Source organism: Dendropsophus ebraccatus, chromosome 3 (genome assembly GCF_027789765.1).
Source record: "Dendropsophus ebraccatus isolate aDenEbr1 chromosome 3, aDenEbr1.pat, whole genome shotgun sequence".
NCBI lineage: Eukaryota > Metazoa > Chordata > Amphibia > Anura > Hylidae > Dendropsophus > Dendropsophus ebraccatus.
In genome coordinates, this window is record NC_091456.1 from 39271357 (window position 1) to 39343445 (window position 72089).

The following is a 72089-nucleotide window of genomic DNA, read 5'->3' on the forward strand; positions in this document are numbered from 1 at the left end:
TGTTTCGAGAACGTTGACAAACCCCCAACCCCCAACCCCCAATCCACTAAACACTCGTCTTCACCTATAGCAGTCACCCTTGACAGGTTCTAACAGTAGCTCTCAGTATAGTGTAACAACTAGTCGAAAAGACAAACGGAAACAAGTGCAACAGTACAAAAACACGCACCCAGTTGGCGCCACTCTTGGCTTTCTTGCAGCCTATGCCTTTTTTTTTTTTTTTAACTTAGTGTGAACATAGCCTTGCAGTGTATTATACCTGCCATCAGCAGATGGTTAAGTCCCTTAGTGGGTCAGTAAAAAGAAAAGTAGAAGTAGAAAAAAACCCCACTGTAATAAACAAACAAACACATAATGCCCCACACTGCAAATGATTAATTTAGAAAAAAAAAAAAGGAGACATATTTGGTATCACCACATCCATAACAACGATGGCAATAAAATTATCACATGATTTAACCCGCATGGTTAATGCAGAGAATTTTACAGTAGATCTGATATAAAGTAAGTTTGCAATTTACATTCTTTTTCAAGGAGTCAGAAAACAGAAAGTCCAATGTTTCCCAGGTCATCTGAGCGATCACAGAGAGCAGGCGGTCATGTGATTGATGGACACAGTGAGCCGTGACTTTCTGTACTGGATGGAATTCCTGTGTTTAGTCTGCTTTTTCAGCACAAGCAAATTTTCTTTCATATTTGTTCTTAATATACTATATTGGTATAGGTTATTGATTATGTGTACTATTGACCTGAGGAAGAATCAGGAGATTGTAAGATGTCTTATTGCTTTCATGTAATGTGATGGCTATACACCTATGAATAGATGCTTGTATCTTTTGGATTGTGGTGCACCTATAGCAACTTTTGTACAATGCTCTATATTGCCATTAAAGTGACTCTGTACCCACAATCTGACCCCCCCCCCCCCAAAACCACTTGTACCTTCGGATAGCTGCTTTTAATCCAAGATCTGTCCTGGTGTCCGTTCAGCAGGGGATGTAGTTATTTTCCTAAAAAACTACTTTTAAACTTGCAGCCCGTGCCAAATGGGAGTTTCTGTGCCCTAACTTTGCTCCACCCCTCCGTCCCTCCTCCCCACCCTCTTTATTATTAGGAATGCTTCAGGCTGATTGCCTCCTATTCCCCACCTATGGCAGCCTGGCACATGGGCTGGATCGTTAAGCAGCTGTGCAGTGTTCAGCATGGAGAAAATGTTTCAGTGGCATTCCTAATGATGAAGAGGGTGGGGAGGAGGGACAGAGGGGTGGTACAAAGTTAGGGCACAGATACTCCAGTTTGGCACAGGCTTCAAGTTTAAAAGTTGTTTTTAGGACAATAACTACATCACCTGCCAAATGGACCGCAGGACAGATCTTGGATTAAAAGCAGCTATCTGAAGGTACAAGTGGTTTGGGGGGGGGGGGGGGTCAGATTGTGGGTACAGAGTTGCTTTAAGTGCTGTTTGTGTGTGTTTTGTAAAAAAAAAAAAAAATCCTGAAAAATTAATTAAAAAAAATATAAAAAAAATACTGTGGGGGAAAAAATTGTATATAATTCTATAATTTTTTTTCTTTGGCTGGGTTCACACTACGTTTTTGCAATCTGCTTTGTTATCCGTTTTTGCAAAAAATGGATGGAAAAAGATGCATTTGTGTGTATCCGTTTTTCCATTGCCTTTCAGTATAAAAAAAGGGATAAAAAACGGATGACGTAGTGTGAACCCAGTAGCTATCCCCCAATGTAGTGAGGATAGCTACTGAGACGTATGGTTACTGCTACTTCAACACCTTGTTAGAAAAAACAGTACAGCCTGTGTGTCTGTATTGCTATTGGTGCACAAAGCCAGTGTATGGATTGTTTTATGCTGCGTTCACACGAAGCGATAATTCGCCTGATCGAACGATTAACGATTTCGAAGTAACGATTTTTTTTTATAATGATCAGCGTATGGAAAATCGTTTTGTGATCGCTTAAGCCTATCTTGCACATAGGTTAAATTGGTGAACGACTATTTACACGGAACGATCTGCAAATTTTTTGCAAACGACGATGTTAAAATAACGATTTCTAGCTTGTCGTTTGATCGTTCGATGCGTTTACACGTACGTTTATCGAATTCGATCGTTATCGTGCAAATTCGAACGATAATCGTTCCGTGTAAATGCAGCATTAAGAGCTCTAATATAGGGAGATGGCACATAACAGACCCCTGTGATTATGTTACTCATCAGACAGCCGACTCACATCATCTGCGACCTGACGTGGGAAACACACTTAACTATAACCACTGCATCCCATTTACACTGAAGAATCCTGAAGGATCAAAGGGGGTTATCTTACCAAAAAGAGTGAAGGTTATAAGCTAGATGGGATAAGGCTATTGAATTGGATACAACATCAAAAAATGAAAAGGAGAAAGCTGTGACTTGTGACTGTGCGACTATTATTTCAGCACAGTATGGTAGTATTGTCTGGCTGGCATTATGGCAGCGGTACTTTCCATCTCCCTCTTTACCCAGTGCCTTAGTCTATTGATGACTAGGTCTGCATCCAGTGGAACAATGCCAGGCTCACATGAGAAAAAGAGACCCGCTCAAGTACTGCAAAAGACAAAAGGAAAATGGCTTTTATTCATAATGAAATCTTTTCAGTGGCCAGTCGAAGAGCATTCATCCAGGCCATATGTTAGTGAGGGAATCAATAACATGCCATACACTATTTCTTCTGTACTCACTTTCTATGTAAGAAAATAGAAAATTATAGTCCCTTTACAAATATAAAATGATTTTTCAAGTATATGTATGTATATATATATATATATATTCTTTTTTTATATCTATAATATATATATATATATATATATATATATATATATATATACACACACACACACACATCTTTTCAGCATTTTTCTATTATATTGTTTGCTACCCATATGCTATGAAGAGGTTGTCAAGGAAAAAATAACTTGGTCCCTATTCACAGGATAGGAGACAAGTAAGGGATTGCAGGGGTTCCAACCCCCATACCCCCGCCATATCAGCCCCCCTGGCTTCTTTGTTATGAAAACAGCTACAGGTACAACACGTGACCCACAGCTCTGTTCATTCTCATGGAGGGCCCAGAAAGAGCCATTCAGCAGGTGATGCAGTTATTGTCCTAAAAAACTACTTTTAAACTGGCAGCCCCGTGCCCAACGGCCGTGGCCTAGATTGTGTATGCATTAGGCTGGCACAACCTCTCTGTCCCTCCTCATCATTAGGAATGCTCCAGGCAGATTGTCTGCTATTCATTAGCTGTGTGAATGCTGAATATGGGCTGAATCGTTAAGACACCTGTGCAGTGTTCAGACAGGAGTAAATGTTCCAGTGGCATTCCTAATGATGAAGTGGGTGGGGAGGAGGGACGGAGGGGTGGTGCAAAGTTAGGGCATAGATACTCTAAACCACGGCCGTTGGGCACGGGGCTGCAAGTTTAAAGGTTATTTTTAGGACAATAACTGCATCACCTGCCAAACAGACCCCAGGACACATCTTGGATCAAAAGCAGCTATCCGAAGGTACAAGTGGTTTGGGGGGGTCAGATTGTGGGTATAGAGTCACTTTAAGGCTATGTTCCTACAGTGGGAACATAGCAAAAGGTGGCCATCTTGTTATAATCAGGGCTGTGGAGTCGGTAAGCCACAGCTCCGGCTTCAACTCCGACATCTGGAATTTAAGGACTGACCCCAACTCCGACTCCAGCTCCCTATTAAATGGCCAGCCAGACACCAGGTTTTTTTTTACCACACTGGCTCAGCAGCTTCTTCCTAATGTCCTACATGATCCTGTGTGTGTAGTGCATGCTGTCAATCTCCAGCCACCATGACCTGAACAACTCAGAACCAGACTAAAGGGAGCAGGTGGTCTTTTCTTGCTGAAAGTCTATGTTTCTAACTAAATATTCACTGTACACAAAAAAAAATACTAACATTGCCAGATATCTGTAATTTAGAGTAATACAGGGGTCAGCTATAGTGGTATAGAGGGGTCAGCCATAAAAGGCATAAAAAGTGGTATAGAGGGGTCAGATATAAAGGTTAGCCATAGTGATATAAAGGTCAGACACAGTAAAACAGAGGGGTCAGCCATTGTGATATAGAAGTTAGACATCGGTCCAGATTTATCAGCTCTCTCAATGTCTGCGCTCCTGAATCATTGCGGCCCTACAGGAACTACCCGCTCCGCCAGTCACTGCCCGTTCAGCCAGCCTCACTCATTTTTGAGTGAGGCCGTGAGATCACAGGATCGGGAACCCAGCAGAGGACCATGAGCCATGATGTTGCACTGCGGAGACATGGGGACAGGTAAATAGGACTTTATTATTATACTACCACCCACTGTCCCTCCTGGATTTTTGACTGTTGCCCAGAATACCCCTTTAATTTCTGCCTCTTTCTCAAACACACACGCAGCCTGCTGCAACCATAGTGCACACACACACACACAGCCTGCTGCAGCCATAGCACACAGAAAGCCTGCAGCAGCCATAGCGCACTGAAGAAAAACACACAACCTTCTCCCAGAGAGAAAACACCACATTGAGAACAGAGGTTACTGCTACACTACTTATGGCTTCTCTTCCTCCTACTTCTCTATATTACACAGGATACCTTTATATTACATTGCTGTTCATATACAGTCATCCAGCCTCCAGTAAAAGAACAGCACTGATCTCCCCCCACACACAATTGATTCTTTCAGCCTATAAACAAGCTGCCAAATAGAGACCAACAAATTTTCCCCGACCACCCTTCTCTAATAGGGCCAGTGCTATATTACTGATAGATGGAGTAAATGCTTTACCCTGTGCAACTAAATGTATGTGAGAAATAGTTTTTCTGTTTTTAATAAATAAGGTTGATAAAACATAAAATATATTAATGAGGAACATTTATGAAATTCATATGAAAACATAAAATATTGAAAGTTTTTTGTAAAGCTGTTTTTTTCCGCCTCCAGCCAAAACTAACTCCGACTTCACAACTAACACTCTGACCACAGCTCTGGTTATAATCACTGCAGCGTTATATCAGTTCAGCAGTGTAGTGTTCTAGATATTTGGAAGCTCCAAAAGGCTTATTAAGATCATGATCATTTCCGCGGCCGTCATGATGTCCCTGTATCATAATTGATTATGATATTGAGTTCCGGAACAGTTAAACACTACGCTATTGAACTGATACAGCTGCAACATCCTGCATCATACAGCTTTGGCTGGGTTCACACTATGTATATTTCAGTCAGTATATGTATATTTCAGTCAGTATATTTCAGTCAGTATTGCAACCAAAACCAGCAGTGGATCAAAAACACAGAAAGGCTCTGTTCACACAATGTTGAAATTGAGTGGATGGCCGCCATTTAATGCCAAATATTTGCTGCTGTTTTAAAACAACGGCTGTTATATTGAAATAATGGCCGTTATTTACTGTTATATGGCGGCCATCCACTCAATTTCAATATTGTGTGAACAGATCCTTTCTGTGTTTTTAATCCACTCCTGGTTTTGGTTGCAATATGAGGACCACAATACTGACTGAAATATACATAGTGTGAACCCAGCCTGATCAGCCTTTATGATCACTAAGGTTTGAGTCAATTAAGGACACTGCAAGGTGTTAGACCTAATTCCAGACCCTGAAAGTCTAAAATTGTCTGTTAGGCTATGTTCACACAACGTCAAAAAAAGGCGGCCGATTTTGACGTCCATTTTTGCAGCGATTTAACTGACAGCAATGGCAATGCATTGAAGTCAATTGGAAGAAGGACATCCAATGCACACAATGCATTGAATAACGGACATTTTTGCAGCGGACAGGAAAATAATGAACATGATTATTTTCGGACGTCTTTTATTAGTTGTTCACACACAGTTTTTCTTTTTTCACCGTTCTTTCTCCATTTTTACTATTAAATTCAATGGACTTTTCAATAAAGACACACCCAAAGGGCAATTAGTAATCCCAAAGTAAAATAATGTGCAAACAGCCGTCATTGCAATAAGGGAAGGCCAGACAGCTAAATGACGTCCGTTATTTTAGGCTCAAAATAACGGACATCTTTTTAAACGGAGCTAAAAAAAACATTGTGTGAACATAGCCTAACACAGATTTAGTTTGGTCAGTTTTCGTCACCTCCCTATAACACTTGTTAGGGTCACTTCCAGCACATACATGTAAATTTTGCTGTACTCAATAACACAGCAGATCACACTATTGAGTCCAATAAAATGACATGTCTCCATCTGACTGCATCTGGGCCAGTAAAGTGAATAGACTGTCTACTGTTTCTCTCAGTATTTGTTGCCATAGCTTTTTTCTGAGATTCCAATGTATACATGTGATGCACAGCAATAATGCAATGCAACCTATGTAGTAGTTGTGGATATTTTTATATCACAAAACCACTTGTCCCGTGTATCAACGTTTTTCAGAACATATAAGACCTGTGCAAGGGATGTTAGAGAGTAATAGCACACATGGGTTCTGTACATGGAGGTAATATGTCTGAATTGTGTTTTATGGAACTGTTGCAGGTGAGGACTTCCCTGGTGGAAGGTGACAGACATGCTTGACTGATTAATAGGGAAACTAATAATGAGGACTGACATAGGTCTGAATGACCGTTCGGATTTACATGGTTACCATTGAGTGTTAACACTATAGTGTTACTGCTGCTTAAGATTTCATGTTCTTGTTCTTTATTATGTAAAGATTTTTTTAACTGTATTGTTCTATGTAATTGATACATCTTTAGGGTGGTTTCACACACATTGCATTGCAGCAGATTTTGTGCTGTGGATCCGCAACAGATTTGATCTAAATAACTGAACACAGCATGAAATCTGCTGCCGATCCTGAACATGTGAATGAACCCTAAAAAGGATAGTTCAATACAATAACATTAGGGCAGAGGAAGTACCAGCGTTCGAAACAGGCTGTCGCCCATTCACTTGTCCACGCCCTTGTTACCTACTATGATGTGAATAAATCGTTTGCTATCTAAAGTTCACGAAGAGGTGAGTGCCTCTGCTTTTACCATACAATAATGCTGTGTGAACCCAGCTTAAGCGGCAATGCATGCAGCATTGCCGCTTACCTCTAGGCAGTCTACACGTTTGCTGGGCTGGGAACTCTGCACACACAGTGTATGCCAAGTCACTACAAAATCAGTCCATGTGAAACCAGTTTTCCTTGTCCCTACCAAATACCCTATTAGGGGAGATGAGTGAACATACAGTAAGTTAGGAGCTTGTGTGAACCCGCATGCTTAGTATTTAAATCCTGGTGGCTGGAGAAGATGGATGCAGACCTAGGGCTACCTTGAAATCATGGAGACAGCCTATGGGCCAAGTTGTGTCCCTGTTTCTTTTTGGTATCCCACAATTTCATTTGCTTCCTAGATACTCCAATTTTTGGCAACATCAGGCATCAATAGGGATGTCACATATTTTACTCCCTTTGATTTTTTATTTTAATTTTATTTGTGGGTCCTAGAGTTAATTGTCATTGTTCCAAAAACACACACTTACACTAGGTCGTAGATGCCCAGAAGCATCTATGAAAAACAATTGGAATTAATGCTGCTTATGTGGGTGGTGACAAAACCATTTAGACGGTCATACTGGGCTGCTAGTGCTGTCCATAGTACCCCTGTGTTTGCATTAGTCATGTTTCATATAATTCACAAGGCCCCTCCAGAAATCACCCAGACTATGATCGCCTCCCTAAATTGAGACCCCTAATATCCCTCCTAAAAGACCATTACCAGACCATGGATGAATAGGCTGAACCCATACAATCCAAATCTAACCTTGCATGTCTGGTATAATTTGCATGTTCCATTGTTCATTAAGATTTAGCATTTTGCCTCCTGGAGGATCCAGGAACCTCATTCTCTGACTGTATCTGAGGCATTTTCTTTAGTATTGAAGTAGGAAAATAGGTTCCGTTAGTCACTTTTGGCAAAAACAAGTATAATGTGGCCACCTGCTGGTTAAAGCTGTGAACTACAATCTTAAATAGAAGGGGCTTGAAATGACTTTTGATATATGTGTTTGTCACATAAAATGACAGTCAAAAAAACAACAAAAATCTCCTTTTGTTAAAGGGCATAGTGAGCTCTCCTGACGTGTTTTAGTAAATGCTAAGTGTCTCATTCAATAATTCTGGAGCATTTATTATTATTTCTTAAAACGCTGCAAGGTTACCACTAGGTTATTCCTCCTAGAAACGTATAAATAAATTTACAAGTGGTCCTTACTTATTTCCTGGCAATATCAGATAGTGTCAGCACTGAAGGGACAGTGAGTGTTGAGTTATAGATTAATGGAGGAACAGCAAAGTAGGTTTTGGAACTGGTATATTATTTAGAACAGAAGTATTTGCTAAAAAAACACTGAAAAGTTTACATAACTTCTTAAAAACCTAATTTTACTTGCAAAACGACTATCTACAAAATAATACTACAATACCTTCTCATCTGTGTTAACCCCTCACTGCCTTTTTACTTGTTTTCAGGCATCCTAATCAAGTGATCTATAAATGTAAAGGGATCAATATCTATGGTCACTAGTAAACATATGTCTACCAAAACCCCAGCCATCTTAATTGTCACCTTTCTAAGAGCCATTACTCTTAATTTTTTTTATGTTGACTGAGCCATATGGGGGCTTGTTTTTTGTGGAACCAGTTGTACTTCTGAATAGCATCATTCATTTTACCATATAATGTACTGTGGTATGCTTAGGCGATGAAGGTGCCTACAACAGAAGGCTGCAGACTAGGAAGGTAAGGAGTTTGTCAGGCATCACCAAGTTCAGGAGAGAAGCAAAGAGAGAGCGAGAGAGAAGGCGGTCCTGTCGCTTAAAGGGGTTGGCCATGTTACAGTAAAATTGTTTTGTGTGTAGTATATGTGTACTCAGTGTATATACTGAAAGCAGCTCCCTGTGTACCTCATAGAGCTAAAATCACACTCCCCTCCTCCAGGCTGCGGTGCCCCGCTCTGTGGTGAGGCTGTCCATAAGATGGCCATGCCCCGCCTCCAGTGTCCTCCATAGGCATATACAGGTTCAGTGGTAGACATGGAGGGCGGGGCATGGTCACATGCTCCTCCACATCAGCCATCTTATGGACAGAAACACCACAGAGCAGGACAGCACAGTCTGGAGAAGGGAATATGATTTTAGCTCTATGAGGCACACAGGAAGCTGCTGTCAGTATATACAGTGAGTACAGTTAATAATACTGTACACTGAACAATTACTATATACTATAAAGTGGCCAACCCCTTTAACTGACACAGTGTACATGCCAAATTGCAGCAACAGGTGATGATTCCAGCACTCCAAAAGTTAAAATCCCAAAATCTTTATTAAATCTTTATGTTGTCTGAACAGATCGACGAGTTTTGCGCATGCGTGCTTAACCCTGATTAGGACTAAGCGTGCATGCGCTGATTTGTTCGGACAACATGTGTTATACTATTGCTACTTTTAACATGAAGGTTTAATAAAGATTTTTGATTTTAACCTTTGGAGTGCTGGAATAATCACCTGTTTGTTGCTGCATTTGGGGAATCAATGGTTAAGCCACCGTGGAATCCGTGCACCCTCTCCGAATGCACCGTACACCGTATAGACATCTTGTGAGGTGAGCTGACTTTACCATTTTCACTTATGTTTACATGCCAAATTGCTTATAGACTATGAGCTGCAGACAAAGGTTGACTGGTAATGGTGTAATAAACAAGAAGTTTACCATTTCTAAAGCTGACAGGCTTTAAAATAAGTTTTTTCATTCCAGGCTGAAAGTATCACGGAAACTCAGCCCTGCCTCATTGACACTTTATTGTGAAATAAAAAGCCATTTTTCTGACTTCTGCAAAGATTGTCAGCTCTAGAAAAGGTAAACTTCTTCAGATTCACTTTAATAAATCCCTTGAAGGACTTTATTCAGAATGTAAAAAAGGTAAAATGACTCCCACATATATTGCAACCAACCCTAAATTCATCAAACGACTACTGACTTTTCAAATGATGACACGAAGAAGTGCTTTAATGTTTTATTTTACAGTGTGAGGGAAAAAAAACTAACAGAAAATTATAAGAGAACAACAAAATGAATCCTATACAGAATGCCCCCTTCTATACATCAACCATTCAGAACATCCAGACTGAAAACACGATGTAATGCCTTTCTCTATACAAACTTTTACAAGAGTTAACAGTTTGAGATAAAGAAGACTTTCAGTAGGGTCAAAGACACAAAATATCAACTCGGGGCATATATATATATATATATATATATATATATATATATATATATATGCAGACACTCAAACAGGGTAAGAAAGGACTGGGCATTTTTGAGATCCAACATGCCTGATCAATGTCTCACCAAATGCCAGTGTTGGAAGGCAGTCAGGCTGCCCCATACATAGCGGCCTGTCTATTGATCTGCTGAAGATTATCCATTTTGTATGGTGAGCTGAAGTCCTGCATATTGTCTGGATACACTAAGTAAATGACAGGTACACTTGCTCTTTGTAGGCAATGTTACCACCATATCCCTTTCACATTAGAGTGTACAAAGTGGAATTACCCACTACAGCAAGCAGGGAACCCAGCATTTACAGTACCCGCCTATGGGTGTTTGATCTGCACTAGGTATGGCTACCATTCAGAATCTCTCATTTAGTAACATTAAGAGAAAGCAAAGCTTTTCCACCCTCGCTCTTTGCTCTGCGCATTATCAGAATTCGTCGACAAATGACAATGAAATGGATTTTATTGTTAAAGTATAAATAGTTTATAAAGTAGCTTCTGCCTTTTAATGAAAGCCTATATATATAATGTTTCTGATACTAGTCTTAAAATCTGTGTACATACATATTCTGACATGTTGTAACACTCAAGGCGAAGTAGTGAAACAGTGTATGGTTGGCACAATGATCACAGTACAATACTGATTGTTTTACGGTTGGCATTAGTCATTCTAAGCTGCTCATGGTCTTGGTGAAGGCAAATCCACTGTACCCTTAATGGAATAAATATACTGAAATGCATACTGTAGAGAAGAGATAAGTGTCCGGATTATAAGTAATCCCACGATTTATTCTCATTCCAATACTAATGATCTTACATATAGGTATTATTTCAGAGAGTGACATCCCCAGCTTGTATATCTACAATGGGGCCATTACTGGTAGGATGCCATTTTGAACTAGGATGGAAGTACGAGACACTTTTTTTTTAATCTTATAACTATACATGTCCCCAACCAATCTACACCTTTATTTAAAAAACAAAAAACAAAACAAAGACAATAAAAGAAAAAAAAAAGCATCTACCCTGTGCTTTATCTACATGTTTTTACAACTGAAAAGCAAATACTAATCTTATAAAATCTCCCCCTAAGACTCACGGAAGCAACCCTGAGCAAGTGGCAGCGGGGGAAGAGTTATGGCAAAAGTATAAAAAAGGCATCAAGCACTACTACTGCAAAGGAAAGCATGTAAAGGAAGCAGAGTTTAAGTAACTTTAAGCTTCTTATTAGCATGAAATATCTTACGATTTTTGCGCTGTTTCCATTGTGCTGCAATGTTTAAAGTGACCTCAAAAATGATAAGTATTCCAGTGGTTGGACCTTTCCCTGCAACTCCCTCTCCCCCCCCACCGCAATTTCACTTGGGCATAATGTTAGGGAGGTGAAGTTACCCCATATTATAACTTGTGATGTGCCAGGGAGGGCTTGTTAGGGTAATACAATGAGTTAGAGATACAACGGTAAAGAACGGTTCTGTAGTCTGCCTGGCTTTGGAGAGATCAAAATAAGGAAGGGCAATGGAAGAAGAAGAAGAAGAATAGGAAGAGAAAACAAATACAGAATACACTAAAGAAAAAGAAATCTTAGATACCTATAAATCCCTTGTGATCTCAGGTTAGTCTATTCAGCTGTACGCTACTCCAAGTTAAGCAAACCCTGCAAATCTCTTTTACACAAGTATATGAACTGTAAGTACAAAATAAGAAAAGGCAAAGTGATCAGAAAAAAGGGTAATAAAAATCTTGAGAGAGGAGAGAAAGAAAGACAGGTACAGACATCTTGTTATCTCTCATGTGAAGTCTGGGTTTGTTTTTAGCTTTCTATATAGCATAATTAGCGCTGCTAAAATGCCTTCCCCTCAAACCGAACGGGGGGGGTGATCACATGTCCCCAGCGTCGCGGCTTCTCAGCAGGTCACCTCCGTGAACGTTCCTGGTGGTCCTCCCCCCGACTCGCTGCTCTGCGACAGGGTACGAGAGCGTGAGCGATTCCCCTCGCTGGATAGAGAGGCGGTGCGCGAGCGAGACAGACGAGTCATGCAAGAGGACGCCACTGTAATTAGAAGAAAGAAAAATCAAAATCAAAGCATGAGTGATGGAATAGACCCAAGAAATCAGATCCTTTACTTAAGGTTATTGACAGCACTTGACCACCACTTTGTGAAATTTCTCTAAATGAAGATAAAACGGTGAACACAATACTGTGAAATAACTGTGGTCTTTGTGAGCCCATCCTCTTAACGGTAAAGCAACTCTAAAAAGTAGTGACATCACAGTGACAACACTAACATGACATGGTGAAGCTGTGGGATCTTGGAAACGACTGTCAAAAGTAGGCTAGCCATGCTTACAGGTAACAGGTGAAAGATTGAAGGGTCATCGGCCACTAAGTAGTAACGCCTACATCGTCCGAAGAAGCCGCAATGAGTTTTGCTCATCTGACACAATAGGTATTGTAACTAGGTATAAAGGTGTAAGCTCACACAAGATATCAAAGTACACTGTAAGCACACAGAAGGTGGGGTGAGTATCTCATGCCCAAGCACCTGGACAGAAGCCGGGTGAGAAAAAGCAACAAGGGTGCAAGGACCAAGAGCAGTGAAGGAGGATGGGGGATTGATAGGTTCTTCAAAGATACTTCACCCCATACTGCGCCTCTTATCCAGAATGTGGGGGACTGGGGAGAAGAAATAGCAAGACAAATGAAAATTACTGGAACTAATGAAAACATCAGTATGGAATGGGCCTGTAATTTTAAAGGGGTTTCTCTAGACGGCAAAATTAACCCCTGTCCACAGCATAGAGCCTGGGTCTCCAAACTGCGTCCCTCCAGCTGTTTCAAAACCACAATTACCATCATGCCCAGACAGCTAAAGCTTTGGATTCGGCTCACCAGTCATGATGGGAAATGTTGTATTGCAACAGCCGGAGGGCCGCAGTTTGGAGACCCATGGCATAGAGGACAACTTTTTGATTGTGGGGGACCAACCACTGGGGCCCCCGCTACCTCAAAAACAAGGATCAGAGTCTCCCGTTAGAACAGTGCTGGGGGCCCTGCATGCATGCCGCTCCACCATTCATTCTCTATGGGAGCTGCTGGAAATAGCCACGTGTTGTTGTTGGGCTGTCTCCATGACTCCGAAAGGGAATGAATGGGATGGTGGAAAACACACACGACCGGCTTCTCCATTATATGGAGGACTTGGCTCCCCATTCTTAACATCATGCCTATCGATGGGTGATAACATTGCCAGTTGGGAATCCACTTTAAGCACCTGGCGTGGGACAGGCATCCACAGGGGTCTTACAATCAGTTATTGTAAGCGTCAGGAGAAAGGATCCACACATCTGGAGTAAAATATATCCGTTTAACGTAAGACACTGAATATGCCTTTAGGGCTTTGATACTTCTATGAACACCTTAATGAGTAGAGATGATCGAACAGCGGAAAATCCAAGGTTCTATAGAACTTGAAACTTGTTGAACCTTCCGCATTTGATTGCTAAAGCCTTCCTGGTCTCTGGGGAAGGAGGAGACAGCCCAGGTACCACCTGGAATTTCGGGATATAGCCTATTACCTAGGCTGAATCCCAGAATTCCAGGTGGTACCCGGGCTGTCTACTCCTTCCCCACGGACCGGGAAGGCATCGGGAATCAAATGCCGAAGGTTCAGAAAGGTTCAAATTCTATAGAACCTTAGATTTTCCGCTGTTCGATCATCTCTATTAATGAGAAGGGATTGAAAGGGTCCTAAACGTAGCTGCTTGCTTCCAAAAGCAGTGCCACTATTGTACTCAGGTTGTGTGTGGTACTACAACTTAGCTTCATGCACTTCATTGAAACTGAGCTGCACTACCACATGCAAACAAAGTACAAGTGAGGCGCCCTTTCTATAAGAAAGCAGTTAGATTTTACTAATCCTTGACCCCTTTAGGAACTCTAGCTGTTAGTAATGGCTTCTTCTTAGAGCAGGAGAGAATTCAGAGCAGTCATGAAAGTATGTGTCATGTACAAAAAACTTTTGACATGTCAAAAGTTTTGATTGGTGGGAAAGTCTGGGTGTTTAGACATCATTCATTCACCACCCAGATGCGGCATCCAACTCACCAGCGGACAGGAGGTACTGTATATATCGGTTAACAGAGACTTTATAAAAAATTCTAGACTGGGGGTTTCTAACAGAATAGGTTTATTGAATACTGGCCCATGCAAAATGCAATTTTTTGGGCATGCTTGAGTTGCGTTCATCTCTATATTCCATCTCTAATGTGTTGTACATGAATAGAACGGCACTGGCGCAGGGAAGCGGGTGCCGCGGTCCTTTCTTTGAACCGTGGCCCGGTTCCCCCACATGGCGCCTCCCAGTGGGAGGAAACCCCCTTTCCTCTATGACGCGGCTCCATTGATTCTAATGAAGCTGCGTCACAGAGTGGAGGGGGTTCCGTCACACTGGGGGTGGTCCGGCCCGCCTCCAGTGCTTCAGCCCAGGCCAATGCTCAATAATAGACTGGCGCTATGTGCAGGAACCGGAAAGCAATAAAAAAAAGGGACCGGGGCACTGGCTTCCTTGCGCTGGCGCCTTTCTATTCATGTGCAACACTTAAAGTGAATGTACCTGATGGTACATTCGCTTTAAACTAATGCAGGAGAAAATCATAGAAAACAATGTACAAATGTGTACAATTATCTGCTGGGAAAATATGGACTGTGATGTCCTCCAATACAGACTGCAACATGGGTCTCCATAGACAAGAACAAGTATAAGGAGCCTTCATCTCAAAACGGATTTTTTCTCCATCACACTCAGCCATCACTGGTTCATGTATATGTAAGCCAGAAGACGGCAGCCGAGCACTATGTTGTATCAGAGTTAGCCATCTATATGTAGAAGTAATTAAAACATGACTGGAGCCGGAACAGACCAACATCTGCTCTGCAACACAGCTTAGCTGTTAAGTCCGCAGAGCATACAATTGCTTCTAAAGCCACCATGTTAAGAGGCCAGCTGGGAGGCTCGGCTTACTTTAGATAACAAAGCATATGTAGGCAGAGAACAGAATACACATAACAATACTTACTGTAGCCCATTCCCTGTACAAAGTACTTGAAAGCCTCAGCCAATTTTCCAGGCTATAATAGTACAGACAGTATAATAAAAAAAAATTAGAACAATTATATTAAATATTGGGCAATGTTATTAACAGATAATGCCATATAGTGTCAGACAATCTTTATTATGCACCTTAAGTACCCCCGACACTGATGGGTAAAAACATTCATACAATCTAGAATGTACAATTAACATAAGGAAATCTGTCACTAGGTCTATGTTGCCTTTAATAAAGACAGATAGTGACAGAAATGCTGAACGGATCGGCGTATTACTTGTATAATTCTGTTCAACTATTCTCCTAATATACAGGTGAATAAGGGCTTGCCACACCCCTCCCCCCGCCCTCCAGCTGCTGACTGACAGTTGCTGCCTATACCCATGATGGATAGATAACTGCCAACCAGCAGGTGGTGGGCGGAGTTTATTCTCATGAATATCCAGGACTACTGGGCTCATGCACATAATGGAGAGGACTACTTATTGTCCATGTTATTCAAAAGGATATCTCTGGATCAGCTGCACAGAACAGTGTAAGTGATACATCGTTCTGTTCAGCTTCTCTGTCACCAGTTTATGCTACCCTTAGATAAGACAGCCCAAACCTACTGACTTAGTCTCTTTAATTACAAGTTATGTCTCACTGTATAGTGACACCATATAGGGGGATGAGCTGACCGCTATGGGTCTCACGTATCTAACAGCTGATAACAGTCATAAGAGGGTGTGTGTGACTACTCTTTCCTTTAGTATTGAATTGGCTCTTATCATGAAGTACACGGCACTGCTGGATCTGCCAGAATAACAACCAGTACAGAAATATATATGTATATTTTTTTTATTTACTATATAATTTTCTTGTTATTTTTTATCTTAGGATACATATATGTTTATTCCAGTTACTGTAGATTTACTAACCATATCTGCTGGAAGTTTGTTCCAAGCATCTACTACTATTTCAAAAAAGTCAATAGTTTGCTCATGTCGCTCCTGACGTTTCCCCCATGTAATCTCCCATTGTGCCCCCTTATTCTTGGGTTTAGTTTCTTATTAAAGACACTTCCCTGTAGAGCCTTAAAGCCCCTATAACACGGGGCAATCAGCAGGTCAGCGCTCATCGTTGCGGGTAGCTGCGGGAGGGGCTGCCCTGGCCAATTACGGCCGATTATTGCTTCATGTAATAGGCCCTTAATCCTTTAACATAATTAAAGGTTTCAATCATGTCTACCCTTTCTTTCAGACTACAGATTTAGGCTATGTTCCCACTTTGGGAACATAGCGGAGAAAGGCAGCCATAATCACTGTTGCGATTTAATATTCATGATCATTATTCCCGGCCGTGATTACAACCAGACAGCCGCCTTTTCCCGCCATGTTCCTGAAGGGAGACCATAGCCTTAGAGGGGATTTTATCAAGAGCAGACACTATGCTAATCTGAAATCAATTATACAAGATGTTGCAAATACCAAATATGTGAATGTTAGTAATGTTTTGGGACTATATTCATTGTCATTTTAAAATTCATTTAATTTGTGTACATCCAATGGAGGAGACTCATCAAACATGGTGTACAGTGAAACTGGCTCAGTTGCCCCTAGCAACCAATCAGATTCCACCTTTCATTCCTCACAGACTCTTTGGAAAATAAAAGGTGGAATCTGATTGGTTGCTAGGGGCAACTGAGCCAGTTTCACTTTACACCATGTTTGATAAATCCAATAAGGGCAGGTTTACATTTGACTTTTTAACTACCATATACTGGCATTTATCTATACGGACATACTGTAACTTGTGTACTGAATAGTAAACTGGCAGAGATCAGGCACTACCTACGTATGCTCCAACAACAGGAAACATGGTCAGACCCCCTCCTAGTCTCATCAGCATTGATCAGCAGAAATCAGGGGCTGTGATGTTGCCCTGCTTCTGGTCACCGCTCCCTCGCCTCCACAGGATTAATATACTGATATGTGTCTGTCACTCAGGATGAGCATTCTTGCCATTATACTCATGTACGGCTGGGTTCACACTACGTTTTTGCAATCCGTTTTTTTCATCTGCATTTGTGTGCATCCATTTTGATCAGTTTTTCCATTATAAAAGGAAACGGATCAAAACAGATCCTTTTTTTTAACGTACACAAAAACAAAGTCGACCTCAATTTTGTGTCTGTTAAAAAAAAAAAAAAACAGATCCGCTTTGATCCTTTTTTTTATTTATTTTTTTATAATGGAAGTCAATAGAAAAATGGATCAAAACAGATGCACACAAATGCATCCGTTTTTGCATCCTTTTTTTTTGGGGGGGGGAACGGATGAACAAAAAAACGGACTGCAAAAACATAGTGTGAACCTAGCCTAAGAGATGGTATTTGTAGCTGTTCTTTGGTAGGATTCTTGAACATTACCTGTGTAATCTGTGGCTGTCCTCCAGAGTCAGCCATCTAAAATAAAAACAGACAAAAAGAAACAATGAATAGTGACCCCGCCTCTTCATCCACTTCGGTGTCTTTTAAGCATCAGCATATACAACTTACCAACTATCCTAAAAGTCTACTCTTCTGTGTTTATTGTTGGCAGCATGAGTACACTTATCTGGCAAGCAGGCCTTCCCAGCCCCCACGGTACCTAAATATAGCCTCATGAGCTGGGAAAGCTGACCAAGAATAAAAAGCTGGAGGAGTTATGTCATTTGGAGCCTACACAAAAATATAGTGTATCTGGGATCCTACTATTTATTGTGCAAATAGCCAGAGTGACTTATAGTATAAAAATAAATGCTGTAAACAACAAGGGACGTTGTTATACTGACCGAACACCGGACGTTGTTTGTATGTTCCTGCAGTCATCAGAGCTCTGACAGCCGCAGCAACATTTATTTCCATGTGGCCCAATTAAAGGAGAAGTCCCGCAAATTTTTTTATTAAAGTATTGTATTGCGCCCCAAAAGTTATACAAATCCCCAATATACACTTATTACGGGAAATGCTTATAAAGTGCTTTTTCCCTGCACTTACTACTGCATCAAGGCTTCATTTCCTGGATAACATGGTGATGTCACTTCCTGGATAACATGGTGATGTCACGCCCTGAGCTGTGCGGGCTGGGGCTGCTGCAGAGGATGATGGCAGAGGGATGCTTAGTGTCCCTCCAGTTCCCTGTGTCCCTCAGGCCACATTCACACACCCGTAGTGTGTATCCGTAGTGCTCCGTGCTTCACGAAGCACTACGTTCACACATCATTACCCCAGAGATCCGTGCCGCAAAAAAAAAGTCCGCATTACAACATGTCTGTTTTTTTTGCAGCACGGATCTCGGCCCCGTATACACGTGTGAATGGGGCCATAGGATAACATTGGTTTCATGTTCTGTCCGCAATTGCGGACAGAACAACGGACGTGTGAATTAGCCCTTAGTGTCCCTCTGCCATCATCCTCTCCAGCAGCCACAGCCGGCACAGCTCTGGGAGTCGGGTCGTGACATCACCATGTTATCCAGGAAGTGACATCACCATGTTATCCAGGAAGTGAAGCCTTGATGCAGTAGTAAGTGTTGGGAAAAAGGACCTTATAAGCATTTCCTGTAATAAGTGTATGTTGGGGATTTGTATATCTTTTAGGGGGCAATACAATACTATAATAAAATTGTCATTTTCTATATACACCACAGATGAAGAGATTGCATTCCTATGTGCATGGAAGATTAATAATGGCTGCTGCTAGTGGAACAGTGGTCGTTATTAATGGACATGCAATTTTTATTTTGCACGGCGATTGTCAATGTGGTGTGTGCATGGAACAGGCAGCATTGCATTGATTTCAACCCAATGCTGTCAAGGCTAAAAAGAACGTTCTTTTCAAAAATAATTCATTTTGTGAACATATTATTAAAGGGGTATTCCACTCTAACATAACTTTTCATTTGTTGCTGCCCATGGGGAGACTAACAATTCATTCCATACATGTTATTTTCTATTAAGTTTCCTTCTCCCAGTTCTGAGCTGCTGCTTTCTGATGAAGACACAAAAAACTGTGCGTGAGCTTTTCTCTTCGTCTCCCCCTCCTCCCTTCAGAGACAACTGAAATAAATAAGTCACTATGTAGCTTCTTTTTAAGGCTGGGAGGGTTAATCTGAGGTCAAGTTGCTGATGGACTCAATGTGATTAATCCTCCCGGCATTACAAAGTTGTTACAAAGTTGCAGATAGGGGCTTGTTTACATCAGTTGTCTCAAAAGGGAGGGGGGAGATGGAGAGAAAGGCTCACATAGATTTTTGTGTCTTCAGCAGAAAGCAGCACCTCACAACTGGGGGAAAGAGACTGAATAGGGCATGAATATGGAATGAACTAGGCAGCAACATATGGAAAGTTATGTTTGAGCGGAATACCCCTTTAACAATCTATTACCACCTGTCCACTCTTGGGTTATCACAATACCCTCACCCTCTGTGCCACCTGTACATTTTATGCTAATCACTGACCTTTACACAACTGTTTAAAAACGTATTCTAGTGTCAGGACAGGACATGGCCATCACAATGCTTTCATACTGTTATACTAGAATCCTCTGAGTAACACAAATGCTGATCTCCATTGCTAGTCCTTAGTCCGGCACATATTAGCTTTAGAACTAGTAGTACACCATTAATAAGACAGGCTTGACCCTTGTCCCAGTTTCCAGAGTAGATGGCAGTATAATGACCTTTCCTTCTGGAATATCACTTGAGTCAGATCCATTAGCAGGCAGCTTACAGCATCCTTCACTGTGGAAACTGCCTATCCGTCAGCCATGTAACACACCAGTCTACAGGCATAGGGCAAGCAGCTTCTAACTCACCTTCAAGAATGAAGTCTGTGTCGGATCCAGTTTTGAGTTGCATTCCACCTATAAGGGCACAGCGTATGTCACAACTGGATATTGACCCCCCCAAAAAACAAAACAAAAAAAAACATAGCAAAAATGCATTGGATCCTTACCACTGCATCCTCATGAGGGGCTTGATCACCAACTACTAGCATCACAGGGCACCTAAAGGTTATAAATGGTAGATAAGTCTACTGCCAGCCACGTCGGTATGACTGTGTTAGCAGAGCTATCATTTCATATTGCTTACTTTAAAGTGACATCCCCTCCGCGTTCCAGGTTCAAGTCTCGGCGACTGCAGGTGAAGAGGAGAGAGGAAGGACGTTCAAAGAAATGAAAAAAAAAAAGTGGGCTTTGTAATAAATAAATAATAAAATTGGCTGAAGTGATAAAGTCATCGCTACATTCACTGTAAATAAGGACCATGGGCGCTGGAGTAACGGGGAGCAGTGATGGCTGCCTTCATGTCAGTCTATGGACTGTCAATGTGGTGATCTCAATGGGGCATGAACCTGAAGCTTTCCTCTGTCAACTGGGTCTCCGCTTCTCAGAGTTCCCAGTCTTGCACCTAAATAGCATATCAGGTGCTAATGAAGGGAGATGCAATGGCTTCACAGGGATCATGACAGCTGATGGGGCCACAGGTCCACTTTAAAGGGGTACTCTGGCGTTATCTTTAAGACTTTTGTGATATTTTGAAAGCATCACAACAGAAGATTATGATAACAATCTTAAAGGGGTTATCCAGTGCTACAAAAATATGGCCGCTTTTGCCCCGCTCTTGTCTCCAGTTCAGGTGTGGTTTGCAATTAACCCCTTCAGGACCGTGCAAATTTTTGTTTTTGCGCTCTAGTTTTTTCCTCCTCGCATTTCCTCCTGACATGTTATCTATGTTCCTCAAGTCAGTACGATTACAACAATATGTAAATTGTGTAACTTTTATTTTATTTGATAGCTTTTAAAAAATTTAAACCTTTTTTAAAAATCTAAATGCTCCTTAAAATTGCTCTATGACCATGCTTATAACACTTTTATCCTTTGGTCTATGTGGCTGGTTGAGGTGTCATTTTTGTGCCATGATCTGTACTTTCTATCGGTACCTTAATTGCGTATATGCGGTTTTTATTACAATTTTTCTGGATTTGAAGTGACCAAAAATGCACAATTTTGCACTTTGGTGAATTTTTGCGCTTACGCCATTTATTGTGCAAGATCAGAAATGTGATAATTTAATAGTTCAGGTGATTATGCATGCAGCGATACCAAATATATTTATTTATTTACTTTTTTTTATAAAATGGGAAAAGGGGGGTGATTAAAATTTTTATTAGGGGAGGGGATTTCATATTAATGAAAAAACTTTATTTTTTTTACACAGTAATTAGAAGTCCCCTGGGGGACTTCTATATACACAGCACTGATCTCCCATTGGGATCAATGCTGCGTATATTACAGAGCACCAATCCATTAGATCAGTGCTCTGATGGTCTGGTCTGCTGCAAACCAGACCAGCAGAATACCGAGCTGGGATCAGCGTCATTCCGACACTGAGGCCCGGCTGGGAAAGTTGAACGGATTGCACCTCCATGATCGCATCGCGGGGGCATTCTGCCCACTAGACACCAGGGATGGGCCATGTTTTTGTAGCACTGAATAACCCATTTAATCACTTTTACTGTCCAAGTAATTTAAAGGGAATCCATCACCATAAAAATACTACCTAAGCAATCAGCATCATGTTATAAAGCAGAAGGAGCTGAGCGGATTGATATATATCTGTATGGTAAAAGATTCTGTATAATTTGTAATATATTGTTTTAAATGTCTGACCTTTCCATGCTAAGGCGTCCTCTCGGTGAGTGACACTCACGGCTTTCAGTCAACAAGTTACAAGCTATACTAAATCTTTTCCCATAAACATATATATCAATCTGCTCAGTTCTTCCTGCTCTATAACATGATGTCTATAGATTAGATAGCATTGTCTTGGTGACTGGTTCCCTTTAAGAGTTGCCATCATTTCTAAATTAATTATAGTGAAGAAAGGGGAGGTTCCAAAACAAATTCCCAATCTTTGTTAAACTGTGAAAACAACATTGCCATTATCACATCCAGGTTTTCCTTACTTGTTGTAGCTGTTCCAGTACAGATGGTTGTTGCCGAGAATAGGCGAGTTTAGTATGGCCGTTTTGTACTGACGCACAATGTCTAAGCTTCCAGAAATCTCCTCCTGCATAGACACATCCAACCAGTGCATGGGTAAGCATTTTATTCACTTCACCACTAATCGTCCATCATCTACCCAGTATTTACTTACTGTACTGAAGAGATGTGACAGGATCATTTCTGGGATGGATGAAGTCAGGCCTGTAAGCTGGAAAAGAGGGAATTACATAACAGAAGATTACGTGCGAAATGCAAAGCAATGTCATCAGCTTCATCAGCTGGAACAAAACCACAATTCTCATCATGCCTGGACAGCCAAAGCTTAAGCATGATGGGAATTGTAGTTCTGCAACAGCTGGAGGGCCTGAGTTTGATCTATAACATCTAACCAGCACTGTCCCACTTGGCCGATACAGGTAAAGAAAACAGACTAAAGGCATGCATATGGGTGTATAAAATACACATAACCTGCCCAAGATATACTAGAAACCAATAGATTTGAACGCTTCAATGGATAATTCACCGCAAAATCCACTTACCTTATGTGCGGCCCAGTCCATCCAGCCTTTGGCATTTGGATCTATATTAACGAGAACTAGACCTTCCACTGTGTTAGGATGTGAAAGCTATAAGGACAAGGGAAAAAAGCAGGAGAATAGGATGTAATTAATACTAACACAAAACTGCATCATCATACTAACAAAAAGTAAGAGTTAAAGTGAACGCGTTGTTTAATTTTTTTTGCAGAAATCAATAGTACAGGCGATTTTAAGAAACTTTGTAATTGGGTTTATTACCCAAAAAATTAATTTTTATCATGAAAAAGCAGTTTAAAGCTCTCCCCCCCCCCCTGTCTTCATTGTTCTCTATGAAGAGAGGAGGGGTGGAGGGAGATGAGGCACCAAAACAGGACAACAAAGAGTTAATTTACACCTACATCACCGGACTCTCTCTTCTGAAGTCAGCACTGACCTTTCTGACCTCTGAATAGAGGCTTTCACATAGCTCCCGCTCTGTAATCCTTTGTTCTCTGCTCTCTGCTGCCGACTAATCTCCCTCCTCCCCTCTCCCCTCTTCATAGAACAGACAGGTGTAAAAGACTGATGCAAAAGAGTCGAGATTTCCTGATGAGCACTGAATGAGAGAGAGGAGGGAGGGGGGGAACCTGGGAAAGTCTTTTTGAATGCAGATAATGGCATATTTGCCTAATAAACCCAATTACAAAGTTTCTTAACATCGCATGTACTATCGATTTCTGAAAAAAACAAACAAAAAAAAACCCGACAGTGACAAAAGGGGTTGTCCAGGATCTCACAAAATAAAAAACAAACAAAAAACACCAGCTTCCTTTTTGTATAGTCAGCGCCACCCCTATCCTCAGGTTGTGTCTGGTATTACAATTCACCTCCATTTAGCTCAATAGAGCTGCAAAACCACAGACATGAGTGGTGCTGTTTCTGGAAGATAGCTGCCATGTTTTTCTAACCTGGATATCCCCTATTGCAAAAAAAAACCTTACTTCCAGAACCACATTACCAGTGATACTACACGTTTCCCTTTTTCTAAACAATTGTTTCCCATGCAGTCATTGTAACGCTTCTTTAAATCTCATTGTCCGTCACACTGTCAGCAGCTTCTGCTGTGCAACTGTCCAGGTTTCACAACATCTAGATCCACATCACACATCTTGCATCAGTATTTATAAACCAAATCCAGAATGGATGCAATACCCAAAGCTTTCCATTATAGAGTTTCACTGTATTGTTCCACGTATGGCTTCAATGGTGACACAATATAGTGACCAGCTCTGTGCCCGCGTCCCTGGTGACAAGTTCCCTTTAATGCTGTTCTGTGGGGCTTAAAGGGAACCTTTCACCCCCCCCGTGCCGGGGTGACAGGCTCCCGACCCCCCGTTAGAGCCCCCTATACTCACCTAATCCCGCCGGGTCCCGCTTCTGGAGGCAGTCGGGTGATGAAGATCTCAGCCGCTGCAGCCCGGCGCGCGCGCGCGCTGAGAGATGGGTCCAACGCTCATAGAGAATGACGGAGCGCTGGACTCTCCTGTCATTCTCCATGGGTGTTGGACTCTCAGCGCACGCGCCGGACTGCAGCCGCTGAGATCTTCATCACCCGACCACGTCCAGAAGCGGGACCCGGCGGGATTAGGTGAGTATAGGGGGCTCTAACGGGGGGTCGGGAGCCTGTCACCCCGGCACAGGGGGGTGACAGGTTCCCTTTAAAAGGGTTTACCCTGCGGTATCATTAAGGACCCTGTTACACAAGCAGATTATTGCCAATGAGCGTTGCTAGAAACTCAGTCGACAAGATAATCGTCCTGTATAAAAGTATAGGCGATCAGCGGAGGAGCAAGAAAATGCCTACTTGTCAGCTGACTGCATCTTTTGCATAGCTCTATAAATCAACGTTTACAGGCCACACATCTCCCAATACAAACAAGGGATGATCTGCTGATAATGTATGTAACGTATCGTTGCGAACGATACAGTGATCATTCGTGTGGCTCAGCGTTTGATTAATTGTGCCCTGTAAAGGCACCGCAATAGAGTGCTGATCTCGCTGATCAGTGCTTGTTTGCAGCCACGGACGGCTGAAGAATATTTACCGTAGAAGGACCCTAACACTTATCACTATTCAGCAGGGGTAAGCAGATGTTTGCGAAGAGCCAGTCCAAGTGGTTCTAACCCTACAAAGTAGTACATGGGTCGCTCATACATTTGCTTACTCGTTGGCTAATCGTAGTTTTTCAACATGGCTAAAAATTACTGACCGCCGGTTGCACATCTCTCTATGTAATGGTTGATGCGCTGCCGACGGCTGATCAAAGCCAGGGCTGCACAAACATCGCTACTAGAAATGAGTGAATAACTCATCTAAACAAAGCGACGCGTTTCGTTTGATTAGCACACCGCTCATCAAGTTGGCTGGATGTCAGCGCTGATCTCTAATCGCTACATTGCGGTCGGTGCAGATTGGTGCGCTGGGTATAGTAATAGTGGGTATAGTAATAGTGCACCAAAACAACATATTGCATAAAATATATGCATTAAACTCTTAATATCCTGGAAACGAAGCCAAAGATGAAGGTAAGAATTCGTCTAACCTATATTTTCCCTTTAAGTCTCCCATCAGAATGCAGAACAGGTCATGCATGCTACATTAATTTTCAAGGGGCTCTGGGGGATAGCTGTATGATGTATTTGGCAATCAGTTCAATAGTGCGCAGGTGTGACTGCTGCTCTGATCCGGATCTCCCGTTTTAATACACTTATCCCCTATCTTATGGATGGTGGGACAAGCCCTTTAATACTACGTGCCTTGAAAGGTGTCTTACAAAATGGCACTGTTATTTGGAATGGTAGAAGTTACTTTGTTTTAACGTCTTAGTCGTCTAAAAGGTGCCCACTTCTTTTCAATAGCTCTTATTTGAGTGTTTTCTCTGCCGTCAGCCATCTCTCTTGATCACCCCCATACACATCAATAAAAGCCATTTTTCAACCATAAACAATCCCAAACGACCACTATGGCGAACGACCTGAAATCGTTCACCCAATTACACGGAATGATGATCGTTACTTATGATCGTTCTTGCGGTTGTCCTATCTTTGCTACTGCAAACGACCGAGCGTCTTATTGGGCGAATGATTTGCAAACGATCAACATAAAAATAGGTCCAAATTCTATCAAGCGACCAACAATTTCTCGTTGGTTGTCTAATCGTTGCCTGCTATGACATGAAACAATTATCGGTCAATTATCGTCCTGTGGAATAGGGCCCGTAAACATTCATGTGTTTTTAAGCCACTGCCAGACTCCTCTAGCTTTGTCTTATCTCTGAAAACAAAAGGATTGGGCAGTTGAATCCCAACATGTCTGATCTCCGCCAACACCATCTACCAGGGAAGACTCAGGAGGCCCCTCCATGCATACTGTACAGCGGAGGTCATTTAGACGACGTTTGCCTAACGTGTATGGGGGCCTAAAGACAACCAGCAGCCTAACAGTTAACAAAAGAAGAAGTGGTGTCCAGATATGGAAGAGACTGCTGATTATTCACGGGCTATATGCATAGGCTGCCGGCAAACAGAGGAAGTCTACTAAATAGTCTTATGTAGCATGGTAGCATTAATATATGTATGTATGAGATTCTTGGAGTGAGGGCAGGGAAAGATAAGCAGCTAGTGTAGCAGAGACATTCAGAGACAACCAATCAGGTCACAGCTTTCATTTTCTGAACTGAAATCTGATTGGCTGACATAGCGGCAACTACACATTTTGTTCCTTTAAGTAATCTGATTGGTGGATCTGAGACGTGAAATTAAAAACCCACTTAATTTGGTACGCCTTTGCAGAACGTAAATTGAGCAGGCCTTTTTTTTTTATTTAAATTTTCTATCACAATTAGCATTTCAGTTACAAAAAGGTCAATAACATCTTTCACAATATACCTATCCCCGACCTACCCTAACCCACGTCATCTCTCCACCCCCCCCAGCACCACTCACCCCGAACCCTAAGAGAGAGGAAAAAAAAAAAAAAAAGTTGTGCAGTTTGTTTTTATCGTGCTATATATTCCCATCAATGCTATTTACCGTGTATCGGGCTAGGATGTATGCGCCAGCACCCACACCAATCCCGATAATACTGGGGAAACTGTAGGGAACGAAGACAGAACAGTTACATACAACCCATGAAATCATTTGTCATTTTTAGCTTCAGATTTCTTCATTTATAACTATTACTCACTTCAGGTACTGCAGCACACATGGGATGGTTTCAGCCAGTTGATCAAGTGATGGGTATTGGTATCTAAATAGGGACGCAGAAAATAAAGCGATAAAACAATGCGAATGCGCCTTTCTGTAAAACCTTATCCACAGTGGATGCGACACAAAAAAATTGTAAAAAAAGAAGGTAAAGCCAATCTATACACTGTGGGGGAAATTTATCAAACATGGTGTAAAGTGAAACTGGCTCAGTTGCCCCTAGCAACCTATCAGATTCCACCTTTCAATCCTCACAGACCTTTTGGAAAATGAAAGGTGGAATCTGATTGGTTGTCGGGGGCAACTGGGCCAGTTTCACTTTACACCATGTTTGATAAATCTCCCCCTGTATGTAAACATTACATTTGTGTAACCAAGTATAATATATAAAGTATAGCCAGGAACAGAAGGCCTCATTTACTAACAATGTATCAATTCTAAGGCCATAATGCTGTCGGATATGTCTTTTTTTTTTTTCCGTCAAATTCATTATTGTGGCGCATGCCCGTAATAGATCTAGAAGGTTTTTCACAGGACAAAACTAAAACCAGACCATCTAGAAGTGGCTGTTTTTTTAAATAGTAAGGCTCTATTCATACGTCCTGTTCATGTCCTTAATTGCGGATCCGCAATAATATAGGACCAATGTATTTCAATGGATCTATACACACATCCGTGTTGTGTACTGGGCTGCAATCCGTTCCGCAAAAAAAAAAGGACAGACCCTAGTACGGACAGTAACTGACACATCCAATACAACTCTATGGGGTCTGTATTTTACTGAAGCAATACGGATGCAATACGGATGCAATACGGATGCAATACGGACTGAATTTGCGGATTGTATACTGACTGAAATTTGCGGATTGGAAAAATATACTGACGTGTGAATAGACCCTAAAGGCGTAAAAATTGATGGTTTGCTTAATAGATCTGTTGGTTGTGGCGGGTTTTAAAGGACACCTCCATGACATGGCCACTTGGTGGGTTATTTGGACCAAAATGATGGGTTTGTCAAGTTTTGGAAAAATTGTAAATAGTAAATATGTGGGAACACTAAACTGACAGGGTAAATAGACAAAAACCCGACAATTTGCTGCCGGGATTACAATAGTAAATCAGCCCCAGAGTCTATTATCAAGATAAGCATGGATCTGACGGGTTCGATTTTACCCACCCAATGATGTTGTTTTCTCTGGTGATAAGTGGTGCCAGATAGAGATGAGCGATCGTTCACTGAGGAGGTTGGATGCAGCCCTAGGGAGTACGCTGCCATAGGCTGAATCCATGTTTGCCCCGACTCCCTAGGACTGCATCCAACGACTTCAGTTATCGGTATTCAAATGCCGAATGATCGGATTTGAGCATGTTCATCTCTCTAGCTCTACTGCAGCAGCATAAACAAGCAAAAAGTAGATATGTCAGGGCTGACAGATGTCACTAATAGTCATCGAATAAGATCTATGCTTAAAAAAATATAAAACCTCACCCAGCAGGATAGACAGCGGCCCCCTCCTCTTGTCCTGGGGCGTCAATGTGGCAAACAACAAAATTCTTCACAATCTCATACATGTCCTCATTGTCAAAGAGCGTCTTAAAGCACATTTTATCTGAGGAGGGGAAACGAGATGGAAAAGAGAAAGAAACATTTATAAGGGTAAAGCTAATAAAAAGGTTATAAGGGGCAGGGGCGAGAAGCGTGTGAACAGCGGGGAAAGTAAATAGGCTTTCATTATTCTGGCCAAACGTAGAGACAGGCAGGGGCTAGATCTCAATGAAGTATCCCGGGCAGCCAACCACTATTTCTTATTCCGGGCATGTCTAGGTAACAGTTTTTAGGCTTTTCACTCAGCCTGAAAAACTGTCCACGCTGGCACAAAAACGAGTCTTGTGACCCTACATTCCGCTCATGTCTGACTCAATCACTAAGGTAAGTCACAAGAACATAGAAAATCTAGGACAAGACTTGAAAGATTAAAAACTTTAATAATCTACGATGTACAACACCACAGGAGGACAGAAAAGCCCCGACAAGCCCTGGACAAACACAGAAGAACCACAAGAAACAGCCAAGACAGACGTACACAACACTCAACAATGAACACAGACCACCCTCATACTCACGGTCCATCCCCACATCATGGAATGTTACAATCGCTGGCCTCTTGGGTTTGGGGGAGCCCTGAATTGTCACTGTCACCATCCCATAGGGAGTTTCGATAGAATGTTTCTATACCACGAGATACACAAAGAGTGAGTCTGAGATAAGCAAGTACCAAAATGCAAGAAAGAGATCAATACAAGATCAATAAGACTCTCCATTAAGTCTCAGTGTACTGAGAGCTTCTTCTGGTTATAATTACTTTGAACACAAGAATATGGTTGTTCTCGCAGCTGAATAAGATTGAGCGTTTGTTCGGGAGTGGAGTTCAAAAGGGGAGTTCTAAGTAAAGTGGTACTCAAGCAAGTATGCATGTATGTATGGTATGCAGTGAATGTGGGAATGTGATTTCATGTTCTTCGAATAGCATGAGCGCACTTTAATAAAAATTCTTGCCAGACTTCTCCTTTAAGTATTGTATTGCGCCCATGGTGATGTCACGACCCGACTCCCAGAGCTGTGTGGGCTGTGGCTGCTGGAGAGGATGATGGCAGGGGGGACACTGAAGGACACAGGGTGTCGTGACATCACCATTTTATCCAGGAAGTGAAGCCTTAATGCAGTGGTAAGTGCAGGGGGAAAAAAAGCACATTATGTACACATTATGTAACTTTTGGGGGCAATACAATACTTTAAAGAGTCACTGTCGTATTTTTTTTTTTGCAGAAATCAATAGTCCAGGCGATTTTAAGAAACTTTGTAATTGGGTTTATTAGCCAAATCTGCCATTATCTGCATGTAAAAAGCCTTTTCCCAGGCCCCCCCCTCCTTCCTCTTTTTCATCCACTCTGAAAAATCTGAAAATTGTGACTTGTTGCAGGAGACGTCCCCTGTCTGCTCTAGGGAGAGGGGAGGGGGGAGGAGGAAGGAGGGAGTTAGGGTGGTATTACACGGAACGATAATCGGCCGAATTGGCTCGATTCGGCCGATTATCGCTCCGTGTAATAAATGCAACGATCAGCCGATGACAACGATCATCGGCTGATCGTTGATATAATTTAGAACCTATTTTCGTCGGGCGCCGACTGCGCACCGCTGCGTGTAATAGCGGTGCGTGGCCGGCGACTAACGATATACATTACCCATCCACGTTCCAGGGCTGCTCCTGCCGTCCGCTTCTCCTTGCGTCCCGCGCGCGCTCTAGCGTCACAGCGGCCTGTCAGCTGATAGGCCGCTCAGCCAATCACAGGCCGCGGCGGTCCCGGCCTATGATTGGCTGAGCGGCCTACCAGCTGACAGGCTGCTGTGACACTAGAGAGCGCGCGGGACCCCCGGGAGAAGCAGACGGCAGGAGCAGCCCTGGAACGTGGATGGGTAATGTATGCCAGTTTAGCAAGGGCTGCAAGGACATCGGTAACGATGTCCTTGCAGCTCTTGTCAAACGATTATCGGGCCGTGTAATAGGTCCAGTAAACGAGCAACGATCTAGCAGATCGCTGCTCGTTTACAGGTATTATCGGGCCCTGCTCGGCCTGTGTAATACCACCCTTAGCCGGCAGCAGAAAGCAGATAAAAGAGGATTACAGGCACAGAGCTGGGTGACAGCTGTAATCCGAGCTCAGACAGGTCACTGGTGATGGTCAGAACAGATAACGGGTGAGGGATTTGTAGATTAACTCTTTGTTGTCCTGTTTTGGTCTTCTCTTTAGCTCTCTCCATAGGAGAACAATGAAGACAGGGGGGAGAGCTTCAAACTGCTTTTTCATGATAAAAATGCATTTTTCGGATAATAAACCCAATTACAAAGTTTCTTAAAATCGCCTGGACTATTGATTTCTGCAAAAAAAAATTTCACGACAGTGACACTTTAATAAAAAATTCCGACGGACTTCTCCTTAAAATTCACTTTCTAACATAGAGAGGGAGGAGTATTTCTTTAAGTGATTTCTAACACTGATAGATATAACATAGATGTCCCAATGAGTCTTAGGCTATGTTCACACTACGTAAAACTACGGCCGTAGTTCTCACCGCAGAACTACGGCCGTAGTTTTGAGGAGTTGAACATAGCTTTATTTGCAATGGGATCCCGGCCGGAGCGTATACACATCGTATGCGCTCCGGCCGGGATCCCATGCGGCGCCGGAAAAAACTGACATGCAGAAAGACCTGTCAGGACACACAGTGAAGCAAGCGGCTCCGGCCGCTTGCTTCACTGTGCGCTATGGGAAGCTCTGATGCGGGCGAGCGCTGATGCGCCCGCATCAGAGCTCCGCGGCCGGAAATTTCACCCGCCGATGATCCGGGCTGAGACCGGCCGTTCCGTGACCAGGCCGGGGTCACGGAACGGCCGGTCTCATATGCCGTGTGAACATAGCCTTAACGTTTACCTGTCATCATAAAAATCTTTTAACATTTTAAGACATGTCAAAAGTTTTGATCTGTCTGGGTCTAAGTGTTCAGACCTATATCGATAGTGAGAACGAGAGGGGAGAGGACTGCGCTAAGCACTGTCCTCTCCCAGCTCTCTAAGTCGGACTTCTAATGTAAGTCTATGAAGCCCGACTCTTTCACTGACACAGAGCGGGAAGCTCATTCTTACATTTGACACAGGTCTGAACGCTCAGACCTGGTCCGATCAAAACTTCAAAACTTTTGACATGTCTCTGTAACATGTCAAAAGTTTTTTTTTACGATGACTGGTATATTTTAAGGGGAACCAGTCAACATGAAAATGCTCTGTAATCTGTCGTCACCATGTTATAAGGCAGAAGGAGATGAGCAGATTGAAATATAACTTTGTGGCAAAAGATTCAGTATTATTTGTAGGTAACTGAATGAAATCCCTGTTCATTCTGTCTTAAAGTGGTTGTCCAGGCTCCAGAAAGACATGGTCACTTTCTTCCAGAAACAGCAGAGCTGTTGTCCCTAGTTTGGGTGGGGTTTTGCAACTAGGTGCAATTGAAGTGAATGAAGCTTAAATGCTAAACTCCACCCAAACTGGAGACAAGAGCGTCACTGTTCCTGGAAGAAAGTGGCCATGTTTTTCTTATCCTACAAACCACCTTTAAGGGGTCGAGTATGCAGCATCACTCAATGATCGCATCACATCACTTACTGAAATTCTAAGCATGGAAAGGTCAGGGATTTCAATCAGTTAGTTACAATTTATACTGAATATTTCCTCACAAAAATATATATGTCAATCTGCTCAGCGCCTCCTGCTCTCTAATAGGCAGAGAGATTAGATAGCATTTTCATGGTGAAGGTTCCCTTTAAAGTGCATGTATCGCCTAGATTTTATTTTACTGACTAGAGATAGATCTTTTTTGCAAACCTGTTTTCTGATTGTAATTTTTTTATTTCTTTTATTTTGCGTATATCATTATGGGGGCAACCATCTTATGAGCTGTTTTTTTAACAGTATTTAGAAATACGCGTAGGCATAGGCAGCAACAGATAGGGGTTATCCCATTGCATGAATGGGAAAGAATTTCTGGGCATGCTTTGTGACCTTTACAGAGATAATTCCACAGGGAGGGGAAATCAAGCTGTGAGCTTAATCTATTGTCTTCTTTATCTACTGGTGTTTCCTGCCACTATAATGCAGTAGAAATCACTTTACAGCAGACTCCTTCTAATCATCACAGACAAAATGGGAAGTCTGAACATGGTTTTAGGCATAGTGGCCAAAATGAAAACTGCAAGATTTCTGTATTTTAAAATAGAGAAAAAGGAAAACTAGAAAAAAAAAACATAAAAAATTCTTAAAGTGTAACTATTATTTTAGAAAACTTTTGACATGTCAAAACTTTCATTGGTGGGGGTCTGGGTGCTAAGACCCCCAGGATCATTAGAAACAGCCAGTAGTAGCAAGTTGTTCGGCACACTTTCTCACACCATTGATGAAGATGTGCTCTGAAGACTTTAGCGCGGTTCTTTCTCCTATTTCTAATGATCAGTGGGGGTCTAGGTGCTGAGACAATGAAAACTTTGAAATGTTTAGGCTATGTTCACACTACGTACGATTCTGGCCGTACATGTGCGGCTGAAACTATGGCCGTGGGAAAAATAGACATGCGGCTGGATGCGTACGAACCACGAACATACGCCCGTAGTACAGTTATGCTTCCCTAGCTTGTTTCGAAGCGATCTGAAACAGGTCATTTACTTGGAAATCTTTGCCCAGCCCCGTAAGCCACACAGAACCTTTTGGATCGAAAAATCTAATTCAATTTGGCTGAAATAAGTACTTCGTACGGGACCGCACTGAAATCCACGGCCGTGAGTTGGAACATTTCCGTCCTCAAACAATGGTCTTGTTCATTTTTCACGGCGCCGTATACGATCCACCCGTAAGTTCATATGTAGTGTGCACTGGGCGGGCGTATATCGTATACTTTCAAACGAACGCATCAACATCAAAACTACGTGTGTATATTCGCGGTTCGCACTACGGCCGGAATCATACGTAGTGTGAACATAGCCTAAAAGTTTTCTGAAGTGAGAGTTACACTTAAAAAATGTTTTACATAAAAAACTCAATTAAAACGCTTTCCCTTTAATATTGATGATGTTTCCCCAACAAAAATTCCAAACGGAAAATTCTCAACTCAATACAAAGGGCTAAGAAGCTGGTAAACCTCCAAAGAGCATCAGTGAGGATCTCGCTAAATAAATTAATTCATAATAAATTATTCAGTATAATAGCAAGAACCCATTAAAAGTACATAAAGACACCTAAGAGCTGCAGAAAAGTTGAAAAAATAAAACCACACATAATGCTAAGAGCACAAAAAAACAATGACACACAACACCATGTACAGCAAATAAAATGAGGTGCGTCATCTGAACCGATGGGCACCATCTATAAATACATGCTCAGGCTCACTGGATAGGTGCCAGTATTGGTTATAAAGCCAGTGAATACACAACCTTGTATTTGTCTAGTTCATTACTTTCTTGATCTCTTGATTTCACTAATGTTTTTTACGTTTTTTTTTTTATTTAAAAAAATTCAGAACAAAATCCCTGCTGTTGATGGATCTTATTTATCCTAGCTTTATTACCTATGGTTTTTGTAGACACCCTGCCTCAATAGGGTCCTTTTACACCAACACTTCGCCATCTGCCTTACTCATTAGTAAATCTCCTGACTGGAACATACCCGTAGACCCCAATAACCTAATACAAGCCAGAAATGTCATGTTGGCCTCTGTTCATGTGGTTTCCACTGGAGTTTCCATTCCGTTGGATGGAATAGCACAGAACTCTCCACAATTCCACAGAGCCGAATCCAGTCAGAATATATGTTTGCTTCGTAATAATAATTCCTTTATTTATATAGCGCCCACTGATTCCGCAGCAGTTCACATGTCAGTTTGACCCCTGTATCTATTAGGGCTCACAATCTAAATTCATCTGTATGTTATAAGTGTGGGAGGAAACTAGAGTACCCGGAGGAAACCCACGCAAACACAGAGAGAATATACAAACTCCTGACAGATGTGGCCCCACTGAGCTGCCGTACTCAACATATATGTACTATCTTCCTAAACCAACAAGATGAAGTGGTTCTCGTCATAAAGGCGGTAACTAACAGACATACCTGCTCTTGCACTTGAAGCAGTTTAGCGGCTAGTTCAGCTGCCTGAATGGGGAACAAAGAGAGGTCTGTAAGGAGTATGATGGATGAGGCGGGTACAAGGTGCAGGCACAAGCTCAGAGCCATAAACTTACCTTTAAGGGGTCCTGCATAATGGCATTGTCCTCCGTGATCTGAACTTCTTGTAACTCCGACATCTCCAGATCTAAAACAACCAAAAATAGTTCATATGTTAAAAACAAACTGCAGATAATTCTATACTATATAAAAGTAGTATCCTAAGGGAGAAACAGAATGATCCAAAGTCTTACTTTTATGTACATTACCCCTAGAGCTCCCTCCCAACATGAATCCTAACTTCAGAAGCTGGCCTAAACTAGGTGATATTATGGGCTGCAATAACATTTAAGTCCAAGGACAACATTCAGATCTCCAGTGTTTCTGTACTTTGTGGTGCACATCCAATCATACACAATACAAATGAGACACCACCAATAAGGTCAACCTTGCCCAGAAATCATAATAAGGTAGGTCTGTATAGAAAAATACAGAAGTGCTTGAATAGGTGTAGTAATCCAAGAATAACGGTGTACCGGCCATAAGTAGACCATGGGGGGCGCTCAGTTCACGCCACGTTTTTTTCAAAAAACGGATACATTTGTGAGCATCCGTTTTTCCATTGACTTCCATTATAAAAAAAAAAGGATCAAAACAGATCCATTTTTTTTAACAGACACAATAGAGGCTATGTTTTTGTGTATGTTAACCCCTTAAGGACCGGGGCAATTTAGATTTTTGCGTTTTCGTTTTTTCCTCCTTGTGCATAAAAGGCCATAGCAGTTGCATTTTTTCACCTAGAAACCCACATGAGCCCTTATTTATACGCCACTAATTGTACTTTGCAATGACGGGCTGAATTTTTGCATAAAGTGCACTGTGAAACCAGAAAAAAATTCAATGTGTGGTGAAATTGAAAAAAAAACCCACATTTTGTGTATTTAGTGGATATGTGTTTACAAATATATGTTCCTTAAAATCGCTCCATTCCCAGGCTTATAGCGCTTTTATCCTTTGGTCTATGGGGCTGTGTGAGGTGTCATTTCTTGCGCCATGATGTGTTCTTTCTATCGGTACCTTGAATGCGCATATACGACTTTTTGATCGCTTTTTATTAACATTTTTCTGGATTTGATGCGACCAAAAATGCGCAATTTTGCACTTTGGGATTTTTTTGCGCTTACGCAGTTTACCGTGCGAGATCAGGAATGTGATTAATTAATAGTTCGGGCGATAGCAAACATGTTTATTTATTTACTTTTATTAATAACCTGGGAAAAGGGGGGTGATTCTGACTTTTATTAGGGGAGGGGGCTTTTTATTAATAACATCACTTTTTTTTTTACTTTTACACTTATACTAGAAGCCCCCCTGGGGGACTTCTAGTATAAGTGCTCTGATCTCTCATAGAGATCTCTGCAGCATAGATATGCTGCAGAGATCCATGAGATAGGCACTCGTTTACTTCCGGCTGCTGCAGCTGGAAGTAAAAGCGTGCCGAGCCGGGGACGGCGCCATCTTGGAGCGGTCCCCGGCCGGCTTCAGTAACAGAGATCGGAGCGATCTCCCCACTAGACACATGGGATGACGCTGCAAACGGTAATCGGATGCAGCTGTCAACTTTGACAGCTGCATCCGATTACTGTATTAGCGGGCACGGTGATCGGACCGTGCCCGCTAATACCTGCGGTCCCGGGCTACAAGCGGCACCCGGGACCGCGGCGGTTCAGAGCACGGCCGCCGCGCGGCCCCGCTCTGAACGTCCTTAACGACCGCAGGGTGTAAATATACGCCCGCGGTCGTTAAGGGGTTAAATAAAAACTGGTCAGTTTTTTATAATGGGAGTCAATGGAAAAACGGATGCACACAAATGCATCCGTTTTTTTTTGCAAAAAAAAAGGATTGCAAAAACGTAGTGTGAACCCAGCCAACGGCATCTTCCTATAGGGGATGTACCATCAGGTACATCCTCTTTAATCTGACCCACGGATCGCACGGCGCCGTCACGGGGAAGCCGGTGCCGCGGTCTGTTTTTGGAACTGCAACCCGGCTTCCTATCCACGGGTCCCGGGCCGGTGTGGAGGAAATTCCCTCACACTGGGGGCGGGCTGACACACCTCCTGTGCTTCACACCAGCCCAGGACACGTGGATAGAATGGCGCCCTACACGGGAACCGGGGCACGGTTCCAAAAACAGACCACGGCACCGGTTTCCCCGTGGGCCAGATTAAAGAGGATGTACCTGATGGTACATCCTCTTTAAGCTTTATTCACATAATTTACAAATAAGCAACATATGTTCTGTGAAGGAGTGGCTGATTCATGCGCTTCATCCCGCCTCTATGAAGGACAAGTGAAACAGCCATCACTTCCACAAAGCTCACCTTGATAGTTTGTATACTCACTGTTTACATTAAGTGAATAAAGCTTTAAGGGGTACTCTAAAAGCAAAAAAATCTTTTAAAAAAATTCAGTCTGGAGAGCAGGAAAGGTTTTCTATGGGGATTTGCTATTGCTCTGGACAGTTCCTTTCACATACAGAGGTGGCAGCAGAGAGCACCGTGTCAGACTAGAAAGAATACCCCACCTCCTGCAGGACATACTGCAGCTAGTAAGTAATGGATGACTGGAGATTTAATAGAAGTCAATTACAAATCTCTGTCACTGAATTTTTTTTACTGGAGTACCCCTTAAAGGGGTTATCCAGCGCTGCAAAAACATGGCCACTTTTCCCCCTACTGTTGTCTCCAGTTCAGGTGTGGTTTGCAATTATGCTCCATTTACTTCAATGGAACAGAGCTTCAAAACCCACCCAAACTGGAGACAACAGTAGGGGGAAAGTGGCCATGTTTTTGTAGCGCTGGATGTGACACTGTCCCTTTAAGATGAAGACTTACTGGCTGAGTGCCATCTGTTCTTCAGACTACAAAGCAGATAAGCTAATACAGTACAACCATCTGCAACTCACAGTGGAGAGAAGTCAAGAAAGAGTAGTATAGTATAAAAGGAAATTAGCGGCACTCACCACTTATATAGCAGTTCCATTGTTTCTTCATTAAAAAAAAAAAGGAAAAAAAACATAAATCGCAGGTGAGACACCAGTGTTTGCCGGTTACAGTTGTTTCACCCCCCTTCTGTAACTGGCAACACTGTTTGGCTCACACTGGTGAGATTTATGTTTTGTTACTTTTTTCAATAAAGAAACAATGGAACTGCTACAAAGTGGTGAGTGCTGCTAATTTCCTTTTATACTATATTACGAATTGAGAGACTGTATACTATAGCTGAGCACCCTACGAAGTATATACCTATTCCATCTACCTGCAAAATTTTGCTCCGCAGAGAGCATGCTATACAGGATGGTTTCCCTGCTGTGCCGTTGCTGTGTCTAATCACGATAGTCAAGAAAAGTAGTGTTCGCCCTTAAAGAGTACTACTAAGCAGAAAATTCTATACAGATTGTAATGGTGCAAAATCATGCTCAGAAAAAAGTTGCAATCCCGTCCATAGAAATTCGAGCTGTAACATTGCAGGTAATGTATACTGAATGGGTGCTGAAATAATGCTTTGTAGAGATGAGCGCAACTCGAGCATGCTTGTGTCTGATCATTCGACTGGAGGCTGAAGAAGCTGGATGAAGATACAGATCTGTTATGACACCTTTCCTGTATTATAAAAGTTCTAGCCCTGTACATCAGTTATTAGATAGAAGATAGGAAACCTTTAAGACACTGTGCACATTAGGCAAAGTCTGAAACTGACAATTTCAGTACAATCTGCTGACTAATTGATATGGCGGTCTACCGACACTCCCATGACAGATGATTTGGGAAAGAAAAGTCAGGAAAGTTAAATCACAACACCCAATCCTTTTGTTTTGCCAAAAGATAAACGGACGCCTGTGGTGTCTGGCTGCGGCTTTCTGTTAATTTGTTTTCAATTCCTTCCCTCCTCTGACATCTGTTGGGTTGGGAAAGGAAGAAATTGTCAAATTCATCAGCCAACACAATTATAATGTACATGGCTAGTTTTAGGCTACATTCACATGTTCCATAGCCGTGGACCTGTAGCTACGGACAGCCCCATGGATGTGCCTCTGTAATCATCCGCAATCCACTGACCCATCAGAGAATGGTGATCCGTGCCACTATTGCAAGTCTGTACAAGGACCAATCAAGTTTTCATGGCCCCATAACACGTATGGACATATGAATGGGGCCATTCAAATAAATGGGTCGGTAGTCTGTCTGTGATTGCAAACAGCCCTAGAGAACGTGTGACTGTAGCCATAGGGTGGTATTACACGGATAGATTATTGTTCGAAAAATCGTTTGGTTTTGAACGATAAACGTTTAGTGTAATATCGGACATTGATTAAACGACCAACGAGAAATTGTCGGTCAATTAATAGAATTTGGACTTATTTTTATTGTTGATTGTTTGCATGTAATAGGACGTCATTTGGTCGTTTGCAGTAGCGGCGAACGCAGTGGCGACGACAGGATGAAGTAACGATCATCGTTCCGTGTAATTGGGTAAACGATTTCAGGTCGTTCGTCATAGTGGTCATTTGAGTTCATTTATCGTTAATCATTGATCATCGAAAAATCGCTTTGTGTAATAGTACCCTTCGTCTGCTTCATCGCAGCGTCCAACCATAGGACACACTTGTAGTGCAACACTTTGTACGTCAACCTATTCACATTACTGCGATGAGTTATTTGCTCTTTACCAGAGATTCACTAAGAAAGTAAAGAATTAGTTGTACTAAGAAAAATGTTGGTACATCACCATGGTTGGCCAGTTAGGCTATGGAATCCTATAGAATAAGCAACGGATTAGACATGTTGATATCCGACACACTTACTCCTTCTTTCCCTGTCAGCTGAGAGGTGTCCCTCTTCATAAACATTACATCATTGTCTGATTCCCCAAAATGTCCAAGTTTCCTCTGAAAGCTATATGTATACAGCCCTAAGAACAATGGGCTTATTCATACACATTTATCACTTTCTTCATTACGGCATTGTTTATTTTTGTATTTATTTTTGCTCTTCAGGGCCATAGCCCTGTTTCTTTATAGTGTTCCTCTTAATATGCAGACCTTGGGGTGCAGGTTGAATTCCCTAATATGAAGTATTTTCAAGGTCAAGGCTTGCCGCATAAAGGAGATAAATAGTTAATAGAGGTCACGTTTCACATCACCATGATGATTTGTGAGTATACAGGATTTAGCCTGTTGCACAACTTGCAAAATATCAAAAAGAGATCAAGTATCAATCATGCCGTAGGAAAAGGCCAGGCCACGACTTTGCTCACTTGACAACCTCTTCCGCTTGCCCCAGCCACAGACCAGTTAAACCAAGGACTACAAAACACTGACGGCACAACTGTTTGCTCCCTGCCAGCCTGGCATTAAACATGTACTATGTATAAATAGAGCTGTGCAAGACCTAGCAGGGAATATTAAAGGGAATGTACCATCAGGCCTGGGCTGAAGCACTGGAGGCGGTCCGACCCACTCCCAGTGGGAGGAAGCCCCCGCCTCTCAATGACACGGCTCCACTAGAATCAATAGAGCTGTATCATAGAGGGGCCTGATGGTACATTCCCTTTAATTCGAACACCCATATTAATCCATGCTGGCTATAGACATCAAACCTAAGGCAAAACAACAGATCAAGGGGTCAGTCACCTTCATAGTCACACATCCTTGAAGGTTGAATCACACCCTTGAAGATTCACAATTCAAACCCAGCCAAACCCAAATTTACACCCCTGAGCCCGATTTAGTCAACCCTTAGCCTAGCATTCATACCTGCCGGATCATTCACGGTAAAGTACTGATAGTCAGATAAATTAATACCCCAATACCCCAGAAATGGGGAGGTGCAGCTACAAAATAAAACCAGCTTTGGAATCAGGGAACTGGAGGCTACAAAATGGTATAAGAACCCAATTGTTCTATACTGACCACGAGTTCGCTATAAATCGCTATACATCGAACAACTTGTTCCATTTGATAAGACTAGGTCAGGGATGTTGAAGTATTGCAAAACTACAATTCCCATAATGCCTGGACAGCCTAAAACAAAGCTGTGTTTTGACTGCTGCCGCTAGCCCCAGAGAGACAGGGACAGAACACAGTATGTGGTGGCAAGGTTTCGGTAGTCCTATGCAGGGGGGAAAGCCTGGACTGTGTACATGGAAGTTACGTCAGTCTCCCTCCCCCAGAGCGTTCTCACTGTACCTGAAAGGTCAATCAAGGTTTCCTTCTTATCTCTCACTCACCAACAATAAAGTTCCAACTATCTTGAGGTTTTCCTTTTTGCTCACAGTGCCTTAACCCCATTCTACGCTACACACTATCTATAATACTGTACTGTATAAATCATCTCCTAACACAGTGCCAACTTGCTCACACCAGTAAGCTTACAACAGCCCTATATCATGGCCTACTTGGCTTAGATTGGCCAGAAAAGTAAGGGAAAAGAGGTCTAGCAGGGGTACTGCTTGCAAACAGTCCAGTTCTGGTCCTACCCCCTGAAATAGTAAGAAACACGTACCAAGGTGGAGGACTCTCTTGGGCCCCATCGCAGTGGGTGTACAAAAATCACCTTATTACCAATGAAGGTTTAATGTATGTTTTATAAATTCTTTTGAAAGAAGAGGTACACTAAAGCAAGGTCTATTACACACACTAAACTATGCCCTGAATCCCTGCATGGAGAAACTTCCTGATCAGAAAGTGCAGATGTTCACATCGCACATTTTAAACATAGCTAGCTGCTGGGCTGTTTCTTAAAGTGACATGTCACTTCTTTCAGCGGATAGTGGAATACGCCGGCACATAGAATGGTGTCTATGGAGCCGGCGGAAAGGCGCGCGGACAGCCGACGGAATTCCGTGGATATTATCCGCGAGAATTCCGTAGTGTGAACCCACCCTTATAGTGCACGCAACCTGTGGTGCAGTTTTTGCAAGAAAGAAGCTTTGCTTTTTCCTATCCTGGATAACCCATTTAATTTTATCACTCCAGCTGTGTGAAGTGGTCTGATATTATAAAAATAATAATAATATTTATTTGTATAGCGCCAACATTCCGCAGCGCATAATATGCGTCAACTGACTTCCTGTAAACTACAGAATCCCTTCCCTTATCACCAAGCAGTATCTCTCCATTTAGCTGCTGCTACCTCTATGGGACCAGGAGTGCAGTGATATACAGTAGTAGGCAAGTCCATACAGTGATTAGCTACAGAGTTATACACCTCCCCTGACTCACAATGCATGACTCTGCTACATGCTGTGAGTACATTCTCAAGTGTGTCTTATAAAATGCAGCCTGACACTGCACTAACAGGGAGAAATGGAGACATTGTTTGATACTCGACAACATAGGTGACAAACCCGCAACTTTCCTGTCATTGCAAAACTACAATTCCCAGCTTTGGCTGTCTAGGCATGATGTAAGTTGTAGCTTTGCAACAGCTTTTTAGGCCGCAACTTTGACACCTGTGCTGTACTGTGTGATAGGGGACAGACCCTGATCTATAACTTGCTGCAGATAGGAAACAGAGTGAGGTAATTGGAATCAAGAAGGCAGACAACCCATGTACCCACATTAACTAAAATACACAGAAAAAACTCTACTCTGCTACATAACAATATATACTATATAAGCTAACAGAAAAGTGCTTCTATAGTTTGTTCCAGTTGCTCCTCATTCCCTTCTTTACAACATTATAAATTGTTATCATTGAATAAATGGCGATCTGTTGTTACGGAGCAAGTGAGAAGCAGATCATTGTAAGCCTGCAGCCGCCTCCTTCCCACCTATCAGGGCTTTTCACGTTGGCCACAGGAAGACTCGTAGTCACCTCTTAGTGGCATCAATTATGTATAGTTCCTAGCCCAATAAATGATCTCATAGTCGCAGTTTCCTGTCGGTGCAATTTCATTTTGTGTTCATTAACCAAATGTTTCATTCAAAGTAATGGAGACTTATAAAGAAAGTCACAGGGAAAAACTGGGATTCATTGGTAAACTCATTTTTATTTAAAGCCACAGTGACAAGCAACTTGGCTGTGGGTGAATATAATAGAGACCAGGGGGGGAGATTTAACAAATATGGTGTAAAGTTAAACTTGCTCAGTTGCCCCTAGCAACCAATCAGATTCCACATTTCATTTTCCAAGGAATCTGGAATTAGTTGCTAGGAGCAACTGAGCCAGCTCTACTTTACACCAGTTTGATAAATCTCCTCCTGTGTACATTGTCTTAGGCTAGGTTCACACCAGTGAACCAGCTTTTGCAATCCGTTTTTTTTATCCATTTGACAGATGAAAAACTGATGAAAAAAACTAATGCAATTGAGTGCATCCATTTATCCATTGACTTCTATTATGAAAAAAAAAAAAAAAACAGATCAAAACATCCGTTTTTTTTAACGCACACAAAAACATAGTCGACCTAATTTTTTGTGTACGTTAAAAAACAAAATGGATCCGTTTTGATACTTTTTTATAATGGAAGTCAATAGAAAAACGGATCAAACGGATGCACAATCTGTACACGTTTTTTTTAGATGTAATAAAAACTGTAGTTGACCTTGCTTTCAATCCACTTGAGGCTGTGGTATACAGAACAAAAAGACAACGTTTTTTACCCCTTTTTAGGCTTTCATTTTCTCCTACTTACTATAACTCATTTACTTTTCCATTTAAAGAATCATAAGCATTTATTTTTTGTCGGACCGATAGTACTTTGAAATTATACTAGATTTTTCCATAAAATATCTGGTTTCGTTTTTCATTTTTCTCCGTGCGGTAACCTGACATGTTATCTGTCGTTTTTATTCGGAACCAATTTTGCATATATGTGGGTTTTTGATCACTTTTTATTTTGCCTACAGATCCTCCTTAGGCTAGATTCACACACGACGGATCTGCAGCAGGTTTCATACTGCGAAATCCGCTGCGGATCCATTGCCTGTTATTTTCTATGAGAATACATACTCGCAGCGGGATTGACAGTATTTTTTATGTTCTGGAAGCACAGACTAATATATGAAAGGTATCATATGTCTCCTTGCACCAACAGCCATCTAACAGTGACAATAATTTGGAACCTAAACGGCACCTCACACATTCACTTTATATTTGGCTATTAAAGTCTATGAACACAAGAGCTGATATGCCAAATATGCATCACAGATTCATGGTGTGAACTGGACCTGAACTAAACTATTTGTTCCCTTGGTTGGTTCATGGTGTTATCAACATAACAAAGAACATGCTGCACACGAGGCCACATTCATGAAATCCAGAGCGGACACAATGTACCAGTGCAAGCAGTCACACCCCGGTGTATCCCAATACAAGCACTTTTTGTAGGCCAAAGGTTTACATCATCAGTTTGAGGCTATGTTCACACACTGGATTATTTTTAGCTATCTTTTGGAGCAGCCATAATTTTGAGGCTAAATACTGTCCGTTATTTCATCATGACAGCCATCCTAAAAGATGCCTGTCAGAGGGCCCCAAAAAAGACGGCGTGTGAACATGGCCTGAAAGTGACTTTTGTGCAGCAACATGTTGCTGGTATATATTTAGTTTTTCATGAAGAAATGGAGTTCTGAATGTGAAGATTCCAGGGCTGCCCAAAGCCTCACAACGATTTGTCTCTTTTCTATTTCTAGCTGCTAAAATAGCCATTGCCACGTCATGGGAAAAGGCGACGGTACCTTTAGACTTGGTCAAGTCCAAATTAAACTGGAAAATGGTTAATGACCACCTCCATTCTATGTAGAACCCGGTTAGGACGAATTATATAATGTTCATTTACTATGGTAAACTGATGTTATTCTTTATGTCACTTCACTATTGTTATGGCTTCTGCCTTGATTTTCTCGTGTTGGCCTATTGTTTGGCCTTGAAGGTAAGCCTATGTTAGGCTACTTTTATGTATACCTTTATTGAAAAATTAATAAAAATCTTGGAGGTTTGGGAAGGCAGAGTGATACTGCACAGGCAGAATGAGGCAGTGCCTTTTAGGAACTACCATGCTTCTCTGAAAATAAGGCAAAGACTCTGAAAAAAGTGCTAGGGCTTATCTTCAGGGTCGGTCTTGTTTTTGGAGAAACACAGTATGTCAATACACTGAAACCCATTCTATATGGTATATGGTCAACATACTCTATGTCCCACTGTTGTTAGGCTCCTATACTGTAAGTTCCCCAAACTGTATACCTCCTCCCCTTCTGTAGTTGGCCCATGTACCCTCTGCCCCCCCCCCCCAATATTCAATATACCTTACTGTGCATCTTCTTACCCCTCCAGCCTCCCCTGCAGCTTGTGTTGAGTAGGTGGGCACGGAGCATAACAAGTCTGGCACTGATTGGCTGATGCTCGGCCAACCAGTGTCAGGGATCTGGTCAGCTGACTTCAACTAGGGCTTATTTTTGGAGCAGGGCTTATATTTCAAGCCTTCCCGGAAAAAAAAAACTGCAAAATGGAAGCTAAGTCTTATGTTTGGGCTGGGTCTTATTTTTGGAGAAACACGGTAGTTTTTAATTCCCTAGTTGTTTCAATCAAGTAGATCAGCACCTGTACCAATTAGAGATAAGCGAGCCGGGTTCGGGTTCGAGTCGATCCGAACCTGAACGTTCGGTATTTGATTAGCGGGGGCTGCTGAACTTGGATAAAGTTCTAAGGTTGTCTGGAAAACATGGATACAGCCAATGACTATATCCATGTTTTCCACATAGCCTTAGGGCTTTATCCAACTTCAGCAGCCACCGCTAATCAAATGCCGAAAGTTCGGGTTCTGATTGACTCGAGCATGCTCCAGGTTCGCTCATCTCTAATAACAATACTCCACCATTGTGCGGACAGGGCCCTATGTGCAATTGCTGGATCGTTTAAGGGGCCCTTTGCTTCCAACCTTCATTGCCTGCACACCCCCTTTTACATGGTGAGATGTTCGGCTGATGAACGCCCTGTGTAATAAGGCCCAAGCACATAACCGTACATTATACAACAATACGGCTGCCAGTTAGCAGAGAAGCAGCGGTGCCAGATACGCAAGGTGATACACGCTCCTTATCTTTTTATCAATAGATGTCAAATGGGTGCGGCACACCTTAAGCAAAGATATACTGTATATCCATCTTGTGTTATGTGCTTATGGCAGCAGTGAAGCACAGCCTACATTTCTCACTTCTTCCCAGCCCTTCCCCATATCTGCTATAGTAAAATCAATAAACAACGAGGCAGAGATATAGTTTTTTTCAGTGTGCTATGCTCTAGTCACAAATGGCCTATCATACGAATTCCCCTTTAAACAATGGTATGTTCCAGGCAGCCTGGGCTGGAGCTATGGCAAGGCTCCCAGGAGTTACGCAGCTTCTGCCCTTCAAATCTTGAAGGTCACAAGATCAAACCCCATGACAGGCCAAAACCACGGGCTTGTCGAATGTATACGCACACGCTGGTATATATCATTAGCTAAATGTGCACATCTGTCATACCCCAGTACGACGCTATAAATCACTGCATATACAGACTGTAGGTAGGATCAGATCTGATATGCCAGGCACGGCAAATCTAAACATTGCCCAGACTTCTGCTTGCATCTTCCATTTTTTCCTATGCTGCTTGAATGTTAATTAAAAGCAATCTGTTCTTTCATATGTCCTGATTCACTGAGCTGGTCATTAGCTGGAATGATCTTACCAAGGCAAATCCATTAACGCTCCCGTAAACCCACATCTGGGCACAGACGCTGCCACATACAAAAATAGTACAATTATAGATGCTACCAGGCAAGGATCCTGGACGCTGTACATGTCAATCCTCATACTGTGTATGCTGCCCTTGTATTTCTTCCCACACTGGCAATTCATAGTGTTCTTGATGGAAGTAAGGGAATATATGCTTAATTTTACCCATATAGAAGGTCCCACACACACTATCCATCTCTAGGGTATGTTAGATCACTAATATAGTAGTATCAAACAAATACATACCCATAGAATAGCCAACTTGCCAAGCAAATTGCATCAAATAGGCATAAATCAGGGATGGGGAACCTTCGGCCCTCCAGCTGTTGCAAAACTACAACTCCCATCATGCATGCACAGCCGAAGCTAACGCTTCGGCTGTCCAGGCATGATGGGAGTTGTAGTTTTGCAACAGCTGGAGGGCTGAAGGTTCCCCATCCCTGGCATAAATAAATATGCATCAAATTATCAATGAAGCAGTATATAGCTTCATGTCCGATACCCAAGATACAAAGGAGTAAAGTATTAGGGTATGATCGCACACCGCAGATTTGTTTATGAGATTTCTAAGGCAGTCCCGTTCATCTCAATGGGTTCTACTATAAGTTCTGCTATGGCGTCAAAAAAGTCACATATACTTGTATAATATGATACATGACATAGTTGGACATACTTTTATGCTATGTTCACACTACGTAAAAGTACGACCGTTGTTGCCATCGGCAACAACGGCCGTACTTTCTGCAGAGTGGAACACTGCCTCTGCTTCAATGGGATCCCGGCCGGAGCGTATACAAATCATATATGCTTCGGCCGGGATCCCGTGCGGCGCCGCAAATAACTGACATGTCAGTTTTCTGCGGCAGCAATTCAATGAATTGCGGCCGTGGGAAACCCTGTCAGTTCAAGCTCCGGACGCTCGCTTCACTATGTGCTATGGGAAGCTCTGATGCGGGCGCACGCTGATGCGCCCACATCAGAGCTCTGCGGCCGGAAAGATCATCCGGCCGGTACTTAAGTACCGGCCAGGATGATCTGGGCAGAGACCGGCCGGTTGTGTTAACATAGCCTTAGGGTGCGTTCACACGTACAGGATCTGCAGCAGATTTGATGGCCCAGAGTTACTTTGCATTGAATCTGCAACTTCAAATCTGCGCCATCTACAGAAATCTCAGTCTTTGCTTTATGACATGTTCTCTGTTTATAGTCTGTTCCTGGCTTTGGCTTTCAAAATCTGTCACATAAATCTGTCTGAGTAAAGGCACCCTTAGGGTGCGTTCACACGTACAGGATCTGCAGCAGATTTGATGGCGCAGATTTGAAGCTGCAGATTCAAAGCAAATCAATTCTGGGCTATCAAATCTGCTGCAGATCCTGTACATGTGAACGCACCCTTAGGGTATATTCACACAAATAGAATGTACTGCATATTTGCTGTGGACCCACATAGTCAGTAAGGAGCAAAATCCACTGAAGGTTTTCTGCAGCGTAAAATCTGCAGTGGATTATGTACTTGTCAATGTACCCTTAGGCCAGGGATAGGGAACCTTTGGCCCTCCAGCTATTGCAAAACTACAATTCCCATCATTCTTTAGCTCTAGCTGTCCAGGCATGATGGTAATTGTAGTTTTGCAGCAGCTGGAGGGCCGAAGGTTCCCCATCCCTGCCTTAGGCTATAGTCACATGTTTGTAAAGCTGTCCCCAGCCTTGCACCCGCAGCTACGTCACTACGAACGTGCATCTGTAATAGTCCACAATTGCACGCACCCATTCATACGTGTATGGTGATCTGTGCCAAAATTACGGTTATCCGGACCAGTAACACCTACAGCAATGTGCATGGGGCCATAGAAGCCTTTGGGTCTGTAATCTGTACACTCACATGCACTGTGTTTGCTGAAGATTTGACACTCGGTTTAATCATTTAGTTACATAGGGGGAGATTTATCAAACATGCTGTAAAGTGAAACTGGCTCAGTTGCCCCTAGCAACCAATCAGATTCCACCTTTCATTCCTCACAGACTCTTTGGAAAATGAAAGGTGGAATCTGATTGGTTGCTAGGGGCAACTGAGCCAGTTTCACTTTACACCATGTTTGATAAATCTCCCCCATAATAACTGGCGGCTGATTGGTTGCATACATAGGAGCGCTCTGCATGGCCGAGTGCTCCTGTGTTCTCTATGGGGATGGGTAAGCCGCAGTAGGAGCACTCTCGCTGCGGCTTATCTCCCCCTGAATAAAGGGGTCGGCCATGATTTTCGATTACGGTTAAACCCTATCAGCACTGACATCCTCTTTCGTTGGTGGTTCAGAATGGCCCCATACACGCTACACTGACCCGTGAGCGGTGGGCTCGACCAACAATAGTCTAGCATAATCTATCCTTAGTAATACTATAAATGATGATGCCAATGACATATGATAAATGATATGCGAGTTCCATACAAATGTTGAAGAAAACATAGGACTTTTGTACCATCTTTGAGGTCACCTGCCATGTGGAGTCAGAAAGTCTTGTGTAAGGGTCCTATTAGACAAAGCCATTTTTAACAATTAACGATTGCTAACAAGATCGTTTACCGTTAACCATATTACACAGAATGATAGTTGTGAGTTACACTTGTTACTACGGTTGTTGTTGACTCCACAGAACGATTAGTGCGGAATTACAGCGAACGATTAGCGATGATTTTGGCGTCAGATGAACGATTTCTTGTTGGTTGTTTAATCTTTGCCTGCATTTACATGAAACGATAATCGCCTAAATTTGAACGATATAACGATAATTCGCCTAGAGCTCACTTCAGTAGCCATGCTGATATTTCCCATTATACTACCTATTGTTTGTATTCCGGTTTTGACTACGAATTCTGATACAATATACTGACGTGTGAGAGTAGCCCATGGGGGATACAACATTACTACGGGATCTCTCCGTCTCGCATGCTCGGAGGCATGTCCTAAACAAGGCGTACTTATCTGTACAATGTGAGGACCACAGAGGTGGGAAAGGCTATTATACCAGCAGATGACTATCTATAGAAAGTAATTGTGACACTTCGGTTTCTAAAAAGAAGTTTAACAAGTGTAGCCAGTCTGATGGTGGTACGTGACCCTTCCAACCAGTTCTGGTCCAAGCCAGAATAGACGTGAACCTAAAGTAGTAACAATTGTCTACTGCTCCCCGGCTATGTAGTCAGAAGTCACTGAGATACGAGTTACATACTATGTATCATAAAGTAAACACAGAAACCAGTGAGACACCACCTCGGATTAAAGGGGTTATCCAGCGCTACAAAAACATGGCCACTTTTCCCCCTCTCTTGTCTCCAGATTGGGTGGGCTTTCAAACACAGTCCCCTTGAAGTAAATGGAGCTTAATTGCAAACCGTACCTGAACTGGAGACAAAAGGGGGAAAAGTGGCCATGTTTTTGTAGAACTGGATAACCCCTTTAATTAAAGATTCGAGCAGTCCTAATAATAGTCAACTCGAGCATGCTCAGTCTGATCATTGGCGTTTGAATAGTTGTGGCTAAAGAAATTAGATTAAGTCCCGGAAAACTCCCAAGGGCTGCATCCGACTTCTTTACCCAGCGATAATCAAATGGCGAGAGATCAGACCCCAGTACGCTCCGGCTCCGCTCATCTCTAATAGATTTCACCTCAACCTTCCGCCACATTGTGCATTAGTTACAGAGATAAGAGGCAAGAGAACGTCCACCATAGAGACATGTCCATTGTGAACCTAATCTCAAGATCTCAGACCTGACAGGATAAATGACTAGTGTGCGCCCTCGGGTTTAATCTGACGTACAGCCAGTATACGCTATATCACACTCTGCTGAGATTAATGGACGCCGGATCTTTAAGAGATTACAATTCCTGTGGGAGCAGATAGCTGTCCATTCCCTGTTTTCAGGAGAAGAATAACGTATGGGTAAATCCTATCATGAATGAGAAAAATCAATAACACGTTCCCATGAGCCTGTGGACTGTGTGTATAGGTCGTAATGGAATGTCAGCTTTGTGCCCCTCTAAGGAGTTCAGTCTGATGCCTGAAACTGAGTTTACACGGAATGCAAGCAAAAAAAGAGACAAAACATATATATAAATATTGTATACACTGTACGACGGCAACATAGGAAACTCTTATTATTGTATATCTGCACTGCTAACAATATAAAATATTTGTTATTTTAGCTTATCTCTTCCTTTTCCGTGCAGTGAGGAAACACTGCTCACCTCTTGCCCTGGTAAGTATACACTATGTCCTTTCCCTGGTAAGTATACACCCCGTGCTTGCCTTAGTAAGTATACACCATGTCCTTGTCCTGATAAATATACACCATGGCCTAGCCCTGGTAGGTATACACCATGTCCTTGTCCTGGTAAGTATACACCATGTCCTTGCCCTGGTAAGTATACACCATGTCCTTGCCCTGGTAAGTATACACCATGTCCTTGTCCTGGTAAGTATACACCATGTCCTTGCCCTGGTAAGTATTCACCATGTCCTAGCCCTGGTAAGTATTCACCATGTCCTAGCCCTGGTAAGTATTCACCATGTCCTAGCCCTGGTAAGTATACACCATGTCCTTGCCCCGGCAAGTTTACACAAAGTTATTGCCCTGGTAAGTATACACCATACCCTTGCCCTGGTAAGTATACACCATATCCTTGCCCTGGTAAGTATGCACCATGTCCTTGTCCTGCTAAGTAAACATCTACCATTGAACAGAAACTATTACTTAAAAGTTACTTCCAAATCCAGCACTGCATTTTATTCATAAGCCACAACAACATGGTGGAGACAAATCCTGGGGAAGTTGTGGATGTGAGCGCTTACGCTTTTCAAACCAACATATCAGACGCTATGAGGAGAAAAACTGTTGGTTTGAAATGCATAAGCGGTGAGGACTACACCTTGCCTGAATCTGTCTGCAGCTTGTGTTATTGTGGGTTATGAAGTGAAGTGGCAAGAGGATGACTAAAGAACTTCTTTTATAAGTCTCTAGTATGGAGAGTACATACTGTACAGGACGACATGTATACTCAAGAGGGTGTCAGGCTTGGCTCATGAGGAGCACAGACATCAACTAACATGAAGAAAATCCAAGTGATGCAAGAACCAGGATTAACACAGTGTCCAGCTTCACCACTGCAGACCCTCAGAGTCATATGGGGGTTTTATAAACTTGTCCCCCCCCCCCCTTGTAGTCTCAACATCCCCTACACCAGTGTTACCTAACATGTGGCTCCATTACTGTTGCAGAACTACAACTCCCATCCTGCACTGTCAGCCTTCAGCAGCCATTTCGTGATGGGAGTTGTAGTTTTGCAACAATTGGAAAACTGTGCTCTAGGCGCCTTGTTATAGGAGTGTAGGGCACGGCCCGGATTGTGAGGCTACGTTTTCTTGGCTACGGTAACACTGTTGCGGTAAGGCTTGTTTACCACCTGTGTTATTTTTTTTCTCTACACTGGGATGTGGCCCAACAGGGAGGAAAGGTGGAAAGAGTCTTCCTAGTTGGATCTCATCCCAGTTCACTGGGGAGACAAATGGCCCACTGTCTGCTCTGCACATCAGATGCCTATAGGGTTATGTTTATAATATATCTAGACCCAGAAGAGCAGGGTGCTGCCCCCTATAGTAGCCTGATGTTATAGCCCCTCATCCACACAGAGGTCACGTGGATGCAGGCAGGCCAGCTGCCATGGTTGTTGATGTTGTTGTTACACGTGGGGACAATGCACGGATGGGCGGGGTTACAGGACGTGTCAGGCTGTTTGTGGGCGTGGTTACAGCTACCTGGGCGTGGTTAGCACGGGATGGACGGGCACAGAGGTGGGTGTGGCTTTGTTCTTCTAGAAGGCAGCTCTGTTTATTTTACTTTGTGGCGCTATGTGTCTCTGTGTGTATGAATGATGTGCCCCGCAGCATGCTGGGAGTTGTAGTCTCGTGTAGAGCTGTGTGTATAGCCTGCTGTGTGGTGGGCATGCTGAGGGCACAAACAGGGCGCCCGCGCGGAGACACAATACACCGCCACTGTGACATTTACACACAAGGACACGGCGAGCCCGGTGCAGGAGCCCGTACACACGGTGCGTCTGCCGCCAGTGCGGACACACACAGCCACACATACATATATACACACATAGCGCGGGGCCATCTGTCACGGCGGGGCGCGCGCACAGGACAGCATTCCGTCACACGGCGGCGGACAGGGAAGGACACACAGGGCACCGGCCCCGCACACACACACCCGCCCGGGGACACTCACTGTGATCCGGGGCTCCGGCCGCGCTCTCAGCTGTCTCTTGGGTCCTCTCTGTGCAGCTGTCTGAGAGATCTGAGAGACACCCAGACAAAGACACATAGACACTCCCCGGGAAAGAGACGGCTAGGGGAGGGGCTGAGGGGGGCGGTGCGCGGAGAGACTGCCGGCACGGGGAGACGGCTGCACCGGCGGGATGTGCTGAGACACCGAGACATCCCATAGAGAGAGGAGAGATGGCAGGTCACCGAGACATCCCATAGAGAGAGGAGAGATAGCAGGTCACCGAGACATCCCATAGAGAGAGGAGAGAGGGCAGGTCACCGAGACATCCCATAGAGAGAGGAGAGATGGCAGGTCACCGAGACATCCCATAGAGAGAGGAGAGTGCATGATGTCAGATCACCGAGACATCCCATAGAGAGAGGAGAGTGCATGATGTCAGATCACCGAGACATCCCATAGAGAGAGGAGAGATGGCAGGTCACCGAGACATCCCATAGAGAGAGGAGAGATGGCAGGTCACCGAGACATCCCATAGAGAGAGGAGAGTGCATGATGTCAGATCACCGAGACATCCCATAGAGAGAGGAGAGATGGCAGGTCACCGAGACATCCCATAGAGAGAGGAGAGATGGCAGGTCACAGAGACATCCAATAGAGAGTGCATGATGGCAGGTCACCGAGACATCCCATAGAGAGAGGAGAGATGGCAGGTCACAGAGACATCCCATAGAGAGAGGAGAGATGGCAGGTCACCGAGACATCCCATAGAGAGAGGAGAGATGGCAGGTCACCGAGACATCCCATAGAGAGAGGAAAGATGGCAGATCACCGAGACATCCCATAGAGAGAGGAGAGATGGCAGGTCACCGAGACATCCCATAGAGAGAGGAGAGATGGCAGGTCACCGAGACATCCCATAGAGAGAGGAGAGATGGCAGGTCACAGAGACATCCCATAGAGAGAGGAGAGTGCGGGCTACTGGCCGGAGAGATCACAGCAATGGGGGAGGCGAGCAATGTACCCCTGCCAGTGCCATGAGGGGGTGACAGCAATGGGGAGACAGGCACTGTGTCTCTGCCCTAAGGAATGTGAGGGGATCACAGCCTCACAGTAATGGGGGACACAGACATTGTACCCCTGCCTGTGCCATGAGGGGGTGACAGCAATGGGGGAGGCGAGCAATGTACCCCTGCCTGTGCCATGAGGGGGTGACAGCAATGGGGGAGGCGAGCATTGTACCCCTGCCTGTGCCATGAGGGGGTGACAGCAATGGGGGAGGCGAGCATTGTACCCCTGCCTGTGCCATGAGGGGGTGATAGCAATGGGGGAGGCGAGACCTGTACCCCTGCCTGTGCCATGAGGGGGTGACAGCAATGGGGGAGGCGAGCATTGTACCCCTGCCTGTGCCATGAGGGGGTGACAGCAATGGGGGAGGCGAGCATTGTACCCCTGCCTGTGCCATGAGGGGGTGACAGCAATGGGGGAGGCGAGCATTGTACCCCTGCCTGTGCCATGAGGGGGTGATAGCAATGGGCTAGGTGAGCATTGTACCCCTGCCTGTGCCATGAGGGGGTGACAGCAATGGGGGAGGCGAGCATTGTACCCCTGCCTGTGCCATGAGGGGGTGACAGCAATGGGGGAGGCGAGCATTGTACCCCTGCCTGTGCCATGAGGGGGTGACAGCAATGGGGGAGGCGAGCATTGTACCCCTGCCTGTGCCATGAGGGGGTGACAGCAATGGGGGAGGCGAGCATTGTACCCCTGCCTGTGCCATGAGGGGGTGATAGCAATGGGGGAGGTGAGCATTGTACCCCTGCCTGTGCCATGAGGGGGTGACAGCAATGGGGGGAGGCGAGCATTGTACCCCCGCCTGTGCCATGAGGGGGTGACAGCAATGGGGGAGGCGAGCATTGTACCCCTGCCTGTGCCATGAGGGGGTGACAGCAATGGGGGAGGCGAGCATTGTACCCCTGCCTGTGCCATGAGGGGGTGACAGCAATGGGGGAGGCGAGCATTGTACCCCTGCCTGTGCCATGAGGGGGTGACAGCAATGGGGGAGGCGAGCATTGTACCCCTGCCTGTGGCATGAGGGGGTGACAGCAATGGGGGAGGCGAGCATTGTACCCCTGCCTGTGCCATGAGGGGGTGATAGCAATGGGCTAGGTGAGCATTGTACCCCTGCCTGTGCCATGAGGGGGTGACAGCAATGGGGGAGGTGAGCATTGTACCCCTGCCTGTGCCATGAGGGGGTGACAGCAATGGGGGAGGCGAGCATTGTACCCCTGCCTGTGGCATGAGGGGGTGACAGCAATGGGGGAGGCGAGCATTGTACCCCTGCCTGTGCCATGAGGGGGTGATAGCAATGGGCTAGGTGAGCATTGTACCCCTGCCTGTGCCATGAGGGGGTGATAGCAATGGGCTAGGTGAGCATTGTACCCCTGCCTGTGCCATGAGGGGGTGACAGCAATGGGGGAGGCGAGCATTGTACCCCTGCCTGTGCCATGAGGGATGAGGGAGTCCCAGCATGGCATTAATGTGGGAGACAGGTACAGTCCTGCTTGTTCCATGAGGAGTGAGGTGGGAACATGTGACCCTCTCAGACACAGCCTCAGTATACACTATGGTGTCTCCCTCTTTGTATTTACCAAAAACAATATAAAGTTTATCCCAGCACCTCACTGCCAGGGCACAATGATCCAGCTTTGCCCGTGTCCACCAGTCTGACTCCCGCAGCCAGTGATCACAGTCCCCCTGCTGTAAGGCTTTTGGCACGCTCACCATAGGCCATTAACCACTGATCCCACTAAAGCTGCGCTCTATTGGGTGTCCTACAAAGCTCTCTACACCTGCCCACCTCTCCTTTATCCAGTCCTTCTCCATTTTTACTCCCCACTTTCTCCAGTTTTATTTAGTGGACTTTCTGGACCTTGTGGCTAGTACCATTTCCATAACCTTATTCCCATGTTCCTGCTCTAAAACCTACACCCAGCCACCTATTTTGGGGGCCACCCCGCTTGCAGTACCCCCAGCATGTACGTTTGGAGCATTTACTGCTCACTGGGGACTCGGGGAGGTCAGGAACCCAAGCAGGAGCGTGAAGCAACGCCATTCCTTCATCCATCACCAGTGACTGCATTAGTCACCCTAGTACTGGAGAATCCTATACTTACAGGATGTTTCCTCCTCACATAAATGTGTACCAGTAATGTAAGAAGTACACACGTTCTCTTCTGCCAGGTTGTGTTATTTTTTTTTTTCAGCGGTTTCTTAGGGACATCTGATATTGCCGCCATTACAGCGGTTGTCCTCCAGCCTTCCCAGTCTGTTTATAGCAAGTCTACCTTATACATCCAGGACACAAGAACAGAACACAGCAGGCTTGACAGTGACGTGATAAAGCTCCACCACACGATCTATGGCAGTGAATGGCATTGTGCTTTATACCTTTTTATGGCACTCTGTATAACAAACCTGCATTTGAAATTGATCATCTTATGTACAAGGATGGGAAAGATGTACTGGAAGCGTCCATCTTGGATTTATTTTCCAGTCTTGGTTCGTAAAAAAAAAAAAAATTATAGCTAGGCCAATACAAAAGACTTTTCTCTCTCTAGTTTGCCAATACAAAAGATGCCTATACTGATCAGAGAAAACCAGTCCGACAATTAGGGGCGTAGCTAGGATTTACGGGGCCCCAAATTTCAAAAGAAGTGATATAGTAGGGACAGCAGATTGTAGTTTTGCAGCTGGAGGGCCGCAGATTGTGCACCCCTGCTTTAACCTCTTCCCTCCTTTTTATTTAAGGCCATAGCGCTTGCATTTTTTCACCTACAGACCCACATGAGCCCTTTTTGTGACACTAATTGTACTTTGCAGTGACATGCTTCATTTTTTTTATAAAATATGCTGCGAAACAAGAAAAAAAATTATAAAATTTAAACAAAAGCAATTTTTTTGCATCTTTATGCCCTTCACCCTATGGTAAGGCTGGATTCATACTGCGTTTTTGCTGTCTGTTTATCGTATCCATTTTTTAAATGGTTACTTGTAGTGTAGACAAAAACATGGTCAACCACGTTTTTTTGTATACTGAAAAAAAAGAAAAAAAAATACAAACTACATCCGTTTTGATCCGTTTTTTTTTTTTTTTTTTTAATGGAAGTCAGTGGAATAATGGATTCAAATGGATTGCACACAATTTCATCAGTTTTTTTTTCATAAAACATATACATTAAACGGACTGGAAAAAGGCAGTGTGAACGCAGCCTGAATCTGACATGTTATCTATGTTCCTCAAAGTGCGATTATAATCCAAAATTAAAACTTTTTTTAAAAAACTAAATGTATTTAAAATTGCTCTATTACTTTTATTTTTGGTCTATGGGGCATTTTACACAAAAAAAATTGCGCCATGATCTGTACTTTCTATTGGTATCTTGCTTGCATATATAAGACTTTTTGGGGGTTTAGATATGCAGCCCTCCAGTGAACAACCACCCCCAAAGATATAAATAACAACCCTAGTAAACTTTCACAATGTGGGGTGACTACTGGGTAGGATGAGGCCACCTACTTATGTACCCACCAATATAGTGACAGACAGGTCTGCTCCTATACAAACCTTTCCTGGGGCTGAGAAGCACTGACTGTCGTGGATTTAGGGTGGAGCCACATCTCGCTGGGACAACCCCTGTCATGTGGCTTGTCAGAGAGCATCAGCCAGACAATAAAATAGCTCACTGTGCCACTCTGTATATAAGTGCAGGTGGACTGTGAGCTGCCAAGTAACTGGTGAGTGGAGGATTTGCTTCTGACAGCTAAGACCCGCGGTGTGGTGCCGGCCTGCCCGGGCCCCTTAGTGCAGGGGCCCCGCAGCAGTTGCATTGTCTGCCTCCATGGTAGCTACACTACTGCCAATCATCTAATTTATATAGGGGCCTCCACACTTTACTCACATACCCCTCTGCCAAGACATGTTGGCTGTCCAGAGCGGGCGTATTTATGGTGGAGTCGGCAGTAGTAGCATCTAGTTGTTTCATGTGTGTGGCCAGTTTTATACAGATTTTACCCCAATGTCAGTATCCAGATAGTAAATTTGGGGGAGCTGCTTACACACATTTTGCTGCCAGGAACCCCACCAGTCAAGAAAATAGGGATCCCAAAGTGCCCCTCAGTAGACTGGTAGTGTGCTGAGACAGTTGGAGATTGCACTCGACTATCACTGTCAGTCCCTGAATATTAATCAATGTAGTTGTGGAAGTTTTTTAGGTTAGTAGCAGTGACTGTCAAAGATTTATTGATTTGTACATAAAGAGTGTGTCTTATTGTGCAAGTTAATAATTGTGACCTCTTGTATCACCTTGAAGATAGGATACAGTTACCAACCAAGTATACTGGAGGGATGCAAGTTGTTACAGCTGTTCTTGATTCATGGAAAACCCCTTCTTAAATAGACAAGTCACCCACTATATTTCTTCTATACAAAAGAAGTCAGGGCTTAAAGTGGTATTTAACTCAGAATTAACTTTTAATATGTTGCTGTTCAGGTGCAGAACGTAACAAACAGCCTATTCTTACCTCTCTGTGTTTCCCCCTGGTGTCCTACATCTTTGGCCCCCGACTGAACGATTTTGCCCCCATTTCTGAGACGGGCTCTTCTGGCAGTGAAGAAGAGAAGAGCCCTTGGAGCCTCATTGAAGAGTCTCGAAACATAGTACTAGCCAGATATCCCTCCGGGAAGGGCCCAGCCAATGGGTGGCTCCTGTAAGGAAACCACCAAAACCACTATATTAAGTGGCCCTATAAGTCAATGTAATGACAAGGGAAAAACCAAGGCCAGGGATCCATCCACAGACAGCTGTTTAGGGGTGTTGCCCCTCATCAGTGTGAAGCAGGATTCTGGCTAGGTGGGAGCAATGCCTAGTAGAGGCATAAGAGAAACCGATCGCTGATCTCAGGGAGATCAGCCAAAGAATGAAATCCTAGGTGCATTCCCCCCTGGGAAACATGAATTTGCAAAAAAAGAGCCCGTGGAGCCTCATTGAAGAGTCTCGAAACACAGGACTAGCCAAGAGGTGGCTCCTGTAGGGAAACCACCAAAACCACCATATTAGGTGGCCCTATAAGTCAATGTAATGACAAGGGAAAAACCAAGGCCAGGCCCATTCAGCTATTTCAGTCAGTGATTGTCTAAGTGGGCTGTCACCGCCAGACGAGTCCATCTCAGAAGTGGAGGCGCGATTGCTGAGAATCACTTTTGGAGAAAGTGTTTTTACACTTCTGGCATCAGTGTGTTAAGGGGCCAAGCCACCCTGCTCCTGAGCTGTATTACCAATATGACACAGGTTCTGGTCCCCACTGCTCTAAAAGTGACTAGCCGATTCACACAGTGCTTGCTCATTGGACTGAAAGTCACTCAGTACAACTGTGTGAGTCAAGGGCCATCATTGTATTATGGAAATGCAGCTATCTAGTAAGAAGTGGAGCAAAGGTGGCCTTGTACCCTCAGCACCCCAATGCCAGAAGGGTAGGATAATGCTGAGAGGGGCATTATACTTGTCAGGACGGGGAGGCAGAGACAAGATACGATAGTGAGCCCTGATGCTGAACCCACCAACTGTCCCTACCTACTTGCCTCAAATGGCCCTAGGCGGCCGTGGACAACCACAAAGACTTTACCTGTGCTAGATATGTGCACACAGAACAAGACAGACAAACAAACACAATAGCGGAAAGTCAAACAAGCAAGGTCAGAACCAAATGGGCAGCGTAGTAACAATCGGATAGTCAAAAAGTCAAGCAAGAGGTCAGGTAACACAGTCGAGCAAGGAGAGGGAGTTAGGACGGGGATCACAGGAATAGACAGGGGGAGCTGGGACCAGCGTATGAAACCTAATAGCCAGCAGTGGGAGACTGGGTTCAGCTTTCCTTTATGATGACCAAGAGCCTGGTCCAGATCCCCATTGGACCGGCACTGTGATCTTCCAGGTTCCAGACTGGTAGAGAAACCAGTCAGTCAAAAGACCTACTCAGCTGTAATAATCAGGTCTAGCAGTGATCAGTCTAACTCCTGCATTGCTAGAAACCTGAGAAGCAAGCGGGTGTGTCACACAAAAGTAAAAGCAGGCCCAGTTCACACTCGGCTACTGCACATTCTGACAATACTGCTTGGTAAAATACACTAGATATATAAAAAAAACAACCATTAAAAACACGAGAAACCCTTTTGCCATTTATTGCATAAATAAAATGAATCATACCCAAATGTCACATTATTTATCTTGTACATATTAAAACAAAATTAAAGCCCAAGAATTCCTGTTTTTTTTATTTTAATTGAGGACCCACCGTGGATAGGCCATCAATTACTTTGCCAGGACAACCCCTGGTCGTAAACATTACATAAGTTTCGCCCAAACCCACCAATGTCAGTAGGCCCAGCATATTCGGGGGGGGGGGGGGATATTGTATAGTACATTTTACTGCCTGAACCTTATGTTAGTACCATACCAGGTATCCAGCAGCTCTGCTCTGTGCGCAACAAATACTTTCTGTCCTAACTATTTCATGTCCTGTGTAAATATATTTAGCAGCACAGTATACCTTTACAATTGATCAAATAGTTTGGTTATATACACTAATTTTTCATGGAATGGTCACAGAGCACAGTCCAGGGGCACAGAAAATTTGTCAAAAACAAAACCTACCCAGCCTAGTCAATGTTTATCCTTTTTATATGAAAAATGGAGAGATCAGTCATGTTTCCATTGTTTGTACTCATTGGTTAATCATTGATGAGAATTTAGTTAGCTTTATGGGAATTGGACGTCCTTGGGAAGAATATTAGCCCTGCATTGTAGCAGACATTATCTATCAGTATTATTATGGAAAGTCTGACATTTTAGTCCACATTATTCATATTATTATCTTCTTGGTGACATGCCGCTTGTTGACAACAGTGCATTAGGCACAACCCTCTTTTTTCGTGCAGACATTTAGTAGTCATATCCATCTTTTTTAATTCCTAAAAGATTTTATACATAATGAATAAATAATTCACCCTTATTTTCTTTCAACTAGCAATGTTTCTAAAATCTACTGTAAGTACATAAAAAACACTTGGTTCCCCTAGGGAGAAGTCTGTGTTATTTTTTTAGGCTGCATTGTGAATTCCATTTTCCTGTTTCTTCATAGAGCAAAGAAATGGATTTCAAACCGCAATGATCCGTTATGCAACAGACACCACCATTAGACCACATTAACATACAGTGGGGAGAGTAAATAAGTATTTGATACACCTATAAAGAATGGAGACATCTGTAATTTGTATTGTAGTTACACAAGGGACAAAATTGTAGACCTGCACAAGGCTTGGATGGGCTATAGAACAATAGACAAGCAGCTTGGTGAGAAGGCAACAACTTTTGATGCAATTATTAGAAAATAGAAGTAACACAAGATGACTGTCAATCTTCCTCGTTCAGGGGCTTCATGCAAGATCTCTACTAGTGGGTAAGTATGATTCTATAAAAAAAAAAAAGGTCAGAAAACAGCCCAAAACTACACAGAAGGACCTGGTCAATGACCTGACGAGAGCTTGAACCACAGTCTTGGAGATTACCATTAGTATCACACTACACCGTCATGCATCAAAATCCTGCAGGGCATGCAAGGTCCCCCTGCTCACGCCAACCTATGTCCAGGCCCTTTTGAAGTTCACCAATGACCATCTGGACCTAAAGACATGATCAGCCAATGCTCATTGTCATTGGCTGATCATTGTCTGTATTACATGGATCGCTGATCTGCCAAATTGTCAGATACAATACAAAGTTTTACAAATGATACATATTTCTGCAGAGTAGCAAGTGCGACAACCCAATGGCACCAAGTACAACTGTACTACACTATAGCCAATGCCTAGCCATAGTCGAACACACGTTAATTAAAACTAAACAGCCCCCCTTATTGTGTATTTATAACTTTACTTGGACTGTACATTTTGTTATGCTTAGTTGTGATCGCATTAGCTTGAATTAATGTAACAAGGTTCATTGACTCCTATAGGCATCACATTTCTTGTGTATCCTAGCAGTTTTTCTAATGCTTCATGAGCTGTACAATGAACTGGATGTGGTCATGGTCTGTTACCTGTAGTATTGATGTATAAAGTTATTACTGAATTAAGTGAACTACATTTTATTACTCATTCGTTCAACCTAAAGCTCAGGTGAAATCTACAGTCGGGAAATTTCCAGTGCTCCAAAGTAAAGTTGGCCGTGAGCCTATGCCTTGTGTATTACAAGCAGTTCACACATCTTCTGATGTGAGTCTGAACATGGCTTGGGTTTGCCTTTACATGCTTAGCTAATGTGTGTTATTCTGTTCTGAATGTGCAAGCACATGTAGGTGACCACTCATGATTGTCAAATTCACGTTGTATTGCATAATCGGTAAATTGCAATAGTAACTGTATTAACTCAATAGTCTGGCAATTTAAAAGGGCAGAGCCATTCGAAACCACCTGGGAGTGTGCACAATTATGGTTTTTAAATGTTAAGAGTAAGAAAGTCAATCTGCAAGGGCTGTAAGCACTCCAATGTAACATGAAAAGACACATAATTTATCAAAATTTTATCTATACACTACAAATGTTCAAAGTAATTTAGGGCAGATAGACTTGATGCCACCCCACGGAAAGAAGTAGCAGATCTTAATAAACCAACGCAACATGAATATGTATAAGTGCACCATGCTGCTGATGAACTACATTTGTCAGAACTTCCTCTGTTTTTGGCAAAAGCTATGTTCACACACTGTACAAACAATGATCATTAATTTGGCCGTAGATAGCGTTAAACAACCACTGTTCACACGTAATGACCGTTGTTCGTACGGCGTGTGAACATAGCCATAAATTTCGTACACTCGGCAAAGAAGAAGGCACTCTCATTACACAGACCCCATTTAGTTTGGGTGAGTTCCTCATGTGCTCAATAAGGGCACATGGTTTTTGTAAGCTGACGTTTTGGCAATCGAGACTGAGATGAAAGCTAGCCTCATTTCTGAACACAAGCCTGACAGCAGATTCATCCTCTTCCAAACAAATCCGGCAAGTGCAAAAGTCACAGCGTTTGTTATCTGTTTCAACTCCTGAAGATGTACTCTGCAGGGCTTAAAGGGGTACTCCGGCCCCGGGGTATTTTTAAGTTATGGCCGGGGATAGGGTGGTTATAGACCTCGGAGGTCACTTACCTACCCCATTCCAGCGCTGTGTCTCAGATTGCGCCGCCCAATACACCAGTCCTGCGGACGCTTCCTGGTGCGACCTGCCGCATGAGACTTGACGTCTCAAGGCAGCTCAGCCATTCAGCGGTTGAGGCGGGACTTTGCTACGGCCGCAGAATGGCTGAGGTGCCTTGAGACGTCATGTCTCATGCGGCAGCTCACACCAGTAAGCGGGCGCGGGACGGGTGTACCGGGCAGCATGATCCGGGACCCGGCACTGGAACCGGGGAGGTAAGTGACCTCCACCGTGCATAACCACCCCATCCCTGGCCATAGCTGAAAAATACCCCGGGCCGGAGTAACCCTTTAACGCTTTTTATAAGGTACGCCATTAAGTGGTTTGTTGCAGCTGGTTGACTTTCTAGGACTTTAGGGGACATTTACCACAGGCTTTGCGCCTATTTTTCTGTTAACAATTTTTTTTCTCAGTTTTGGTCTAAGTTCTATTTATAAAACTGTATTCGACAGGCGAATATATATTAGACACAACTCTTTTTTTAATCTGCCTGTTTGGAGTATTCACCCAAAAGTTCGAAATATAATCCGGCATTTGTGACCAAATTATTATTTGCAACTTTTTAAAAAGTCACACAAAGTGTTGATTGCGTATGTCTGATCAGTACCAGGTGAATTTCTTTGTGAAGATTCAGAGAATATTCTATTCACACATTTATGAAAAGTTTGGTAAAATAGTCCTATTAGGCTGGGTAAAAAACAGACAAATACTCTAGAAAAATTGTATGTTTTAGAACCCATAGTAAATGTTCCCCTATGTTCGTGTATATCATGAATCCTCTTCACTGTCCCTTCTAAAGTCTTTGGGCAGCCTGGACTTTTCCCATGTCATAAACTCCTGGTGGTTTGAATAGCATCACCAAACACAGTTTCTTTGCGGAGCACATCTACCAAAGTTGGACTGTGCTGTCACAACATACCCTGTTCTTGCAAACTCCAACACATAAAAAGTATTGATGTTGCCACTTGCTTTTCTTGCTTTGGGGTCACACTATGTAAGCACATTTTAGATTTGGCTCATGAAAGTAAAATCTGTGCAGTCATTGGCGACTGTCCATTTGCTACGGATGTTACTTTAACTATAGGCCTTTATTTTTGCATCGTCCTTTTTTAATCACCCTCTGTTTCAACATGCTCAATCCCTTTGTTCTCAGAGATATAAGAATTTGAAAGAGGTTTCCGGCAGTGGCTTTCTTTGCTCTTCCTGTTCAGAGTATATAGACGCTTGGCTAAGCCAATGTATTTGTGTATGGCGTAATCAAGAGAGATGTCAGACAAACGTTTGGTCGACAACCATCTACAATGTGTTGCCAGCATCCAGGGGTTTTGTGGACGTTATACAAAATGGTCCATGGCAAGTAGTAGGAGCCGATACTTGGACTGCCTGGCATGCCCCAATGAGATTGTCATACACTCAGGACTTTGCATTTGCTTGTGCAAGATGGGTGAGTATCATTTTCTATTTTGGCCCTTCGCCTTTTCCAGTTGGACACCAGAAGACTCTTTCCAGTCAGACTGCAGAATTGACATATCACTGAGCATACAGTATAAGTTTTTTCTTAAAAAGACGAGTCAGGAGAGCCGCCAGTTCCTCTTTAATCCTATGAAATTGGCCATGTTGTGTGTGAGACATAGAAATCATATAGAGAACCTTCTGGAGGCAGGGACCGGGGTGAGTAATACATTCTGTGTACAGCGTTGTGGATTTCTATGGTGCTAGATAAATAATGAGAATGATATTTGGCAAACTGGTGCCATGGCTTCTGTTTATAAAGGAAGCCATAATGTCTATGGCGTCTGGATAGCAAGAATAGTGCAGCCCATAACCTTAGAGCAGCAATATGGATGAAAAGAAGAGGCAGCAACATGAACATTTACCAGTCTTTGTGCCTGCAATATGTTTTTCTTCAATGGTCAATATGAGATCACACTCATATTAGAAAATGGTCAAGAAAATGGAGGAGTTAAGATGCATTTTATAGGAATCAAATCCTCTCGTAGTAACCAGATTTAAGAAGTACTTTTCATAGGAAAATTTCCGCATTTTGACATTACAGCAGAGAACTGAGTGCCCGTCACTTCCATGGAATTGCAGAGTACAGGGAAAGACGAGCTCTATATGTTTAAATGAAGTGGATACATTGGCAGAACACAGAGATCTTTCTGCCAAGGAATCTGTGAAAGTGACAGAGTGAGCTGGGACAAAGATATGTCTGTGTTGAGCCGTCTCCTGGAGGTCTCCACCTGGCTTCATGTCTTTTTCTTGGTACAGAGCATTCTAATAGCATACTTAATCAGTGTTGTTTCTCAGGTCTATTACTTGCTAAGCTTGTATATCTGAATAACAGGTGTGCCTTCTTCTGGGAACAGGTCAGTCTAGGGGTCTTAATCTCTGATCCTGATAGGAAACGTTCACAGGAAAGAAGTACAGAGGCAAACAGGTTCTTCGATATGTCCACCCACAAACAAGACAAATGTTAATGATCTTCTGTTCTACCTCCTCTATTAGGGTCATGTAGATATTCCAGAAGAGTACTTTGAGATACGTTGCATGGCATTATTCCATACAGTGAAGGTTCACCTCGTTTTTCTGACTTCTCTTAAAGGGGTTATCCAGCGCTACAAAAACATGGCCACTTTTCCCCCTACTGTTGTCTCCAGTTCAGGTGCGGTTTGCAATTAAGCTCCATTTACTTCAATGGAACTGATTTTCAAAACCCCACCCAATCTGGAGACAACAGTAGGGGGAAAGTGGCCATGTTTTTGTAGCGCTGGATAACCCCTTTAAGATGTCACTGATCATAGCATTGCATGTCTTGCCCCTTAGGATATCTTGCAGTATTAGAGTCCCATTTAATGAATAGGAAATTGTAGGTGACAGATGTTTAATGATGAATCTTTATATTCTTCTTATTCCAGGGCATACACCCAAAATCATATTTGGCGGTTTCCCAATCTATAGCACCCTTTAACAGTGGAAGTCATATTAGGAAGCAGGTGTTCTGGTGAAATTCCTCATTTATGGTGGCATCTACACCTCTCATCTACAGTTACAAGACTTTTTTAAGTGACGGTTTTTCCTAGCATATGGCATATTAGAATGAGACAACGAGAATCAACCTTTTCTAGTATTGGGTATACATTTATCCAGGTTATAATGACAGGATGGCAACAGGGAAGGACTTTAAACTTGCTATAGACCATTCTGAAGACATGGACAAGCCCGGTTGGATTGTTCTTATGTACAGCTGCAACCACTATGTCGTAAACTATGGTATTCATCGGATAAGTGTTGAGTAGACTGTTTGGGTTTTACAATGTAATCTGAATGCTAATGCTCGCCATTTGGTTACTGGTGGCTCCAGAAGTTGGATGCTGCCCTAGGGAGTTCTGGAAATCATGGATACAGCCTTAGGCCATAGGCTGTATCCATCATCCAACTTCTCCAGCCGCCGGGAGTCAAATGGCGAGCACTCGAGTTCAGAGAACGTTGCTGAACCCGAACAGTTTGGCAAATCTGCTTGGCATTAATCGGATCACTCATTTTTAGTATAGCTTTGCTGAAGATGATTTTAAGCTTACCTATTAAGATTTTTTTCTGCAATATATATATATATATATATATATATATATATATATATATATATATATATGATATTGAACGTGCCTTTTTAAACCAGGAGTGATTTGACCAAAAAAGCTGGTAATCTTCATATCCTTTTTGTTGCCCTGCAGGTCTGTCAACCGAATGCAACGCACACGGCACTGTGCTGTGTGTGAGATCTCTGACCCGATATTGCATTCATCCTATTCATTAAGGAATTGAATTCATATAACTACTAGCTTAGGGACCTGGTTATATTGCGTATATAAATAAATAGTTTTAAAAATTTGCATATTTTTATATGGGGAAAATGTGCCCTAAATTGCCAGTGTACATGTACTTTAAAGGGAAACTATCCACAGGTTAGACAAATCTAACCAGCTGATATGTCCCAGTTGTGCGCAGGGTGTAGTTTCTGTGAAGTTAAATCCCAAGGCTAATAAGGTGGATTAGTGCACTGGGGGCAGAAATCCCACCCCAGTGCACCAAACCGCCTTGTTAGCCTAGGGATTTAAAGGAGAAGTCCAGTGATTGCGAAAATTCTGCAGCCTGCAGGGGTAGTCGGGAAATTGATAACAAGTAGCCACTTACCTCTCCTCGTTCCCGCAGTGAGCGGCCAAGGAACCCCCATTGGGCTCAGGCTGATGGACTGGCCGCTCAGCCAGTCAGTGATTGGGGCGGGTCGCCACTCCAGTCAGTGATTGGCTGAGCTGCCAGTTCAGCAGCCGAGACAGGCATTTTCACGTCATCACAACTCGGGGGAAAATGACTTCCGGCGCGGGTCCCACAGCCTCTTCCGCGTATCACCAAGGGCACAAGGAGAGGTAAGTACCTATTTATTTCCAGTTTCCCCCCGCCGGCTGCAGGATTTTAGCAATTGCCAGACTTCTCCTTTAACTTCAATCTGCATACCCTGTGCACAATAGGGACATATCAGCAGGTTAGATTAGTCTATCCTGCTAATAGTTTGTATTTAATAACTTATAGCCCCCACCCCCTTTCATGTTTGTATCTTCATGGAATACTGAAGGTAATAACTTTGGTAAATGTTTGTTGTCGGTCAGTACAGCGAGTATATGTGAGTAGTTGATCTTTGTTAGGGGTGTGTGGTAAGGTTGGATTATATTGCTGCCTTGCTTCCTCTACTTGTTTAATTTGGCTTGTTCTCTTTCCCTAGGGCTATCTACTGGGGAATGGGAGATGATAGTGGTTCCAGCCCGTCCTAACGAGACTGCACCTGTAGTTTGCCCTCGTGATATGCGGGTGTGTCAAATGAACAAGTGTCAGTGAGTGTTCTCACTGCACAGAGCAACTTCACTACTTCTCCTGTCTGAAGTGAAAAATGCCCTTAGACAGGGGGGCTCCCGTACTTATTTTTCCTGAAATACTGGGAATACATTGGCTATAAATACCAGTAGAGAATGTAATGACCACCAATAACACCATAAAAACACTTTATGCCAATAGACCCCAAAGCTAATTTTCAGGTCAATTATTTAGTGGAGTTTTAGGTTTGATACCCTCTGTAATGTTTCAGGGCACCACTGTAACCCCTTGTTATCTCCACAGTTGACGGTAAAAGATTACATATTAATTGCCTGCACCCGTCTCAATATAAACAGGTTCTCTATTTCTCCCGTTCACATTTTTGGCTGGTTTCCATCTTGTTATTTTCCTACTGTGAGATCTTGGCTTTTATCATGAAATAGACAGTTTGGAAGGAAGGGAAGCGACACAAACAGAAAAGGTTACAAAGAGAGATACAGAGGGACGTTTACTAGAATTTCTTACCTTGTAGAACAGGTCTTCGGTGTTGTTCGCTCAGATTGTCCTCCTGGAAGTTGTTTCCAGATTTATTTGACCTCCAAATGTATATCTACCTCTACTTATTCTTTTACCTATCCTTCTTTTTCCTTTTAAATGTCACGTGTGGTATATTTAGATGCTCTACTTGTCCGTCTTATTCTTCACATCATCACTGCAAACTCAATGTCAATGTTTCCAGTGTCCATTTTCCAGAAAACAAATACTAAGAAGCGTGGACGAAGTATTAGAATTACTCTCATGAACATCTTCTAGTGATATGAGGTTACGAAGAGTGGGGCACAACGGACGTAGGGAACAGAACAGTTCTATGAGCAAATGAGGCTGTTGTTGCCACAGGGGTTTCTGGTTATGGATTTCCAATAGGACCCTGATTTGTGTCAGGGACATAGGGTGACGTACAGAAGGAGACAGTTGTTGTTGCTTTAAAGGTAGCATTTTAATGGTAAATAGGATTAACCGAAGAAGACATAGCCATAAAGCATAAATTTCGATCCGATGAAAGTGAAGATAGCAATGACTTAGAGTCCTTTTAAACTAAGCAACTTCTAACTATAAATGATCGCAAACAAGATTGTTTATTGTAAACCTGAAATTGTTGACCTTATTACATAGAAGGACAGTTGTTTGTTACGATCATTACAACGATCGTTACTGCAATTGTTTACTCCATCTGATCCCAGCAAAAGATGGAACAATTTGGAATTACACCGAACGATTAGTGAACGCATGCGGAATTACAGCGAACGATAAGCGAATGATTAACAATGATTTTAGGGTCAGATCTAAATCAATGATCAACAAAACATGTTCGATTGTAAGTGACCTCCGCCATCCATAACCACCCCCTTCCTGGCAATATCTGAAAAATACGGCCGGGCCGGAGTACCCCTTTAATGCTTAAGTGGAAGAGGTGTTGAATAACCAGAACTCCTCCTAGAGCTGGGTGACAACCCAATGGTCACTTTGGCTGCTCTCCAGTGGTCCTGTGCAACCTGTGTCACCAGTTAATCCAGGCGGTTGGGAAGGCTAATCGTATGCTGGGCTTTATAGCTAGAGTTATAACCGGTAGGAAGAGGAAATTATGATCCCGCTGTATTGAGCTCTAGTGAGATCACTTCTGGAATACTGTGTCCAGTTCTGGAGACCTCACCTACAAATGGATATTGGTAAAATAGAACGGGTCCAAAGACTGGCTACAAAAATGGTGGAGGGTGTCAGGTGTAAAACATATCAGGAAAGACTTAATCTAAATCTGTATGATCCGGAGGAAAGAAGAGAAAGGGGGGACATGATTTAAGTCCTTTAAGTATGTTAAAGGACTAAATAAAGTTCAGGAGGGAAGTGTTTTTAGAAAAAAACAACAAGAACAACTAGAACAAGAGGACACAGTGAGAGGTTATCTGGGGGAAAGATCAGAAGCAACATGAGAAAATATTACTTTACTGAAAGAGTAATAGATGCTTGGAACAAACTTCTAGCAGCTGTGGTAGGTAAATCTACAATAACAGAATGTAAACCTGCCTGGGATAAACATATATCTATCCTAAGATAATAAGAAGGGAAATACTAAAAGGGCAGACTAGATGGACCCAGTGGTCTTCTTTGTTTCTATGTGTGCAGACGTTTGCAACTTCCAGAAGGTCAGCCATCACTTCAGAACTCTACCAATCTTGGCTTTATGGCAGAGTGGCCAGAAAGAAGCCTTTCCCCAATAAAAGACACATAATCACCCATGTAGAGTTTGCAAAGAAACACCTAAAGGGCTCTCAGACTGTGAGAAAAAAAGATTCTTTGGTCTGATTAAACTAAAACTAACTTTTGTTCTCAGTTCCAAGCATTATTTTTAGAGAAAACCAAGCACTGTTCATCACCTGTTCAAGACCATTTCTACAGTGAAGCATGGTGGTGGCAACATCAGTCTGTGGGGATGTAACGTCTGGAATAGGGAGACAAGTCGGGGTTAAGGGAAAACTAAATGAAGTGAAGCAGAGATATTTTTAATAAAAACCTGATCCAGAGAGTTATGGACCACTAGACTGGGCTGAAGGTTCACATGGCCAGGACAATACAGGAGTGACTTAGGGACAACTCTGTGAATGTCCTTGAGTGGCCCAGCCAGAGACCTGACATGAACCCAACTGAACATATATGGAGGGACCTAAAGATGGCTGTACATTAGCTGTCCTCATCTAACCTGACAGAGCTTGAGAGGCTCTGCAGAAAATCTCGAAATCCAGCTGTGTAAACCTTGTGGCATCATACCCAAGAAGATTGGAGGCTGTATTTGCTGCCAAATGTGTTTCAACTAACTACTGAGTAAATGGTCTGAATACTTATATCAATGCAATAGTTTAGTTTTTCCTTTTCACTAAATTCGCAAAGATTCCTAACATTCTATTTTCACTTTGTCATTTTGTTTCACTTGTCACTTTGGCAACTTAAAGGAAAATTCTGGAGGAAATAAAAATTTTCAAGCAGGCAGGGGCAGGGGGAACATAATCAATGAACCTTGCTTACCTCTCCCCGTGCCTCCGCAACACTGTCTCACTGCTACGGGACCCCTGCCAGACTCAGGGACCTCCTGCTCCAGCGACGTTGCGATTAGAATAATTTACTGCCCGCTCAGCCAATCAGTGACTGGGGAGGGAAGCCGGTCTAGTTACTGATTGGCTGAATGTGCAATCCATTGGCTGCTTCTGGCATTTTCACCCAAGTCATGACATCATCAAAACTCCTGGAGCCAGTAGTGCGGAGCTCCGGGGGCAAGGGGAGAGGTAAATAATGCTTGTTTATTATGTTCCCCCCTAACCTTGCCTTCTCCAGACTTCTTGTTTAATTTTTATTTTTCGTTTTAGCACAAGGCTTGCAGCATAACAAAGTGTAAAAGGGTCTAATGACTTTCTAAATGCATTGTATACCAAAACCAGGAGTGTATGGTAAGGACAGTTAATTATACAGCTCCTCTTTACTCAGAATAAAATCCTTTTTTGGTTGAATATAATACACCAGGTGCATAAAACTGCGCTGCGTATATAACTCTTTACGCTGCGATGGCTTGATGAGTTGATGAAATGTATAATTTAAAAAATCATTTGACACAATTAATGCTAGGATACGTCATTGCACTGGGAACAGTGGAGGCCAGTCCCTTGGGACACCTATGATTTGTAGTATGAAGGGGATGTATCACGGTGGTAGTGCTGCATCCCCTTTACCCTACACTCCAAGCACTTAGACCT

The 72089-nt window shown here is 43.1% G+C and overlaps 1 protein-coding gene across 2 annotated transcripts; it reads right to left on the reverse strand.

The window, feature by feature from the left end:
• Window positions 1–10090: 10090 nt before the first annotated feature.
• On the reverse strand, window positions 10091–53226 carry NDRG2 (NDRG family member 2). Of its 2 annotated transcripts, XM_069961526.1 has the most exons (17): window positions 53118–53226; window positions 35129–35199; window positions 34998–35039; window positions 29413–29518; window positions 28778–28898; window positions 27269–27331; window positions 27115–27175; window positions 23044–23130; window positions 22656–22712; window positions 22465–22568; window positions 20589–20633; window positions 20452–20503; window positions 20312–20359; window positions 17885–17920; window positions 15445–15496; window positions 13009–13042; window positions 10091–12418 (listed from the first exon to the last, which is right to left on the reverse strand). In XM_069961526.1, the coding sequence occupies exons 2-17, from the start codon at window positions 35189–35191 to the stop codon at window positions 12247–12249; spliced, it is 1143 nt and encodes a 380-aa protein (XP_069817627.1). In that variant the 5' UTR covers window positions 35192–35199; window positions 53118–53226; the 3' UTR covers window positions 10091–12246. The 2 variants fall into 2 exon arrangements, with proteins under 2 accessions (XP_069817627.1, XP_069817628.1); XM_069961527.1 differs by lacking the exon at window positions 13009–13042.
• Window positions 53227–72089: the final 18863 nt, after the last annotated feature.

What these genes read in the sequence shown, in the direction of transcription:
- NDRG2 (XM_069961526.1), bottom strand. Translation starts at nt 35,191, where the DNA reads ATGTCGGAGTTACAAGAAGTTCAGATCACGGAGGACAATGCCATTATG. An exon ending in TTATGCAGGACCCCTTAAAG is followed by an intron (nt 35,040 to 35,128) that starts GTAAGTTTATGG and finishes TTCCCCATTCAG; the next exon opens with GCAGCTGAACTAGCCGCTAA. An exon ending in TGTGTGCTGCAGTACCTGAA is followed by an intron (nt 27,176 to 27,268) that starts GTGAGTAATAGT and finishes CGTTCCCTACAG; the next exon opens with TTTCCCCAGTATTATCGGGA.